The sequence below is a fragment of the Carassius carassius genome, chromosome 42, assembly GCF_963082965.1.
Source record: "Carassius carassius chromosome 42, fCarCar2.1, whole genome shotgun sequence".
Taxonomy (NCBI): domain Eukaryota; kingdom Metazoa; phylum Chordata; class Actinopteri; order Cypriniformes; family Cyprinidae; genus Carassius; species Carassius carassius.
In genome coordinates this window covers 14,183,400-14,255,488 of record NC_081796.1, presented here as the reverse complement: position 1 = coordinate 14,255,488, position 72,089 = coordinate 14,183,400, and the positions used below count along the sequence as shown (strand labels likewise).

Genomic DNA, 72,089 nt, shown 5'->3' with positions numbered 1-72,089 from the left:
TTGATTTGTTCAAAAAGAATCGGTGTGTAAAAGTCATTTGTCTGTAAATCAGACTACACATGTTGTGCTATTTGATTCTGATTCTCTTAAAAAGCACCAGTTCATAAGAGTCATGTTTGGGTATAAGACATTTGTTGTGCTTTATGATTCTATTTCACTTATAATAAGCATCAGTTCAAAATAATCATTTGTTTTATGAATTTGACTACTTGTTGCACTGTATGATTTTAATTTACTAAAAAAGAATCAGTTAATAACATTAACTTCTGAATCACACTACACATGTTGTGCAGTATAATTTTGATCCACTCTAAAACAGTCATTAGAATCTGGAAACATTTTTTATTTTAATATTTTTATTATTATTATTTTTATTTATTTTTTGTGGTACATCTCACATCACTTTGATTCACTCTGATAAAAAAAAATAAAAAATAAAAATATAAAACAGATGTTTGTGATTTGAACTACAATGGTAACAATTTATGCACCAACAGTGGTGTTAAAAACACTAGATTAAAATATTGCTCTTGTTTTTTTATATATATATATATATATATATATATATATATATATATATATATATATATATATATATATATATATATATAAAATATTATATATTTTATTATTTATTATATAGAAAATTACTGAAGAAAACAAATCCTGTATAAATTCCTAAAAAAGCTGAAAATTCAGACTATACTCTGTCCAATAGCGAGGCATATTCTTTTAATTACAGCGGTAAGACATGGGTATTTCTCTATAGGGTATGTGTGCTTTAACTGCTGGATTTGACACAGAGTACTAGCTTTCAGCAAAAACAGAGAAGGTCTATTTGAACCAGGATCTGTCTGCAAATTAAACAGGAGGAAGATGGAGGACAATGCCTGGCGTGCTCTCAAACTCTCAGTGGGGACCCCACACTTGTCGGAGAGAGCTGCTGTCTCCCACTGCACCTTGACGTGGGCTGAAATATTGGTTTTCACATTAGCGGCTAATAAGGAACAGCAGTACTAGCGATACACCCCACTTGTGTCTTTCATGTGTCCAATTACAGACAGATCCCCCCAAAATCATAGTCACCTCTCCCTGTCTTTAATTACCTCTTCATCACTCCACTTTTTCCCATGTGTCAGACTCAGATACACCAGCCCTCATTCACTGCTTCCACCATGGCTGAGATGATGTCTTTAATAAAGAATAACAATGCTTACAACAACGTCAACCCATGGATGTGTCTGGAAGCTTTTGGCTTAATGCGTGACATGCTTTTGTCAAAGCCGCACAAACATATTTAAGCACAGCGGCAGGAATATGTCAAGAGAGAAAAGTTATATAGATGAAATCCTGATTGTATAGATGCATACAGTATTTCAAGAGAACGAACGTAGGGGTCTTACAGCTATGAAAGAAGACAATTCAGGTGATTTATGGATTATGCAGATTTTGATTTTGATGAGATAGGCCGAGAAAACCTTCCTCATAAGCAGATGCAGGAATATCAAGTAGATCCAAATCTTGAAATGATCAAAAACTCTATCTTCAGCACTTCAGATAACTGTACTATGACACCAGAATATGGATGGCCTTCAAAATCAAATATCACATCAACACACAGTTGCTGTCAGTGTTGGACACTAGCTAATTAAAGGTAACTAAACTAAATTTTTCACAATATTTTAGCTGTACAAACTAGAAACTAGCTTTTTTCTTCTTCTTTTTTTAAGAAACAGATAACATTTTCCCTCAAGTAGTGAAGAAAAAAAAACGTTACTGAAGAGAGAGCTAAATACGCTTTCCTAAAAGGTCTTCTCTATCATCTAGCGTTAAAAAGTCTGATTCATACTCACTAATCAGCTTGTTTATAGAGTTCATGAAAATTAACAGATTCAATGTCCTCAATAACTCAACAACTAGTATATATATTGAGTTTATTGAAGCATATAGAGGAAACGGTCATATGAGTTATACTGCTAATTTATGAAGGAAGAAATATATAAAAGAATGACTCCACTTCTAAATAAAAAAATAAATCTTAGGTATGTTTTATTTCCGTTTTCTAGTTTTAAGCTTAAACTTTATTTATGCTTAAGGTAAAACATTTCCAAAGAGGAAGGAAAAACAAAATGAATTCAATTTGTAATCTAACTAGTCTTAATTTCGCATGTAATGTCACTTTCAATGTCAAAAAGCATCTAGTTTTAAGGATGTAGATATTTTTTTTTTCCTGGAAAAAATCAATCTCAGTAGTGATTAAAGGGTTGATTCACCAAAATTACATTCTTTCATAATTTGCTCCATTCCAAAATTGTATGTCTTTTATCCTTCTGTGGAATACAAAAGTAGATGTTTAGATGAATGTCTCAGGCTCCATACAATGGAAAAGAATGGTCACCAAAATATTTGGATACCAATATTCTTCACAATATCTTCTTTTGTGTTGGAAAAAAATAAAGTAATACTGTCAGGATTAAGTACTTATCTGTGTCTGTTTTTGCCCCTGTGACCCAGTTTCTTCCTCATGTTCATTGGATTCCAGGTGTGTCTCGTTCCTCCCCAAATTATCCTGCCTTTAAAAACCCTAGTCCTTTCAGTTTTTGTTTGTTGGGTCTACTTGTTGAATGTCTCTCCCTGGTTTCCTGCCTCCACTTTGGATTATTAAAGACTCATTCATGATATCTCCAGCGTTTCCTCATTCCCTCCTAGAGGGAGATTTTGACAAATACAGGCTTGGAACAACATGAGGATCAGTAAACGAATAAACAACATAGAACAAAAACAAAATATAAGAGTGCTGAGCTGATGAATTACATGATATTAATTCTGCATTAACTTCTTCCTGGAAGAAGTAAACAGTGTGGCATTAACATTCATGCATGGGCCTATCCTTGAAAATAGTCGGTTATGTCTTAAGTAACTTTAACAGTTGAGAAAGAAATCAAATGTGTCTCAATATATTAGATCCATAAATTGTGTTTAAAGTGACAGTGCCTAATTTAGCAGCTGCTGTCAGTGTCCTTAATGTTAATAAAAAAAATAAATAATAAAAAAAATTATATATATATATTTTTTTGGAATATATATATATATATAAGTTTGGAAACATTACTATTTTTAATGTTTTTGAAAGAAGTTTCTTCTGCTCATCAAGCCTGCATTTATTTGATCAAAAATACAGAAAAAATGTAATATTGTGATATATTATTACAATTTAAAATAATTGTTTTTAAATGTATTATACTTTAAATTATCATTTATTTCTGTGATGCAAAGCTGAATTTACATATATAATTAATTTAAAAAGAGAGAATCACTTAGTGCTATTGACTTGCGACTTAACTTTAACAATGGTTAATTTATGTTAAATTTATACAGTGAAGAATATGCAATGTTATTTTACATTTGGTTATTCGATTTCTGTACTTGAACAACTACAAATTTAAAAACCCAAAGCATCTTTATTTTGTATCTTTGTTCTATTATTTATTTGTGCGTTTGCTTGCAATTTCTTAATTTGTTCTTATCTACTGGCTGTTCATGTGTCTTTAAAGGAGCATTGCGTAGGTTCTGAAATTTCTAACCGTTACAGACACCAGTGGCCGTTAGAGGAACTGCAGCCAGTCTCATGCTCGTTCTCAGTGTGCATGCTCTTTTTTTTTTTTTACTTACGAGGAGTGTCCGTGGGTGTCTGAATTGTGCTGGAGGCTGGTCGCTTCTTTCCATCCGCAAAGTCCATTTGAAAACACTAGTGCCGCTGCTTCCTATAATGGCTGGCGTGCCGTACGGTTATAAGCCCAAGTAGACGAGAACTCGCATGACGTCACATTTTGTGAATTTTCGTGCCAATTCGGGCCCGACTCCTCCACACACAATTGAGCCTACAGGCTGATAGAGGCAACCGTGGTGGACAGTCGAGGTGTCATTCTTTTTTTTACATCATGGTTGGCTCATACATGTACAAATGTAAATTTAAGTAAAAACCTCCACAAAGCTCCTTTAATAATGACTGAACATTGTTTGGTTTTGAGAACTGTACTGAGAAATTTAACTGGTATCAAAATTTTGGAGTCATATAAACTTATTTATTAAATAAAAGGTAGCATGGGTTAAAAACAATGATAATAAGAACACATTTGAACTACTGGCCTGACTGTCCTTAGCATTGAGCCCTGTATGTATGCATACCCCCCTTAAAACTCTTCATGGTGCCCCTAGTCAGAGCAAAAAGGTCATACAATGTTATGAACATGCCCTGCACGTCCTTGGAAGTGTTTGTCAAATTATACAGTTTCCATCCTGTTTTATGGTGACACAGTTGCTTTATGTAAAGTCAAAGGCTATTCAACAACCCTGTCTTGTTCTGGTGAAAATATCATGTCTTTCAATCACCCTATCGGCTGTAAGCTATGATGAAGGATTTACCTTTTCCTGTTCTTTACCTTCGTTTTGCTCAGGTTTCTGCTGAAATTAAGCTGATGGTGTGATTGAGACACACAATGTCAGAATGAGGGATCTGGGCAACTCTGAGAAATGGAAATTGACAAGGCAGCCAGAAATGAAAATGATATATTTGGTCAGAGGCCAGAGCAGACAAAAGAGAGACCTTAAACATTGTAACTTTTGTATTATTTATACTTCAGATAAGATGAAGTGTGTAATCCTCTGGATGTTAAATTACTTTTCCTATCACAGTTTAATATGCAGAGAAAACTATTAATAAGCAATTTGATGTGTTGATTCCCCTGCAAAGTGTAAATAACATGGCTGTATGGTGCTATAAAAATATTGCAGTTTTTTTTAAAGAACCCTGACCAGTTCAGCATAGCAACACTGGCTCAAAAACTGTCATAGTTTATTTTTTTTATTTATTTATTTTTTTTTTTATTATTATTATTTATTTGGTCTGGTGACACCAATGGTGCAAAAAAAAAAAAACACACTAAAATTACAACTTGGTAATTTATGAAAAATGAATAAACATAAATAAATAGTTAGTTGGTTTTTCAAATTATATATTTCTCACAAAAGATTAGTTCACCCACATAATGAAGATTTGCCTAAAATATATTCACCCTCAGGTCATCCAAGATGTAGAATATATATATATATATATATATATATATATATATATATATATATATATATATATATATATAAATCTTTTTTTTCTGAACAGACTTGTAACATTAAACATTCCAAACCGAGTCCAAACAGCTGATAAAAAACGTCACAATAATCGCTAAGTAATACACAGACTCCAGTCAGTTAATTAACATGTTGTGAAGTGAAAAGCTGTCTGTTTATAAGAAAAATAAATCTGTCATTAAGTCCTCTATTAATAATACTGCATTCTCCAGTGAAAAAGTTGCCATCTCTGAATTGGGAGAGAAAAATGCACAGAACAAGCTCTGTTTACAAGTGAAAACAGTCCAAAACAGTTCTAAACATAATGCCATTGGATTTTGATTTGCAGATAACAGGGCACTGATCTTTAAACATGAGGAAACATCACTAAATTATGGACTAGTATTTTGTATTTTTACCAGAAATTATGGTTTAAAGTTATTGTTTTGTTGGTTTGGGATAATTTATGAAATCCTGTAAATGGAAGAACTTAATTATACTTTAAAGATGAACAAATGCTTTTAAAATAGACTGGGAAAAGTGGTTGATATATAGAGAACAAAAACATCCTCAGCTAAGTAAACAGTAATTGCTATAGCAATAGTTTACCTCACCTAAATGGCCTTGCTGTTCTTGATGTTGTTGCTCTCTCTCTCTCTCTCTCTCTCTCTCTCTCTCACTGGGTTGATGGTGCATATGTATGTATGTATGTATGGATGTACAGTGGGTACGGAAAGTATTCAGACCCCCTTAAATTTTTCACTCTTTGTTATATTGCAGCCATTTGCTGAAATCTTTTTTTTTCCTCATTAATGTACACACAGCACCCCATACTGACAGAAAAATACAGAATTGTTGACATTTTTGCAGATTTATTAAAAAAGAAAAACTGAAATATCACATGGTTTTAAGTACTCAGACCCTTTGCTGTGACACTCGTATATTTAACTCAGTTGCTGTCCATTTCTTCTGATCATCCATGAGATGGTTCTACACCTTCATTTGAGTCCAGCTGTGTTTGATTATACTGACTGGACTTGATTAGGAAGGCCACACACCTGTCTATATAAGACCTTACAGCTCACAGTGCATGTCAGAGCAAATGAGAATCATGAGGTCAAAGGAACTGCCTGAAGAGCTCAGAGACAGAATTGTGGCAAGGAACAGATCTGGCCAAGGTTACACAAAAAATTCTGCTGCACTCAAGGTTCCCAAGAGCACAATGGCCTCCATAATCCTTAAATGGAAGACGTTTGGGACGACCAGAACCCTTCCTAGAGCTGGCCGTCCGGCCAAACTGAGCTATCAGGGGAGAAGAGCCTTGGTGAGAGAGGAAAAGAAGAATTCAAAGATCACCCGCATGGAGTTTGCTAAAAAACACCTGAAGGACTCTGGTCTGATGAGACCAAGATAGAACTTCTTGGCCTTAATTCTAAGCGGTATGTATGGAGAAAACCAGGCACTGCTCATCACCTGTCCAATACAGTCCCAACAGCGAAGCATGGTCGGGGCAGCATCATACTGTTGGGGGTGTTTTTCAGCTGCAGGGACAGGACGACTGGTTGCAATCAAGGGAAAGATGAATGCGGCCAAGTACAGGGATATCCTGGATGAAAACCGTCTCCAGAGTGTTCAGGACCTCAGACTGGGCCGAAGGTTCACCTTCCAACAAGACAATGATCCTAAACACACAGCTAAAATAATGAAGGAGTGGCTTCACAGCAACTCCGTGACTGTTCTTGAATGGCTTCCCTGACTTAAACCCTCTGGAGAGACCTGAAAATGGCTGTCCACCAACGTTTATCATCCAACCTGCCAGAACTGGAGAGGATCTGCAAGGAGGAATGGCAGAGGATGCCCAAATCCAGGTGTGAAGAACTTGTTGCATCTTTCCCAAAAAGACTCATGGCTGTATTAGATCAAATACTGAGCAAAGGGTCTGAATACTTAGGACCATGTGATATTTCAGTTTTTCTTTTTTAATAAATGTGCAAAAATGTCAACAATTCTGTGTTTTTCTGTCAATATGGGGTGCTGTCTGTACATTAATGAGGAAAAAAAATGAACTTGATTTTAGCAAATGGCTGCAATATAACAGAGTGAAAAATGTAAAGGGGTCTGAATACTTTCCATATCCTGTGTGCGTGTGTGTGTGTGTATCTATATACAAACAGTATACGTATGTGTGGGTTTATTTATATTTGTGTATATGTGTAAGTATACAACTGTGCACACTGTAGCATATATTTGACTTGTTAAATGTATGATTTCTCTTATCCCTTCCTGTTAAAATTGTTTTTATATTCATTGTTAATTGGTAAATTGAGCTAATTTAATATATAGTATCATTTTTATCAGCTTTTTGGACTCTACACCCATTCACTGCAGAGCATCCAATGGTGAAAATTAAAAAATTACATTTAAATAAAAAAAAATGCAAGAACTATAATCTCAACGATACTAAAATAACATTGTGCAAGTAAATATAAGTCAGATAAACAGTGCAGCCTCTGCAAAGAGGCAGAATGATGGATCATAGCAAATGTTATTTCAGTGTTACTGTTATGCTCCAAATGCAAAAAAAAAAAAAAAAGAAAACTCATCATTACATTTCCACAGCTCTCCAAAAAAGCAAAAATTAAGATAGAGATGGATAACTGCAGCCAGAAATAAGAAACATGCCAAATGTACTGTACTTCCATGGCGTTCAGTGTTGGGAAGGTTACTTTGGAAATGTAATAGGTTACAGATTACAAGTTACCCTGTTTAAAATGTAATAGTAGTGTAACTTTTTCAACTACTTTATTAAAGTAATGTAACTAATTACTTTTGAGTACTTTTTGATTACTTTTCTAAATTTGTGAAAATTAAAGAATAATAAATAAAAGCATATACATCAACTTAAATACAGTTATCTAATAAGAGTGTGACATATTCTGTGTACTAAACTCCTGAAACATTGGTGTTTTTTTTAAACTGCTGTCTCTTTGTATATGCCATCCATCCATCCATCATCTTCCGCTTATCCGGGGCCGGGTCGCGGGGGCAGCAGTCTAAGCAGAGAACCCCAGACTTCCCTCTCCCTAGACACTTTCTCCAGCTCTTCTGGGGGGACACCGAGGCGTTCCCAGGCCAGCCGGGAGACATAGTCTCTCCAGCATGTCCTAGGTCTTCCCCGGGGTCTCCTCCCAGTGGGACGCGCCCGGAACACCTTCCCGGGAAGGCGTCCAGGAGGCATCCGGAACAGATGCCCGAGCCACCTCAGCTGACCCCTCTCGATGTGGAGGAGCAGCGGCTCTACTCTGAGCTCCTCCCGGGTGACTGAGCTTCTCACCCTATCTCTAAGGGATCGCCCAGCCACCCTGCGGAGAAAGCTCATTTCGGCCACCTGTATCCAGGATCTTGTCCTTTTGGTCATGACCCAAAGCTCATGACCATAGGTGAGAGTAGGAACGTATATTGACCGGTAAATTGAGAGCTTCGCCTTGCGGCTCAGCTCTTTCTTCACCACGACAGACCGGTACATCGACCCCATTACTGCAGAAGCTGCACCGATCCGTCTGTCAATCTCCCGTTCCATCCTTCCCTCACTCGTGAACAAGACCCCAAGATACTTAAACTCCTCCACTTGAGGCAGGAACTCTCCACCTCTGGTGAAGAGTCCATCCTCTCATGAGGAGTGTGGTTCCAGAGCCCAAGCTGTGCGTAGAGGTGAGTATATGATGATAGTTTTCTCAAAATAAGTAAAATGCACATTAAGTGACACAAAGCAGTTCTAGAAATTGTGTTTATGTGCTCGTGTACTCCTATATTGAGGCAGCAGAGGTTGAAAACGCTGCGAGCTTCAGTAGGCCTATGTGTAGTAAATGAAACCATGTCTTTGCCATTAATTTACAGGAGGGGCGGACTGGGAAAAAATTCAGACTGGAAAATTCAAACTCATACAAACAAATTCATGGACAAAACTATTTTTTTGTATGGACCTGACATAAAAAAGGTTTAAATCTTTAATTTGGGGACATGCAAAATAATTAAAAGTTCTCTCCTGAACTGCACCTTCACTTCCATTTTTCTCTTCAGTCTCTTTATTTTGCCCTGTTATCCATCTCTCTCGTGACTTTAATACTCAAGATTGAACAAAACTATACTTTACAATACAATACTCTACAATACAATATCTTTATAGAAAAATCCTAATACTGTACATGAGTCATGTTTTTCCCTTACAAAAGTTAAACATGCTTTTATTAGCCTATATAAAAGTAAAATAACCTTGTTTTGTTTTTGTTTTTGTTGCAGGCCCCGCCTCCGGAGACCTAGCAGACAAATTACTGAAAATACAGGAAAGAAAGAAGAGAGTCGGGAATCGCGTCTGTTCTCTGCCAGCTCCTCTGTATCGTGACAACAAATCAATCTTCAACATCCACCAGTTTCTTAAACCACAAAAATAAACTCATATAATCTCTTTTCATTGTTTGTCTTTTTCTCATTTAACCTGTTTGAACATATAACAATACTCTTTCCATACTTTCTCATGGGTCAACAGTCAAATCTAGCAAATTATTACTTTGATTATTCACCTAAGTGCATATTTTAAGTCTGTTTCAACTCTTAAAACATTTGTGACATTTGTTTCACCGTTAGTTTGTCAAAAATCAACATTTCAAAGCATTAACAGCTATTTAGGCTGCCGTTACACACTTCTGCATGAGCTGGTCACGTGACCATCAAGCGCGCCAAGCGCGAGTTCAGAGTGAGCTTTGCACATAACATATAACATAAACAATTAACTTTTACACATAACTCAATGGAACATTTAGATCTGAGACACTGAATAAACATGTTAGACTCAAATATTGCATTACACAGGAGTATTTACAGTAGTTTTACCTCAGTATGAACACTTTTAGAAATCACAGATGTAAGTTATCAAACTCTCACAACCATATTGTGTACTCATTTTTCATGGGTACCACATTTTTTTTGCAAATGGATTTGTATTTATTTTTAAATAAATACATTTGTAAAATAATTTTACATTTTTGGTTACCACAGTTAAACAATAGTAACCATTTTCTCTGGATTTATAGTTAAATATTAAAACGTAAGGGTTGTGTTGTCTGTCGTAACTCCCCCTAAACCTATGAAAAAATCGGATTTCTTTTCAGCTAAATTCCTACTGTAACATTACAACTGATAATAATGATGGCCTTTATATAGTATTTTGAGTGATGACTGATGAGCAACGTGCTGCTGCTTGATTAAATAAATAAAAAAACAAAGACAAAAAAGCATCTTTACAGATGAAACTGACCTGAAACCCTGAACAGTAGTTCTGCTTCTCTGCTCCAGCTGTGCGCTTCCACACTCCACTCTATTCTCTCTCTCTCACATTGATTACTCGGAGTCTGATCCAAACCGTTTGGCGGACTAACACTTCATGATTTATTAGAGATTGAATTATCAAATGGCGGATTCGCAAATGATCGCTTTACTACATTCGGCAGGCAATTATACAATAATGATATTAAATAGTGGGGCAAAATCGGCTGCCAGGCCACCGGGAATTGTCCCGGTTCTCCCGGTGTCCAGTCCGCGCCTGATTTCCACAGACAGGCAGAATGTGCAAGTCATATATTGCATTTTTGGGGCTTAATATTCACAGACACTAGTCCATGTCATGTTTTGATTCAAGTGTAGGCTACTGACCTACTTTTGATTTAGTCATCCAAAATGTGGCATATTCCGTCCGCGTTAGGCATTCCGTTTTTATGAATGACTGTATTTCCGCATCCCGGAAATTATTAGGGCGGTATGTCTCAGAATTTGGGAAAGAAATCAGTTAAATCTGTATGTGGATGTGTGTAAATATTCAAATGTAATCCCCTTTGTAATCGTTAAAAATTTCATAAGTAACTGTAATTTAATTACTCATTTTTTCGTAGTAACTGTAACTAATTACAGTTACAATAATTTTGTAATTAAATTACGTAACGCCGTTACATGTAACTAGTTACTCCCCAACACTGATGGCGTTATATGTGTTTGTAGCCAGCACATCAAGCCTGAGGAGTTTTATCTGAAGGAGGGAGGAAAGTGATTCATATTGAAGAAGGGACAGTTCTCATCATGGCTTTTTCAGAATAATTGTGAGCTTTTTGTTCCCTCATAAAGAATGTAAGAGTTTAACCCTTTAATTAACAACAATATAAGCATGACCTGCATGACTGACAATCCATTTAAAAACCTGTATCTAAAACTGTATTCAAAAGATGCTGGAAGGTATGTTACTCTTTTTGTGGTTATAGTTTTGTCATCGCAATTAAATGACACATTTTCTCACAAAACTTTAACATAAGACAACTGATCCATTTATTCAGAAAAATAGCTGACAAGCTAACAAATAAAACCAAATATTTTTATTCACCCTCTTAATTGAAGTTTTGTCAGTGAAAAAAACGATACTTCTAAGTATGTCCCTAAAGCCAAATGATTTATTAAACTGATACATTATTTAACGGAAGTCTGCAGTTTTATAACAGTCAGAAACTGTTGGCACAGCCTATAGAAATGAGTGGGAAGTGCAATAAATATGTCTTCCTGTCGCAAAATTTTCTCTTTAAATCTCTTTTTTATTTTTTTATTTTTTTTGCATTTCTTTTTTCCAAATTCAGTTAATTCTGCGCACTTTTCTCTTTACATCCATTCCAACGAGTCTCCGCATTGACTGTCTCACAATGTCTAACATTTCACAGCCAAATGTAGCATCTACATATTAATGTCTATGATTGTTAACCCTGTACGTATTTCTGAACCCAAAAGTCAATAGAGTCAGAGAGGTCTTTGCTCATTATGTATTCACAATATCCTGGCTAACCTCTCACTCTATCAATACATTGCCCAAGTACTATGTTCTTGCCCCCCCCCCTTCAGCAAACTGAACTTACATAGATATTATGGGTACAGTTTATCATTATCATAATTCTATATTTTCTCTCCCTCTTTATACTCTTCATTATTCCCATACTGTCTTTTGCCCAACGCACAAACCATTGTAAACTTGAGAGGAAGTAATGTCTGATCCCACGTTTCATCAAGCTGAACTCGTTACACCATTCAGATACTATCGCACAAAATGCTGGCATAAAAAAGAACATTTTCTAATTAATGTGCCAAGGATCTACTTGCACCTGCAAATGATTAAAATGAAACAGCCATAGTCTGCCTAATTTGCATAGTCACAGATGTATTAAGATTATCTCTGTAGACATCTGCATATTCATAACATGCCGTGACTCAAGGGAAATGATAATATTCCTTAAATGCAGACATTGCAAAATTTGCACAATTAACAAATGTGTGTGGAGAATCAAGGTTTAGTAATATCATAGAGAAAGCAGGGAAACTACCCTTGTGAGCTGTGTGCTGTGTGCTGAGATTATTTATAGATACTATGAAAGCCTGTGCGCTAGGGATGGGCCACACCATTTATATTAATTTTGATCCCATATGAAGGTCAATTTTGATACCAATATGATACTGTTATTAAAGGAATAATTCACCTGGAACATGGAAATGTGCCAAAAATGTACTAAAGAAATTTAGCGTTCCATCACTTGCTTACCAATAGATCCTTTACAGTGAATGGGTGCCGTCAGAATGAGAGTCCAAAGAGCTGATAAAAACAGCACAATAGTCCACTAGTAATCAATCCACTCCAATAAAATCATGTTTTGTGAAGTAAACAATCTTGGTTTTTGTAAACAAAAGTATCATTGAGTTTTTTTATTATCATTATAATTTTTTTTTACTTTAAAAGTTGCTTTTAGCTAAAATACAAGTCCTCTTTCATTGGTGAAATCAATATTATGCATAAAGTCATCACATCTGAATCAGGAGAGAAATTTGACTTCACAAAATATGAATTGATAGACTGAAGTCATGTGGATTATTGTGATGTTTTTTTATCTGCGGTTTGGCATGCCATCTTGAGTATCAAAACACACAACCTGCTGTAAAGGAGGGCATGGATACATTACAATGAAGTTAGTTCTGTTTCTACAAGAGGTAACGCCCCTTGAAAGTGAGTGTTTCACAGAGTATGAAAATGAGGATGGAAAATATTTTTTTTTACAAATATTGGACTTATTAGGTGAAAAAAAAAACATCAAACATATACATATATATATATATATATATATATATATATATATATATATATATATATATATATATATATATATAATGGAACTGCATCTCATGACCCCTTTAAACTTAACATAATGGAACAAATGTACAATATTGTAGATAATAAAAACAAAGAAAACTAATTTTTTTTTAAATTACATAAAAGTTAGAACACATACACACAGAGAGACTTTGACTTTTCAAAACACTATAATTATCACAGAGAGAGAGGGAGAGAGAGAGGGGGGAGAGAGAGAGAGAGAGAGAGACTTAGATTGCTAAAGTCAATATAAACAGAATCAATACTAACATTTTAGGTCCATAATGCGATGTATTTCTAATAGAAACAGTACATTATTAATGTCAATAAACCAACTCTAATATAAAAAAGGGCTGGACCTTATTTTATAAACCAGAAATCAATAAAATTGTTAAAACTGATCTCTGAAAAGAGACTACAAAATAAGAGCGTTTTGCAACATCAATGAAAAAGAAAGAAAGTACTTAATAAAATTAAGTCATAAATAATACTTTACGAAAACACACCGTGATCCCAACTCTGTTTGCCGCTTATGTCACTGGGTACTCACACTCTCTGCTAATCTACACAGTTAGACCAAAGCATCATGGGGGATGACATCCCTCTGAGCCGGAGATGAAATCAGGTGTTCCTCACAACATGAGCACAATCGACTATGAGTCACTTTAAAGGGGTCATATGACGCGATTTCAAGTTTTCCTTTCTCTATGGAGTGTAACAAGCTGATTGTGCATAGATAAGATAGGCTACCTGAAGTTGCGAAGACTAAAGCCTCAAAACCAAAGAGATATTCTTTATCAAAGTTAAGACTTGTCCACTACCTCCTAAAACGGCTCATTCAAACACGGCTCCACATGTTTACGTCAAGATGTGGAAATATTTGTGTAATGCCACCCAAATGTTCATGCAAAGAAAGAAGGTGTGGTTTCAGTATCCACAGTTGAAGCAGCCATATCAGGGAGATGCTGTTTGTTTCTAGGCGAAAGCAAAAGCACTTTTATTTGGCCTTCCGAAAGTAGATGCATTTAGGAATCTTTAAGATTACTTACAACAGAACAGCAACGTATTTTGTAGATGACCGTTTCGTGAACCTAGGAGAGGAGGTAATTCCAACTTTACTACGACAATCTGGCGCATTTGAATCAGCTACTTTAAGTATGTTTTGTTGTTAGTTTAAGTATTTGCTATTTATTGACTTCAAATGTGGAATTTTGCGCATGGTGTGTTCGTGTGAGAGAGAGACAATGAGAGAGAGAGAGAGAGAGAGAGAGGGTCACACAGTGGAGTCAGCTGTCTTAACCATGGCTTGTGTACTGCAAACACATATGAGCTTCATCACTGTATCTGTCACGCGACTCTGTTCCCCCTTTCGGGCTTGAACTGATGGTAAAACTAAGGACATTATTAACTGTCTCTACATTTATTTTGAAAGATCAAGCTCATGATTAAGGAAAGGGGCATTACATTTCTGACGAGTGCTTGTGGTGTTCGGCCAATCACAATGCACTGGCTCAGCTGGCCAATCAGAGCAGACTGTGCTTGTCACAAGGAGGGACTTTGTAGAAAACTACGCGTTTGAGAAAGGCGGGGCATAGAGGACCTACAATAATGCACAGTATTTGAAAAATAATGTGTTTTTTGAACATTAAAGCATGTCAACATATTCTGTTACACCAAATACACAAAATAATGATCTTTAAAAAGCATCATATGACCCCTTTAACACCCCCAGCACAAACAAACAAAATACAAACAAAGCCCCCTATTAATAATAATTCAAGTTAACATGGCAATTTATTAGGAAATTAAGGCTTTTTTTTCGCTGTATTGGCAGAATTTCCCAAACTGAATTATAGAGCAATTTGCAATGTCTTTGATATGGTAAATATAAGGCCTTACTGGGAAATATACAGACTGCAGGAAAAGAGTGATCAAGGCTGCTAAGCAGCACAAAACACAGAGATGTAGTTTGCTACCAGGCTTCCTTTCACACACACACACAAACTGCTTAGATCGGAGTCCAAAAGCATCTTCATCTGTGCTGATTATACCACTGTGTATAGAAAATTTTATGACTATTAAGCAGAAAAACTGGGATGCTGACATGGTAGACTCCAAAAGGGGGACGGGGCATTGTGAGAGGACGGGGGGTGATAGACGTTCTAATGAGGGGATATACTGCACACATTCATCTCTGACTGTCTGTCTCTCTCCTATGATGCTTTCAGCTGTATAGTTAAAACAAAGCACCTTTTCAGGAAAAAAAAACGGATTGATTTGTTTATCAGAAAATCAATTTGTGCTTTTTTTATATTTTCATGAATTGTTTTCTCTTTTTCTTTCTTTTTGGGGGCTGGTGTTTTTGCGTCAGCACTGAGTATGGATGTATCAGGAGAGTTTGTGTTATTACTGTCGATCAATAGGGGCTGCTCCATTGGTGAGACACTTTGCTATGGATGACGGGGCATGGCAGTTGTTGGGAATTAAATTAGGGCGAGGAGAGAGTGGCCGGGTGATGAAGAGTATCAATCATCCTGTCTCGCATGTGAAGTTATTTGTGGGTTAGACAGAATCGGCAATAATGAAAGTTCACTTGTTTTCACACACAAAGGGTTTGTGGACAAATTTATTTATCTGGTAGTGTGTGTGTGGTAAGCTTTTGCTTGTGAAAAAATCTTCCCCAGAAAGGTACAATTGGGGATTTCCACATATATAGTAAATATACTGTATTTCGAAAACTAAATTGTATATATATATATATTAATAAAGCGGCCATAGGCAAGATATGATGTGACCAAAGGGTTAAAAAAAGAGAGAGAAAATAGCTAACTTGCTGCAAAAGTAAAAAAAAAAAAAAAAAAGCTATTGTCAAGTTTTAAGTGTTTTCTTTTATGATCTCTGAGGGAGCTGTCCTTGATTCCCCACAACAAGCATTCCTGGCTTTCCTCCTCACGGTCCAACATGTCATCACCACTACCAGTGATAAAAACTGCAGTGTCAAGGGTTTGCTTTACGACACAGGAGAGCAGAAGCTCTGGTAGCATTTATGAGTCTTGAATAGAGCATTTCTATGGCATCTGATCAGCAAGACTCTTTCTTCAACAATGGCCACGCTCGGCCCTTTGAATTCCTTTAAACTCTCTTAAAACACAGGTTTTATACTCTCATTAGTTTATGTAATTTGTCCCCTAAGAACGTCCTACTTGTGCAAGAGAAAAATCTTTATTTTTTTGTCATTTTCCTAAAACATCATTTACGTTTTTAGCATATTTCAAAATGTAATTCTGTAATGGAAACAATGCACAACACAAATATTGTATTTATAAATAATATTATATTTCATATTTAATTTCAAGCTCTGTTGTTGTCCCCTTGCTAACCAAGTAAACTAACTTGTTGGTTGTGATGGAAATTATGACACAACTGAGAGGCACTCGTGTAAAGACTGATAGAAATTAATTTTACACATATTTCTATTTTAATATATTTTGTAAACGTAATTTATTCCTGTGAAGGCAAAGCTTAATTTTCAGCAACCATTACTCTAGTCTTCAGTTCACATGATCCTTAAGAAATCATTCTAATATGCTGATTTGCTGCTCAAGAAATATTTCTTAATATTATTTATTTTGAGAACAGTTGTGCTGCTTAACATATTTTTTTTCCAGGAAACTGTGATCTGATCCCAATTTTTTGAACATCGTGTATAAAAAGAAAAATAATAATTTTAATTGAGATCAATCCCAATACCCATATTTATGACATTTACCTCCCTATTGAAAGTGTAATGAATTTTTATGTCAGCCCCCGCCCCCACTCTAGTATATTTAAAGACATCCAGTCTCCTTTTTTTTTTACACTGTTGCATTGCATTGCTCTGTAGCATTACTGTTGAATTGCTGTTGAAGAGAAATTATCTGTCAGTGTGATATTCAAGTTGGTGATGGTAGGTTTATCAAGAATAGATTGATCCCAGGCACCAGATGTCTTTCCAAAGCTGTGGAGGATGGTGTCGAGCTGGAAAGGAATGGATCAGTGAGATGCTACAAGAAGAAGTGAAGCAGGGAAAGAGGAAGAGGAGGTGATGCTGGCTAAATGCATTTGAAAGGAGGGGCCAAAAGCTGTGGGTCCACCCTTGGCTCAAAAATGGAAGTGATTCTGACAAGATGAGAACATGTGACTGAAAAAGTGGCACCCTGGAAAAAGCAGCTGTTTAAAACATGGAGCACTTTTGGATCTCTAAGAACAACTGATTTGGATTTATATATACTGTATAACGTGGTTGGACTACATACAGTAAAGTCCAAAAATCTAAGATTTTTCAAATGCACTATTTCTAGTTTACTATTGAAATAAGCAAATTTGGGACATTGATCATGTGACTCTTTGTAGCTCAAGATATTCTTTGGACATGATCATCAAGCAAAGACATTCTTACATTCATGTTATTATTATTATTTTTTTTAATTGTACTTTACACTGGAATTAATATGCTTGTAATTGTAATATGTAATTAATAAATTACAATGAAAAAATGTCTCAGACTTCTGGACCCTAGGGTATATCTAATGGCACATATCTCATTTCTGATTGTACATAAGTTGTGCATAATATTTTACATACGTTTCATTGAAATGGCTGTAGCACTTCATCATAAACGTGAACTGTGAAGAGAAATATGATTAAGCATTATTCATAATACTGATTATTTCCAAAGAAAGGTTACTCTATAATTATCTCACTCTGTGAAACTTTCACTTTTTCATCTACAGTACCATTCAAAAGTTTGGGGTTCAAAATGTTTTTCGAAAATCTCTTACTCTCACCAAGAGTAGAAACATTAAAACTCTGTAAAAACATTAATATTAATATTGTAAAATGTATACATGATGTAGCGTATCAGACCCAAACCAGACAAATTAAAAAGTCGATCAGGACTGTGGTTGAAACACGAGCCGAATTCCTCAGAAAGGCAACAGGAAGTTGTAAATCAAGTCCTAGTGCCACAAGCCAGAAGCAAGATAACCAACCAACCAACTCTTTCACAGAACAGCTTTCAACATTAACACCACTAGAACAATTATTGACAATTTCAATTCGGAGAAGAGATTGTCAAATTTGGGGCAAGTAATTGAGATGCAACGCCGGACATCACATGTAAACCCATGAGAGTAATAAACAAGATCCTTGGATTGACTTAAGGGGGGATTGACTGGAGGTGGAAAGAGAAGAGGAATTACAGGAGTGTTTTATAAGAACTAAGAGGTTAAGGGGACCTCTTAACCTCTGGTCCCCACAGAAGATATTTTGTCAGAGAATGGCACAAGAACTGTCTTTTAATGAACTCAAAAAGACTTATAAAAGAATATCAGTCCATTGCTTAACTCCATATTCATTTATATGTAACCCACACATTTGACTATCATGTTTATAATCACTTATTGTGTTTGTCTTTTAATAACTATGGGATAGCTTAAGGATTCATATTCATGTTTAGTATGTTTGTGTTTCAATCTGCTTGCTTGAGACATTCCTGACCATCAGTTATTTGTCAAATGTATCATATTCTTGTTATAGGAATCATGTCCAAAATTATACCCCGCAAGAGCGGGAAAAGTCGGAACACATGCTTCAAAAGACATGCTTCGGCCTGCACGCCTGCTGCTACTTAGGCACGATGAGAAGAAACACCACCTAGTCTCGTCAAACTTTACTTCTGTTCTTTTACTTTAGTTTCTTTTCTTTTTCGTTTGAGAGTTTTGTGTTCTGAGTTAAGTTTTGTAACGCCGTGTCTCCGAGTCTGACCTCGAGTGCCCGTTCAACTTTCAACCAGCCCACACAACTCTGCATCGTCAGCCAACGCACAACCACGGGCTTCCCAAGACGTCACTTTAGCGACTACTGAACTTCCAGCCAATCAGCGACATCAGGAACCCCCTTTCAACGACAACAAAGGGAACCCCTTTACACAGGAGATGCAAGTAACTCCTCCAGACATTTATACTTGTGTAACTCAATGCGAGGGTTAATTAAGTGATTGATGGTTTTTCATGTCTATGCAATTTCACGTATTGCTGTAAACTTGGGATTCCACATTTCCATTCTCTTAAACTCATTCTTCCCTAACTTTCTATCTTTCTGAAACTTGTGTGAATATGTGAGTGCCTGTGCTTATGTGTTAGATTAGTTTATATGTCTTAGATTTACCTAATAAAGCCTTATTCATATTGAAAAGAGTAGGATCTTGTTTTTTGTGCTTACAAAATAATGTCTTAAACTGCCGATCTTGTTACTGTGCTAATTGATAGTGTTTTCACTATACTTTGGATATTAATATCCAGTGCAGATTTGATGTTAAACGGCTCATTTAGTGAATCGCAGGCGTCTCAGTGATCAGCCGTGAAACAGTGATTCTGTTCAAATTCCCTTTAAAATCTTAAATGATTCCTTTTGAGCTAAATTGACCTGTTTCCCTTACAATTTATACAATATTGTAAAATATTGCAATTTAAAATGAATGTTTTATATTTTTCATATTTTAAAATCTAATTTATTGATGTGATGGCAAAGATGAATTTTCAGCAGCCATTACTCCAGTCTCATTGATTATATATATATATAAATATATATATATATAGGCTATTAATTTATTTCAAGAGGCCCTCTAATTGAAAGACACAATTGAAAGGACCTGCTGAGAGTCACTGCACTATATACAAACCCAATACCAAAAAAGGACACTGTACAAATTGTGAATAAAAACAGAATGCAATGATCTGCAAGTTTCAAATTTCAATATTTTATTCAGAATACAACATAGATGACATATCAAATGTTTAAACTGAGAAAATTTATCATTTTCAGGTAAAAATAAGTTGATTTTAAAGGGTACATAACATTCATAACATAACAGTTTCACCTAATCTCATGTTAATCTTGAGTACCTATAGAGTAGTACTGCATCCTTCATATATCCAAAAGGTCTTTAGTTTAATCATATTTATAAAAGAAAAATACAGCTTTCAGATTCTTTCCGGAAAAAGCCGAGCTCCTGGAGCCGTGCCATGAGCGGAGCTATAATACTGATGTTTCGTATTGTTTCCATTAACATATATTCACTTATGTGCTGATTTCCAACAAAAGACAGAAATCTGATGCAATTGTACTTACATGAATGGGGTCTTTTATCACAGGGACGGCTCCATGTTTTAATAGCAAACGATGTGCAAATCCAGCGTCGACCTGGGCCTTGTTTATGAAACATTCGTCACTCAAATGACCAGAACACACAAACTCACTTGATACAATCCGTTGTTGCCCCGGAAAAACAAACTGCATCCACTGTTCATGTAACGCTGGGTTCTTAGGGAAGCTGAACACAGTAAACTTTCCCTCACATCCAAAAATGCACTTATTTGGAGGCATTCTCGAACAAATCCTATGCAGCGCTGCCGACGATTTTGAAGCGCATTGATGTGTGCGGTCTTGCTCTCCTCTGTGTTACCTTTTCTGGTATAAATGCTCATATAAGGACTTCCGTTCTCATTTACGTCATTAGATCCACGATCTGAAAAATAAAACAGCCGAAACTTGTACCAACCCGGAAGTAAGATTTTTGGCATTTCGGCAAATCTCAGTCATTCTTCTAAATTATTTTTTAAAACTTTGGCCATGTTTAGCATGCAAATGGCACGGTGGATTGTGTTCACCGACAGTGTTTTCTGGAAGTATTCCTGAGCCCATGTTGTGATTTCCATTACAGTAGCATTCCTGTATGTGATGCAGTGCTGTCTAAGGGCCCGAAGATCATGGGCAATCCAGTATAGTTTTCCAGCTTTGACCCTTATGCACAGAGATTTTTCCAGATCCCAAAGATCATGGGCATCCAGTATAGTTTTCCAGTCTTGACCCTTACGCACAGAGTTTGTTCCAGATTCTCTGAATCTTTGGATGATATTATGCACTTTAGATAATGATAACTTCAAACTCTTTGCACTTTTTCTCTGAGATACTCCTTTCTGATATTGGTCCACTATTTTTCGCTGCAGCATTAGGGGAATTGGTGATCCTCTGCCCATCTTGACTTTTGAGAGACACTGCCACTCTGAGAGGCTCTTTTTATACCCAATCATGTTGTCAGTTGACCTAATAAGTTGCAAATTGATCCTCCAGCTGTTCCTTATATGTACATTTAACTTTTCCAACCTCTTATTGCTACCTGTCCCAACTTTTTTGGAATGTGTAGCTCTCATGAAATCCAAAATGAGCCAATATTTGGCATTTTCAACATTTGATATGTTATCTATATTCTATTGCGAATAAAATATACGTTTATGAGATTTGTAAATTATTCCATTCCTTTTTTACTCACAATTTGTACAGTGTCCCAACTTTTTTGGAATCGGGTTTGTATATCACAGATTTGAAACCATACCATGCCATACCATAGCCATAACCAGGCCCAGATTTCATTTCAGACCTTTCAAACCTGTAAAAGCATTGTCAGATTAGCCAAAATATTTAATAAACAGATTCTGCAGTTTCTAGAATCCGTGTGGGTCTGCTAATGCAAAATTTCCACTGGTTATACGCATAACATAATCTCAAGCTGGCATCAAAGTCTAAATAATATCAATCAGCAACAAGTATTTCATTCATTTTCTAAATGTGAACTCCTGGAAATACAGATGCAATTGGTTGCTGTACAATTCTCCAGAATTATCCCAACAAGACACTAGAAGAGAGGTGAAGAACTTTTCAGTCTCTGTGAAAAGGAGTGTATCAGGACAGAGCTGTGGGAGATGAGTGTAGATCACCTCCACACCATAAACAGAACAAATGAACCACTATCCCCAGTAATGCCACCCTGGAGAGGGGCTTAAAATGGCTAATAGAAAACTGGAGGTGGATAGAGAAGAGGAATTACATTAGTGTTTTATAAGAACTAAAAACGCTCAGTAAAAGAGATCCCCATCAGCAGGATCTGTGCCATCAGCAGTCTGCGACGTTAGAGCACTAAGTGACACCTGAACACACAGAAGATGAATGTTGCAAACAGAACACACAAGCTCAAATAATAAAATGAAAATGTGTTCTGCTACTTCATCCTCAGTGATAAATTGGCGTGTGTTTATGAAACCATCCTTACTGGAAGTAATATTTACAAACAATCCCGCATTTTCAAAGCCATCCACCTAATAATCCAGGAGTATGTGATGACGAGCAACTTTCTTCCCAAGGGCACTTCAAAAATTGCAGTTGATAAATTAGTCTGACTGCCACATTAATACAGAAGGGAAAAAATGTGGCGGTGCAGGAAGGAAAATAACTTTTTTTCTCTTGACACGCCGCCTGGTGTTTCTGACTTTTACAGAATCAATTATTATGGAAGCTAATCGAATTGAGATAATTGGTCACAGTGTTTATTAAACAATCCTACACAGGCTCTTGTGCGGATGGATCCAGAGCCAGTGGTGCTGAGGGGCCACTCCAAGGCCAGAGGGTGAGAGGGGAGACAGGATGACACACTTGGCAGTGCCGGAGAGTGGGAGGCTCAGCTTGCGAAGTGCGCCTCGCTACACGACTTGAACACTCCTCAAAGCTGGAGAGGGGTTCGCTCTGAGTGTGTATGTTTAATGGGATATGCAAATATTTTACAATCAGAGAGCATGTGAGTGTCTGGGTGTGTTCAGAGTTTAATGATCATCATCAGATCAAAAATCATGGTAAAATATAGAGCTAAAGCTGTTCTCACATTGTCTGATGTCCACACCCCTCCTGTTAGCCACTGGCAACTGTAATCTCATTTTATGCTTGTTTTAAGGGCTAGCATTAAAAAAAAAATAAATAAATAAATACAGTATATACTACCACAATTTAGTAACTTCGCTCTCAAAAATAAAGGTAAAAGCTGGGGCAGTACCTTTTCCAAAGATACACTTCTGTACCTATTAAGTTCTAATATGTACAGTTTAAGCACTGATATGTAGTTTAAGGTACCTAAAAGAACCCTTTACGACGGTACCAACATGTACAGTCGTGGCCAAAAATATCGGCACCCTTGGTAAATATGACCAAAGAAGGCTGTGAAAATTAATCTGCATTGTTAATCCTTTTGATCTTTTATTTTAAAAATTCACAAAAAATTATCCTTTCATTGGATAATAAGATTCCATTATGAAATAAAGGTTTTTCTTTAAATACTAGTTTTGTTTCATTCATGAATGAATCTGTGTTTTTTAACAAATCTTGTGAGTCATAAAGGGAGTCACTTGCTTCATTCCTAAATGAATCAGCCTTTTGAACGAATCGATTGAATGAATGATTCAGTGACACAGACAATGACTTGCAACCACCTACTGGTGGTTTGAGTTTTATTTTAAAGTATAAACTGAGTCATTTATTTGTTTAATATTTTTATATTCAAAACGTTATACTTAAAACATTAATTTCATAAAATTGTTATTATGAAATTCATTAATTCCACCTTTGAGTCTTCTCAGAAATTCTTTAATGCCACATCTGTACTCTTTTGTGCCATGCAAAGATGAATTGTTGATGCTGATTTCATTTGACTAGCAGTTTAACTTATTCTTCCTGATTGTATCTTATTATTTTAATTGAATTTATTGTGTAATCAAAATTTTTGATAAGTTTATAAATCTAAATTTAATTTAATAAAGTTAGAGGCATTACAAAGATGTAACTTTTTTTTAAGGAGTCAGATATTGCCTTATAATAACTGGGAGGTATCACATGTTTGTACCTAAAGGGCCCTTTTTGGTACATTAAACTACATATTAGTGCATAAAGTGTAAACTATTAAATATAATATACAAATCATGCAATACTGTACCACTAAATAAGAAGTGTTTTGAGGGCTTAGCTAAACAGGCCAATTAGAGACAATTGCTAATCATTCAGATTTTTTATTAAATCATTCTTTCATTTCATTTATCAATACTTTTTTTTTTTATGGTCATAAATGATGCTTACATTATAACATGCAAATTCACACACACACGCAGTGTATCTTTAATTTGGCCAGAATTGCAGGTGCCTGTCTCAATATCCAAAAAGGTTTAGAGAAAATATGAAATAAGTTTAATGTTATTATATATTATAAAGGGTTTTATAATTAAATACCTCTGAAAGGTAATCTAAAATTACCTTTATTAAAATTATTAAAATTACCCCATAAATTATCATTGTGATATAAATGATCCATCATTTTAATTGAAGTGCAACAGGCTTAGCTGAAACAGAATGAATCCAAACGTTTCCAAACATTTAGTGGGTGCGGTAAGACGTATTTTCATAGTTTAGTTATGTCGACAGAACAGCTGAGAATGGTGCAAGGTGCCCTCGTTAATTAAAAGCTGTACACACACACAGCCTTCTGGGATACCTTTGTACCCTTTGAGTGCCGTGTTCTCTGCATCTCATAAAAAATCTGATTGTACAAATAACACCGGCTCCCCTGTAACAGAGACGGGAGACTCACTGAAATCGTTGTTTGTGACTCGTGAGAAGCGAGAAAGAGAACAGCTTGGCAGCTTCCCCGGGGACAGACAGTCATGCTATTTACAGCTGGTGGTTGTTTTAAATAGTCACATATTTAATTAGCAGACAGCACACATTTCTCACAGGCTCAAAGTCAACATTCTGGCCAGGTGTAAGGATAGGTGAGGATGAGGATGAGAATTCACAGAATTCAGTCAGAGAATGCACTCACTGATGAGATTCAGCGAAGACTCATCTGGACGCCTCTGATTGGCCATTGCATTCCTAAGCTCAACAGAACTGGTTGATTGGTTAAAATGCGTACCACTTTAAAAACGGCTGAAATGAAATAGGCATTGTATCATGAACAGATCTTAATCTGATGCCACAATCGACACTGTCTGTTCATTTACGTTGTTAGCAACAGACGTGTGTATAATATTGGCTATATGCACTCAAAAACTGAAAAAAGAAAAAGAAACTCCGCTCCAGGTCAAAATGCCCAGATCACAACATGAGGGATTTATTACTTGTAATGATTCCATATTTACAATTTTGCTCATTAAAACTCCCAGAGTGACATATTTCAATGCATTACATTACTGTGGTAGATATGTAAAGCCATGAATAAATATAAATAAAACAAAGATCCTATCACTGTCCTACCATCCACAGGAATCCAATCCAAGCATGCATGTGTTTATGAGTTCACAGTAAATGGAGAATATTTTGTGCGCTATTTTTTCTTCAGCTTTTATTATTTATTTATTTATTTATTTATTTATTTAATACTGTATGTATACAACCAGGTTTGCTTTTTTTCAATAGTTTTTTGTGTGTGTGTTTTTGTATTTTAATACCATGAGCACCATTTGTGTGTAAAGCTAAATTTAATTAGGAAAAATATAAAATTCTTATGATGACTTATAAATGGGTCAAAGTGCATGATTAAATGTATTAATTTGACAAGAAAATCACATATTTTTTCTAAGATGACTTATAATATTTATTTTTATTTTTACAATTAATCCCATAAAATTAACCTGTTACTTAACAGACCTTTTGAAATCTAAATGAGATTTTAATAAATAGAGTTAGTCTACATTATTTAATAGACATTAGTCAAAATAAACCATAATTATTAATCCAACATTCACTTGAACACAAGGGTAAGGCTGTGAAATATTATGTCTTTCAATATGAAAAAAATGTCTCCCACTTCAGATCTTTCTCATCTGCATTTCAGTTGATCCCTGAAAGGAGAAAAATCTAAAAAGATTACATCAGGTTGTCATACCTGTGATGGACAGAATAAAATATATTTTATTAGGTGAGAAAACTGCTGCAGTGCTATTTTGCAGGAATTTATAAAAATGTGATACTAATGAGATTTACATGCTACTGAACAGACCGGGGGTAGTTGTCACACAGGGAAGTTTGTATCTCAGTTACAGTAAGGTTCTGAATTAAAAGTCTAATTAAACAAATGCATGTTTCTCCTGCAGGTTTTGTGTGTTCTAGTATTTGTAGTCTCACAATATGCCACACTATCGTAAATGTTTGTTTAATAAACTGTATCTTTTTTTATACTTGGCACTAAATGTGAAGATCAGTAAAACGGAATGTTTTTTGCTCTAGAAAAACATTCAGCTGAGTGAACAACTGTGTGACAATTAATCCTGGCCTCTATACAACAAATATATTTACAACACAAAATGCATTATCTACAGGTATACTGTAACTCAAAGGGATGCCACTACATCTGAAGTAGAAAGAAGAGCATGTAATCCCTCAACATAACAATGTGAACAAATGAATTACACAAGGTCTGAGTGATTACTCATTCTATCAGAAGAGAAAGAGGTTTAGCTGGCAACATTGCTATATGCAAGACCTCACTCTAGGGAATAAGATACATGCTTGCTAACTATATGAAATTCACAAAATCTCTAATACGGCAACATGAATCTGAGGCAATGTCAATTAACTGGATTTGCAGGTTTAACCTGTCAACAGGATGTCATAAGTGCTTTTATCATTGTGCACACTGTAGAGTGTGAGAGGCATCTTATTTAATCGTGCTCTTCCTCGCTCTTTTCCCCTGCTTTCTTTCTCTCTTTTACCTTTTTTTTTTTGAGTAAAAATATGTCCCCAAGCAATGCAAACTCCCCAGACACTGTATTGTTTACTGCAGATTAACAAAGGGAAGGCAAGATGAGTTTCCGACACCAGCTCAAGTGAATAAGAAACCGTAATACCAGCAGAGTGAGAATATTTAAGCAAAAGTAGTGCTGCATATAGGGGAACTGTTTACTTTTGTTTGCTAGTTCTCTACTTGGACTTATATGTATTTATTTATTTGTATATTTATGCATGTATGCAAGTGCAGTATATAAAAAAAAAGTTTTGTGCTGGCAGTATGGCAGGAGAGCTGGATTCCTATGGGGCTTGAAAAAAAAGAAGTGATTTTTGTAGGAATCTGTAATAAATTAATAAAGATTCGTTTTTTAAGCAAAGTCAGAGAGTCCGTTTTTTTTTCTCTCAGAGCATAATGCTTCTGATGTCATCTACTCCAATGAATGTGTAAGAACTCATGGAGACGCATTACAGAATATGGTTGTGTTGGTAAAATATGTATCGTGCATGTACTGTAACATGACAGCATGTCTAAGGATAAGTTGCTTTGGGTATAAGTGCTTTCCCAAAGTAAATTCAGATATTTTAAAGTAAAGCAGCCAAAGATGTTTGGGAGATATTGTATGACTGCCCATATTTAAAGGAATAGTTCATCAAAAAAGTACATTTGCTTAAAATGTACTCACCCTTTGGCCATCCAAGATGAGTAGATGAGTTTGTTTCTTCATCATTAGAGATTTCGTGAAATTTAACACTAAATCACTTGAGAAAGCAATATTATTGATAGATGGTTAGTATTTAAGCCAGGAGCCAAGTTTTGAAGCTATTGGCGTATTTGTTTATTACAAACACATAAACACAGCTTTTAACTTCACAAGATGTTACTTTATTGACTGCAATCTGTGGATTACTAGTGGATTATTGTGCTGTTTTTTAATCAGCTGTTTGGACTCTCATTCTGACGGCACCCATTCACCGCAGAGGATCCATTGGTGAGCAAGTGATGTAGTGATACATTTCTACAAATCTGTTCCAATAGAGAAACAAACTTATCTATATCTTATGTACATTTTCCGCTAATTTTCATCCTTGGTTGATCTATTCTTTTCTTTTAATTAGACTTGTCCCTGCTGGTAGATACTTAAACTGCACTGAAATAAATAAATAAAATAAATAAATAATTACTTAACTCACACTTACACAGAAACATTCAGTAACATATTTAATTAAACATGAAATTTGAAAAGTACTAAAACTAATAGTAAATAAAATCTTTGGGGGAAAAAATAGCCAGGGTTTAGGGTTTTATTAAAGGATTTAGGACCAGGAGTGTTTTTATGGGGCCATCAGCCAATCAAAAAATTTCCATTAAGCTTCAGAGTGATTAGTTGCACATGCCATTGAGATAAATGGGATTGTTAAAAAATTGTTTGGGGTATTACAGTGAGCAAAGTTCTTAGGTACAATTGCATCGAGTGCTGATGTTACCAGCATGCAATAAGACACACACATATATCTCTCTCTGCACAGGGGCAACCAATAAACAATACTCCAGTTCTGTTTACATGCAATACCAACATTTCACCATGGTGTTCTACTTTATATATGAGCTCCAAAATTCTTTAAGATTGGATATATAGTTTAGAAAGCATTATGATACAGTCACATTTACCATTGTTTGGCCAATTTTCACAGGCAAAATCAAGTGATTTCAATATTAAATACATTTGCAATATATACTCTCAAAAATAAAGATTTCTTTTTGGCATCTATAATTCCACGAAGAACCTTTAACATCCAAGGACCCTTTCCATTTCACAAAAGGTTCTTAGTTCTTCACACAAAGAAAATAAACATTTTTTTCATAGTGGTTCTTTGGGAACCCAAAATAGTTATTCTATGGCACTGCTGTGGAACCCCCATCCCCCTTTTTGGAACCTTAATTTTAAAGAGTATAGCAATCCATGCGATTGGGAATTTAGCGTAAAGGCAAAAGATTTCCCCACACTGATTTTGCAACTGGCTCATTTGGTCATCATTCATCTCAATGACCAATAGAAAGCTGCTTTGTTTGAGAGAGTCTTTTGTGTGAACTGTGCTTAAGACATATTGGCAATAGATAATGGATATTTTTGCCTATATTTTGCCCATGTGATTGTACCTTTAGTCTTGTATTAAAGCATGTATACGATATATAAAACTCTTTGAGTCAGTTACAGTACATCTGTGTTATTTTTTGTTAATGTTGTCTACTTTACTATTACAAAAATTATTTTTCTAATAAAAGATTACAAAGAAAATACTATTTTTAGTGTGTGTGTGTGTGTGTGTTCATTCAGGTTTGTTACAACTTGAGAGTAAGTAAATGATGAAAGAATTTTCATTTTTGGGTGAACTATCCCTTCAATTGCTTAGAAAGGATTTAGCAACAGTTTTTTTCCATGTTGTTTTTGGATGAAGTCATCCTTTAAAGCAATAATTTTATAATAACATTATGGTTAAAATTCCATTCAAAATATTCAAAAATAGAGATATTTTAGCAATAAAATTGTTTTTAATTAAGTGGAGGCAAATAGCAGCAGGCAGGCCCATGAACAAATGCTACATTGTTATTGAGGTGCAGTGGGCAGAGGACAATGTAAGATTAGCCCATCACATCAGGCTATAATATAATCAGCCATTGAACAGATCTAAATGACATGAGAACAATACTCCCTCCATTGGTATCAATGCTTTCTGACCTGCCAAGCCACTAAGTGGAAATGAACATTATCCTGCAGCACTTACCGAGAAGAATGTAACTCTTGAATGAAAAGAAAATGCTGCATAGAAAATGATTGCACTTTTTTTTTCCGCCAAAAACCATCCAAAGATTGAAATCAATTTTCATAATTTTTTCAAAAGCACTTTTTTGCTTCACATGAGCATTTTTGAAAAGGCAGTTGAGTCACTGTAGCCATTTTGCAATTGCAACTCATGACCCTATTTTACCTTTCAGCTAACTTTATTCATACTATTTTCATGTCATTCTTCAAAATCTCAGCTCTCGTCGGTTCAAAGAGATGTGAATGGCCGTTGAAACATTTGCTTGATTGATTCCTTGATTTCTAAAAGCCGATCATATTATTTCTTATACAAAAATCTTTTTGTTTCTTATTTTGCTACCTTTTCACTGTAACTGTAGAAATACACATATCAGCTCAATGCTGAATTATTTATTCCTCTAAACTCCACCTACGCCTGATCCACATTTCCATTCTCTCTCCTTTTCTTTTTCTATTTCTCTTTGCATCTATTTCTCTCTGTCTTTTCCACGGAGCGGTTGCAAGCGCTCATAGCGCGAGATGACAGTTCTCCTCCGTAGTGATTCATGGATCCAAATGCTGCACATATTGCATATTTTGCATTGAAAAAAACGAGTTTGTCAAGCAGAAAAGAAAAAGTATGTCTGACAGGAAGTCTAAGCATTCACTCTTTCCCTTCTCCCTACAGCATGGTTCGTTTTAGCTGAAAAAAAGAAAGAAAAAGAAAATAGAAATAAACAACTGAAGGAGGCTAAAAAAAATATGACAGACTCCAGAGTAGTTAGACAGAATGCTAATTCTTTGAGACTAAAGCCTATATACATATATATATATAGTTGCTCATCAAACTTCTGTGGGGACTGCAGTATGAATTAAAATGATTTCAAGTCAATTTGAATTTTTATAAAGATTACTGATTTATTTAAATCAACTATTTCAATTATCATTGGAATTATTTAGTTAAATTGCTTTAATTGACCATGTAAATTAGTCATTTAGTTATTAAATTAATTAATTAGTTATATTGGGATTTATTAAAATGCTAAAACAAAATCAACTTGTAAACCGAAAGTTCCTTTTCAGGAACTCGAGCTGCGTCAAGCGCTTTGGGGAACGTCCCTGACGAGACCGACTCTGAATATCGTGTGCAATCTGTCCAACGGAAGGGCGTGACGTCACGGGCGGGGTGACGTAGCAACCAGGAAGCTATAAAAGCATGTGCCGTGCAGCTGGCTTCAGAATGCACGCTGAGTCGGCTCTCGAGGGGGCCGACTGTCCGCATTGTGAACGATTGCCAATGCAGCGCTTCGATCCCGGATGGCTCTCTTCGAGGAGGGAGCCTTCACCAGCATTCCCCGGGGTGCTAGCCCCGCTTCTGCCGAGGCAGAACGGCTGCCTTATTTTCCAGATCTCCACGACGAGATATCGAGATCGTGGAATCATCCGTATTCCACCCGCCTATTTGGCCCCGATTCACTATATTATGGCAATGTGATGGGGCTGGGAGAGCGGGGTTATAGAGCGATGCCACGGGTCGAACAGACGCCCGCGGATTATCTGTCGCCCGGATCGGCATCGTCTCTAAAGGCTGCGATGTTGCCCACCAAGCCTCTTAGAGTTACATCATCGCTGGTGGGCAAAGGTTATGTGGCAGCAGGTCAGGCTGGGGCTTGCCATCACACCTGGGCGGTCTATGGCAGCCTTAGTGGCATTTATGTGGCTTAGTGGCTTAGAGGCATTTATGGCTAACTCTGTCAGAAATCAAAGAAAGACACAGGGTTGCCTCCTGGACGCCCCGCTTCAGCCTTCTGGCCTGTTTGGCTACACAGTCAATACTGTCGTCGACAGGTTCCAGGAGGCACGAAAACAGGCGTCGGCGTTCCAGAATTTCCTCCCTCGTCGCTCTCGTGGTGCATCTGGGTGGGAGATGGCCAAGCCACATACCAGCTCCTCATACAGGGAAGTGCAAAGACAGAGTGTCGCCGCTCGTGCTCCCCCACGACGGGACCGAGGGCCTCAGCGATGCTCTCAGTCGGGGACTTCCAAAGCTAAGCCTGATTTAAGAACTGTTATCGAGGCCCGGAAGTCCTCGACAAAAAGATCCTGACGCCAGTGGCTCAGGGGTCCTGAGGGTAGCCCCTACTGGGGTAGAGCGCGGTCCACCTCATTATACGGTGCCCGCCTCACCTCAGTGCCCTCAGGAGGTCGGTCTGCCAACCCTGCCAGAGTTTCAGGGTGCAGCGTCCTCCAGCGAGCGCTGCTCCCAGTTATTTCTGCCCGCGAGCGTAGCGGAGCTGGGATGCTCGCCGCCCCTTCGGGGGCCTCTTACACCAGAGGTCAGTCTCGAGAGACTGATTCCCTTAGTAGATTATTTAGCAGCGTGGAAACTACTGCCAAATGTATCTCAGTGGGTCCGGGGTTACACCCTGACAGTGGTCGGCCCCCGGCAGGCTCTGGTTATGAAACAAGAAGTGTATACCCTATTAAGGAAGGAGGTCATCGAGGTGGTCTCTCCTCTAGACAGGGAATCCGGGTTTTACAGCTGGTATTTCATAGTTCCAAAGAAGGATGGGGGGTTGCGTCCGATCCTAGACTTACTTCACCTGAACCACTCAGTTATGCCACTGAAGTTCAAAATGCTCACTGTCAAGCAGGTTGTAGCTCAAATCAGATCCGAGGACTGGTTTGTCACAATAGATCTCAAAGACGCATACTTCCTTTCAGGAGCCAGACCAGGAGAAGCTAAATTGTATGTGTCCAGTGCGAGCACTGGATGCATACGTCCACAGAGCTGCCCTGTGGAGAAAATCCGACCAATTGCTTGTTTGCCACGGTCCTCCTAAAAAGGGTTCTCCTGTCTCCAAGCAGACCCTAAGTCGTTGGATAGTCGAGGCTATCAACGTCTCCTATGAGTCCTCTGGTCTTCCCCTTCCATTGGGAGCCAAGGCTCACTCTACTCGGGGTATGGCGGCCTCTAAGGCCTTCTCAGCAGGTGTGTCCCTCTTGGACATCTGCAATGCTGCAGGGTGGTCCCCCCCTTTACATTTGTCAGATTTTATGACCTTGACATGCGAGCCACTCCGGGCTCTTCTGTTCTCTTGCCTTAGCTGTGCTCTTCGGATACACACTAGGCTGGGATTTGGAAGTCTGGCAGCGTGGGCACATCGTTCCACAAAGCGCTTGACGCAGCTCGAGTTCCTGAAAAGGAACGTCTCAAGGTTACGAATGTAACCCTGGTTCCCTGAAGGAACGAGACGCTGCGTCGCAGAGCCATACTCCCGGCACCCCTGCTGGCGCTTGCTACTCGAAGCTGAAGCCAGCTGCATGGCACGTGCTTTTATAGCTTCCTGGTCGCTACGTCACCCCGCCCGTGACATCACGCCCTTCCGTTGGACAGATTGCACACAATATTCAGGGTCTGTCTCATCAGGGATGTTCCCCAAAGCGCTTGACGCAGCATCTTGTTCCTTCAAGGAACCAGGGTTACATTCGTAACCTTGAGACGTTTCTTTTTAATGTTTATTAACAGTGATAACTGTTTTTATTGATGAACATACAGTTCTTAAAACTTCAGGATTTTTTTAATATATATTTTCAGGATTTTTTTAATATATATTTCATAAATCAGTCTCATAGTTAAAGAAACATGTATGGTATAAGAAACTCCTGTTTCACAACTCATAATCACTGTCAATCAAAATACAAAGGAACTTCAACATCAAAAGTTAGACTAAAGACTATGTCAGCTCAGCTCAGGTTTGAGTTATAGTCAGCCAAACAGAGGTCTATGTTCAGGGCAAAGACTTTTTGTTGTTTTTTTGTGTTCCCCCTCCCTCACAAAGAACAGCATCACTATTGCCTCATTTTGACCTTATAACCCAAAATTGGTAAGGAAAAGTGTTTGCATAAAGCTTCTGTCATGAAGCTTCTGTTTTTAAGTGCAAATTGCAGTGATAAATTAAATCATCAGCTATTTTTTATTTATTTATTTTTTGCCAGAGATTAATGATTCAGATAAATGTTGGTAATGTAACATTAGCTCACAAAAATGGTTACATGCCCCCCATTACCTTGTTTCCTTTCTTCTTAAAATAAAGTTGAAGTATCAAGAGTAACTCTCAGAGCAGCTGACAGTTTGTGAAATAAATAAATCACATGCATTTTTTTTTATCTAACAGACTCCCTGTAGATGTAATTCGACAGCTGTAGATATTTAACAGTCATCCTCAAACAGAATTATTTCAGTTCTGCATAAGCCGGCTCCCAAAGTTCATTATTATTGCACAGCTTATGGCTACTCCTGTTCATCAAGGCAGCATTACATTATTTACAAACCGAAAACAATTGTGGGAAAAGTATAATACAAGGCCAGGGACACCAATAAAAAAGCAATGTGAATAATGGATGGAAAAAGTAATTCTACATGCATTTGTTGCATAACGAAACCCACGTGTTGAGGTATTGTATATTTAAGGAAGCAGCACTTCCTAAACTCATCTATTTGTTTAAAGAGGGAAATAAATGGACAGATCTAGGACAACCTAAGCAGAGTCGCTATGCTGTGGAACGGTGCTTCGTAGCTTCACAGCCCTAATGGGAAGACAGTTTCATAGCAAAGTGTATGCTGTGTGAGAGAAACGGCAAAAACAAAAACAAAAAACACATAAATGCACTTAAACAGCGGATCAAGGGGAAAATACACAGTAGAAAAAGGAATCGTTTCTTTTCTGTACTGCTAGAGTTCAGAGAGGTTTGGGATTCAGCAATCTATTACGGGTCAGGGTAAAAGATGAGAGACAAAACTAATAATTGATCGTTTTGCTGCAGTTTGCTGCGGTGAGAAGATCCAGAGAAGAGATGTTTAGGAGTAAAATGCCTCACACAAAAACAGTTGCATGATATTCACATCAGTTCACATTTGTTCATAACAGCAAACTGCCTGCTTTTTTCACAGGGTGAAACGTTTAAAATATAGCTTGCAAAAAAACATCTTACTCTAGCTGTTTGGTTGTTTAGGTTTTTTTTGTAAGCAATACCCAGCAATAATGTATGGTACAACATTGGCACTGACACTTTACTGTTTATATCACTTTTGATTAAATTAATGTAAATAAATTAACACACAGACAAACACACACACACACACACACACACACACACACACACACACACACACACATATATTTCTCAAAGAAAAAATATTATACTAAAAACATTGTTTTGTTACAGAATCCCTGACTTAAAGAAACCCCTATATCAAAATCATTGTACTCACCTTTACTAATTTACTCAATTTTTAAGTAACTGTCCCTCTTGAATTGGATTGCATTGAAGTTCCACTCAGTGATTTATTCACAGGGTTTAACATTTCATTGGAAGAACAATTATCAGTGATTAACTCAAATTTTGACCTTTAAACTTCCATGGAGTTTTTCATTAAAGCTTGAAAGCTCAGGTTTGCTATAACATGGGGGTTAATATTTTTATTTTTATTATTATTATTTATTTTTTGAACTGTCAATTTCTTATATTTAACTGAAATGTCATTGATTTTTAGTACTTACAGTTCCACAAATTCTGCATCCTTATGCGCTTGGAACTTTGTTGTTTTGTTGAGATTGAGCCGGAAATACATAAGTCTTTGCCAAGATTGCTGTTCAGAAGACTTACCATATGACTACAGTACAGAAGAAACTTGAATCTTATCATAATAGTTTTGATTTAGGATATTTCCAGTCATGTTTTAGCCCTTATGCATGGTGCATATTTTTAGTAATATTGTACTTTGCTGAGAAAGTATTACTTTTGTTGTATACATATTTGGTAGCATATATCCAAAGCGACTTACATTATATTCAAGGTGCACATTATTTACATTCTTGCTTTCTGTGGGAATCGATCCCATGACCTCGCCAGTGTTAACACCATGCTCTACTGTTAAAGCTACATGAATAATTTACATTCTGCAATTCTTCATCCTGGTCAGCATATTTATGTTGTTCATCATTGTATGATATTGTCATGCATTTTAATTGGTGCATCATCTATATCTAATCTCTAAGACATGCACTGATTATTATTTTTGTTCTAAAGTTAAAGCTAGCTCCCCCTCTCCCCCTTTAGATGAGTCATCCAAAGCTCTCCTTAAAAAAGACAGGTAGGGTTTTTCCTTTTTAAGACTCAGCCTCTTCTTCTCTCACTGACTTTTTAATGTACTCAAAACAGAGCAAAACAAAACATCTTCATTTACATAGATGTCAATGATAGATACACATAAAATCAAGCCACTTCTCAGAGTTGAATTTTTCAGCAAACACGATTTTAGAATTAATATGCACATGGCTTGAATCAGGCTAAATATCTGTCATTAATCAACATTTGCTGTACATGAAAGCATGCTGAAAGAAACCAATAAAAACAAGCCATCTTCAGAACAGTAAACAGGCAAACGTACGGCATGCTAAACAGGGCAACACCCTGCAATGTCTGCTTGCTCAGAGCATCATTAATCAGAGCCGAGTTGCTGGTGGCTTGTGTAGATTGAGAGATTTGTGGATCATGTAAACGCCAGTGGAGACAGCGAAAATGATGCAGAAAGGTAATACAGAGAAACACTGCCTAGAGGATTCACACACACTTTTTGGTGTGAAAGCTTTGTTGGTTAATGTGGCATGCTGATAATGGATTGGTGGAGACACAAAACAGTTTTTGACAAACTGTGAAGGATAAACAGGCATTGCAATTAAACTGACAATTTATATCAGAATATTTCTGGTTGTCATAAATTATACATTTGAATGAGATTTTATTTAGTGCGTTGATGACACATTTAAATAATCAACAACAACAAAACAACAACAAAAAAACCTTGAAAACAAACAGATTACTTCTTTATTGAACTTAGAGAATCATTATGTGAAAATATAAAAAATATAGTATTAAGAGCATGCTCTTAAATGGATAGTTCACCCACAATTCACCCTCATGTTGTTTCAAACCTGCATGCCCCTGTGAAAAATAATAATAATAATATAATTTAAAAGAATATACTAATGTTTTTTGGTCACATTGCACATTACCTGCTATTAAATGATAATGTATTATAGTTTCATGAGCGGGGTGGGGGGTGGGGATGGAAACCATTTGGAAAAGAAGAAAAAGGTTTGGAACAACATGAGGGTAAGAAAAGTATTACTTAATTAATGAATTAATTTGACGGTGAACTATCCCTCTAATGCATAATTAATATTAGACATTATTATTTACTGTTCGCATTAACTAACAGTATTAGCCATAATATTAACACGGTGCATATTATTATGTAAATTGTTAGCACATTTCTGGTGCAACATGTTATTTCATAGATTGCATGTGATTGCGCAACTAAAACAGGCTTCCATGAGGCTTCCATCAGTTGTGTGTTGACAAAGAAACTCTTTGGATTGGAGCGAAAGGAAAACATGCCAAAGATATATCAGCTCCTGAGACTCTATCAGAGACTAACCTGACAAAGGAACACCTGCTAGGATTTTATCTTTCTCTTCTAACAGAATGGCTCAGATTCTTAAGGACCAATAGTGGGATGCTCTTCCTTGAAGTACGGCTACAGAGACTTCTCCCCAACCACTTCCTGATGGGCACCACCTGTTCTCTTTGCCACATGAGGATCAGTGGATCACTGGGAGAAGAGAATATTGTCACCATAATACTGCTGGAGCCTCTCTCTCACTCTCTTTATTCTTTGTCACCTGTTGTCCTTCAGGTACCAGATGTGACTTTTGGTGCAATAAAGGCCATATTCTGCAACTCTGTTTGGCAGGATTCCAGCTTGAATGACAACTGACTTTAGTGTATTAGTGTCTATGTCTCATACTTAAATGGTTAGTTCACCCAAAAATTTTAATTCTGTCAGCATCTTCTTCTGTGGAACACAACGTTGTTCCAGACAGTTAAAGTTATAGGGTCCAATGTTGTTTGGGCCCCGCTGACTTTCATTGCATGTCTAAAAATCAGCTGAAACAAGAAGAAACCAAAATCTAGAGACCTGCTGCAGTTGGGCTCTTTTGATAAGCATTAACCTTGCAACCACCCTCACTGTAAAGCATTATCTGATCAAAAAGTTATGATAACTTATATATCATAACTCATTAAAAAAATGAGTTTTGACATTTCAACTCAATTGTTTGAGTTTTCAATCTTCCAATTTAGGTTCATAAGTTACTTCAATGAATCACAAATTCCAGGTGCTTGAATGAACTTGCCATTTTAAATTGAGTGGAGGACTGCTCTTTGCGCATGTGCGCGCCTCGAGAAGAATAGTCACATCCGGGACATTTGCGCGTGTGCGAGTGCCTGACCCATCTGAAATATTTTTCACAGACGCCATTTTCTTTGCCCGCGATGCGGTGCATATGAGGATGGAAAATGGCGAATTAAAGTATTTTATCTTATTCATAAAATGTGTTTTGTAATATCATATCGTTTTATAACGATATTTATTTGCTGTGTGCGCATAAACTTTTCTCAATGACATTTCCTTTCACTCGCGAAGCGGAACAGACAAGGATGTCAGTTATTTTCTATGAGGGAATTCTGAAAGTAAGTATTTTCTTCTCATTAAAAATATGTATTTAATAATACTATATTGATTTATAGCGATATTTATGTGCTGTTCTCCAAGAGAGATATATTCTTTCACTCACGATGGGGAGAAGACGGGGAATTTGGTTTTATCAAAGGAAAACACCATAAGTAAGTGTTTTACCTCGTTTACATGTATTTTTTATATAATTTTAGTTTATGTCTTTATGCCCATTTATGTGCATTCATTTTGATAGACGGAGCCCTGCCTCAGCGCATTGAGATCAACATGGAATTCAGGAATCACAACCTGTTTTCCAGTAAGACGGACTTCTTTTTACAACAAAAATCTATATTTTTACAGTGAGTTAAATGCTTTCCCTTAAAGGGTTATAGTTTACCCAAAAATTTACATAATCATCTACTTACCTTGAATTTTGTCTTATGTCATATCACAAAAGGAGATTTAAATAAAATGTCCCGAATATGCTTGTCCATGTAATGTCAGTCTATGGCTTCTATTTTAACAGCTTGATGTTATTCGCCAAAGTATAATAAAGTGGTCTTATGTATCATGTGATGTATATTCCAAATGCTCTGCAGTTATACAATAAGGTTTGGTGAGAAACATACTGAACTTTTTCATATTATTTAACAAACATCCTGACTTGATTGTTGGTCTCTGTGCATGACTTTGTGCTCATGAGACACTATTAGTTCAGTTCACTCTGAATTGCACACAAGTTGTGAAAAAAAATCAAGATTAATAAAAATATTACATAAAAAACTTATCATGGAAATCCCCCAAAAATGTGTAATTTCTTCACTGACTCTGGACTGGAGCTTCAGTTTTCATGACAGTCGAAATGACAGCTGACAGATGAACGTGATAACTTTCTGTTGCAATGAGCACAACAGATGTATTTACTTCAGAGAAAAAAAGCACATAGATTGTATTTTATTTTGTGTTTTTATTAATCTTGATTGTTCACAACGCACATTCATGCACAGAGACCAGCAGTCAGGTAAATAAAGATGACATCATTTTTATTTTGGGGGGACGAAATAACCCTTAAAACAAATTGTTCACCTGAATTGTTATTTACTTATACTCATGCCATTCCACAGACATGTAAACATGTATGTCATACAGGATTGGAACCACATGAAGATAAAAAAAAATTATGACAGAATTTTTTGGTTAAATGTTTTGAGAAAACTATTATTGTATTGTAACTGATACTTGTCTCTTGACATTTCACTTGTTAATAATAGCTTTGATAAATGGATGTGAAATGATTCTGCCCCCCCCCCCCCCCATTTTTATAGGAGCACTTTTGTGATGCTGCAAGTGAGAGTGGATTTCTTGCTTAGCTAGAAACTGCAGAGAACCATGTCTTGTCATCCTAAAAAAAAGAAAGAGACCACTTCCTTCAAGGAGGTGAAAACGCCATTGGCACAGACTTTGTTCAGTGATCAGTAACATACATTCAGCCAGGGCCGTCCTTAGCGGGGTGCAACTGGTGCGGTCGCAACTGACTTCGCACTTGAGTGGTAAACTGACTGAATGTCCCACCCCGGGACGCTCCCTACTTTGCACCTTCGCATCAGCTAAGTATGACCCTGTATTCAGCTTTGATGGTAATGAATGAGATGCTGTGGTTTAAGCAGATAAATGTAAGCACTATAAACCTAATAAAATTCAAAATACATATTGACAAAATAAGAATTTGCACTGATTTGCTTTGACTTGCTTTTATACTGATTTGCTTTGACTATATGTTGTAATTTTTTAAGAATATGTTGTTTAAATGTATTGAAAACACTGTAATTGTAATTGTATAATTGTAAATACGCACTGATTTGTGGATTATTTTATATATATGTATGTATTTTTTTTTTTACTTGAACATTGAACCCCTGAACCTGAACACCACACAATGAACTCAATTTTAACACTCCTGAAATGTGTGTATATATATATATATATATATATATATATATATATATATATATATATATATATATATATATATATATATATATATATATATGACTCCCTCCGTTTCGGAGTTAAAATAACACTGTGCGTAATGTACATATTTCACACTTCTGAAAGAGTACATTTTAACACCATGCTGGATTTACAAATAAACTCTTTCAGTGTTAGAATGAACTCTGTGAGTAATGTACATATTTCACACTTTCGAAAGTGGTATTTTAACTCTAAAACTGAGGGAGTCATATATACATTTCAAGAGTGTTAAATTTGACTCAAATTGAGTTCAATGTACACTGGCGTTTTTGCTGTGCCAGGTGCCTCATTTTTCTGTCAGACGAGTCGGGTTGGCGTGAACAAGTTTCTTTGGCAATGAATGTTTGGGGCTTACCCTCCTTGTGAAGGGTGTCAATGATTGTCTTCTGGACAACTGTCAGATCAGCAGTCAACCCCATGATTGTGCATAACCCTTCTATTTATCTTAGCCTCATTATGTGACCTGCACCCAACTGAAGTTTGGTAACAATTCACAGCTTAACAAGACTCAAAATAATGAGTTAAAACATTTCATTAATCCATTTTGTTTTTAATTAAAATTTTGAGGCAGCTGCTTAACTTATGATTTTAAGTAGAACCAGGTAGCTATTTTTTACAGTGCTGAACATCCTAACAACTGTATTACTGTATGCTACAAACAACTCCGAATACCCAGCAACATTCTAGGATTGTGGAGCCGACTTTTGCAAGAACAACGTTTTTATTATTATTATTATTATTATTTTAAATATATATATATATATATAATGAATTATTTTTTTTCCATGAAATGTAGTTTCTTTTTGTTCTTTCACAAAATTATTTCTCCAATATTGTTATATAAGGCATTCAAAATGGTACATCATCTAATGTGGATATTCCATAAAAATGTCATTTTTATGCAATTCATATCCTAATCATCAGAATTTATTGGTTTCATATCAGTTCATTCCTATCAGATTTCTTTGCAAATCATCACTGGAGGATTTTATTTTTACAAGAAAATACTATTCATTAGTGTTACTTGCTGTGTAATTATCCATAAAATTTACTAGCAATTTCCGAGTGACGAAATTATAAAAAAGAAATAAAAAATATTAAAATGTTTTTACTTCAAAATTTCACATTTAATGTGTTCAATGTGTACTTGCTATATCTTTATAATTATTTGTGAAAATTACTAGCAATTTCTGAGTGAAATTAAATATTACACCATTTTTTTCAGTGTTGTCAAATGCAACAAGCATATTGCAAAATTAATTTTTCAATTTTTTTTCCGAAACCCATTTTAAATATTTTTGATGACTACATTTGAAATCATTGATTTCAATTTTTAATAAGCAATTTTCAATTTTCTTATAGTAATTATAATTATACACATAATAATTGTAAAACAACTGTTATTCCCATATCCAATAAATAAACAAATAAATAAACATCAAACACAATAAAAACAGACTCAGAAACAAAATTAAACATCAAACAATAAACAACCTGGCAATAACCCAGAACAACCTCACTGTCACCAAAGCAGAAATGCACAAGCCATTATTTAATTAATTCATTATGATCAGTAAATAAGTCATGTTAGCTTCAGCGGTGATTAGACCTTTGGCATTGGATCACAGACTGCTCTCAAACGCGAACCTTTACTACCCCACAAATACAAACATCTGGTGCCAGCCGGCACTTTGGGTCTCATAATTATGCTGCAGACCCACAGTTCCTTCTGCCACGACATTTTAAAGCCAAAGCTGTGTTCATTGGGTAATCTGAGTTGTCTTCATCATCCGCTGACAAATGGAGCTTCATGCAGAGGACCAGATGGCAGGGCTAAGTCATAAATCTTAGAAATAAGACATTTGACTGATGACTTACGAGAGAAAGAAACACTCCCACTAAAAAACAAACCGAATAGCGATTTCTCTCGAATTGAAACTGACTCTATCAGGGAGCTATTTAAATTTAATTTGGGCTTCAGCATATACTGTAGCTAATGAATTCAGTCATAAACACTTTTGTTAAATCAGTTTTTGAACTATAGGGACAAAAATTTCCCCAACAGTGAAATATGCATTAAACAGCGTGGAATAAGTTCTTACCTAAACAATGGGTGGATTAGAGGCTTTAAAAACACAACATGATGGATCCATAGCACCAATTATATCCCAAAACAGAACTGAATATCGTAGCATATCAAAACAAACCTCTTCTTTTCACACAAAGTTTGACTCACTCAGTTCAGCACATTTAAAAGGACGTGCTATGTTATGAGGGTGGCATCCTAGTGTGACAACTTATCACCACCTTACCATGAATAAAACATCTTGCACCCAGAGAAAGAAGAAATATTTTTCTGTTCCTTATGAGCCAAAAGACAAGAACTGCAAGCATATTCTATATTTTTGTCATTATGGAACCCTAACAGTACAAATACACCTCAAATACTGAATGTCTGACAAAAGTTAGGGGGGGGGGGGGGGGGAGTCCAAAACCAACCATCACCAATATAATGAGAATTAAAAAAATAAATAAATGAATATATAAATTAAATAAATATTAACATATCTACATAAATATCTAAATACAAAATATCTAAACAAATATTAAAATACACAAATTAATTTAATAATCTAAAGAAAGACATATCTAAGTGTCTAAATATCTACATAAGTATCCAAATAAATACCTCCATAATTAAATATCTACATAAGCATCTAAATATCTACAAACAATATCTGAATAAGTTCATTCATATTAATATCTAAAGAATGAAAGACAGACAGCACAGAACAAAGCTTTGGATATTTTTTTATTCATAATTTATACCAGGAGATACAAAAAATTTTAACTATCCAAATGTGCAAGAAAACACTATTGGTACTTTCATGAATCCAAATGAACAACAAGATCTGCTTTTGGAAAACTGACCATGAAAATTGAAGTGAGCAGACCCTTTTGGACAAAAAGGACTGAATTCAGAGCATTATTATAACTAACTAAATACTATTTTTGCATTTGACTTTCTCGGGAGGAGTATACCAAAGTCGTTTTAAATATACAGTACAGACCAAAAGTTTGGACACACCTTCTCATTCAAAGAGTTTTCTTTATTTTCATGACTATGAAAATTGTAGATTCACACTGAAGGCATCAAAACTATGAATTAACACATGTGGAATTATATATGGAATTATATACATAACAAAAAAGTGTGAAACAACTGAAAATATGTCATATTCTAGGTTCTTCAAAGTAGCCACCTTTTCCTTTGATTACTGCTTTGCACAGTCTTGGCATTCTCTTGATGAGCTTCAAGAGGTAGTCACCTGAAATGGTCTTCCAACAGTCTTGAAGGAGTTCCCAGAGAGATGCTTAGCACTTGTTGGCCCTTTTGCCTTCTGTCTGTGGTCCAGCTCACCCCTAAACCATCTCGATTGGGTTCAGGTCCGGTGACTGTGGAGGCCAGGTCATCTGGCGCAGCACCCCATCACTCTCCTTCTTGGTCAAATAGCCCTTGATGCCTTCATTGTGACTCTACAATTTTCATAGTCATGAAAATAAAGAAAACTCTTTGAATGAGAAGGTGTGTCTAAACTTTTGGTCTGTACTGTACATAGGCTTATATCTAGGTGACATTCTATCTCCCCCACCTTGTAATTAAAAAGGCAATCATAATCGTAAAGCAGCACGAATGTGTATGACACATTAAAGAGATATGTTGTAAAATTGTACCAAACTGTTTAAGAGATATAAACCAAGATAACTAATCTGACCTAAATACATCATGTAAACATTCACCTTCATTCGCAGCACAAGGACAACAGAACATGAATCAGAAAAATAGATATTTCAGTGAAGCTTGTCAAGTGCTCAACTGTCATCGGTTCAAAGTACTTCAGCAATCCGAAGAAGCGACATACATACAAGGTCATGAAAAACATATTGAACATGATGGAGTCCCGGCAACTTTGTTTCTTTTCCAAACACACGCGTTCACACACACTGAACATTTTCAGTGTTTATTCTAATTATGCCACACATTTGGGGATAAAAACAAAAGGAAATTCAATGTACATTGCGGTGAAACACTTCAGTTCACATTAAAATTTTGCATTAGTCGACTTCCACATTCTGGTAAACGCATTTTCAACGAATTGAAAGATTTGTGCCTTGCCTAAAACATTCCTCTTTTTGTTGCTTACTCAACCACAACTCTCACACTACTCAAACACACACAATTTAGGTGATGATTCTGACATCCAACAACTCATTCAGAAAAGAAAACCCTTCATTTAATTGGAAAATGGCAACTTTTCCCATTCAAATACAGCAAATAAACATGAATATCATATTCTTTACCAAAACACACACAGATACAGCATTTAAAATAAGTTTCCAGGTGTGTTAAGGAGCAATTTTCATCTCAAATTGTTCCCTTAAACGCATTATGTAAAAAACAAACATATTTTTCACTGGCGGAATGAACCCTATGGGTTATGTTTTCACTAATGAATAACCCAAAGATGGCAAACTGTGTTTGTTTGACAGCTAACCTTCAAAGTCTCCTTAAGGTGTCTCACGAATACTTTCCGCGGCATTGTTCACCGGTTTCTGTGAACACCAGTTGGCACTTTTTTTTAAAAGGCCCTTAAAAGGCATTAGACCATGTGTGCTGTGAAACTGAAAATAGAAAGATCTGGCTCTGATTCACACACATTCAATATGCCAGCTAAAGAGACATTTATAAGCTCCCCTGTTTGCTGATTATCCCAACAGAGTCCAAAGCCAAGCAGCGCCGACTCATAAGAGTGCACAAGCTAAACCATTTAACATCATATTTATCCCAGCATCATTTAAGTAATGCGCAAAAAACACTAACTCTTACAAAAGACGAAGATCATCCAATGACTGACAATTTTTCCTATCTGAAGCCCTACTAAAGCCCTCATTACAGAAAAACAAAAGCAACAGATAATTCCCTTTCAGGTGACTGGAAAGAGGATAGATGGTGTGGGAAAAACAAAATACACAACAGTGTATAACTTCTCAAATGTCTGAATTCAACATTTTTGGCTTGAAGCAGGTTTTATGAAATACTGACATGCTGCTATTTTGGAGGACAGAGGGTGAGGAAAGACGTCTGTCATTCGGCAAAGAGCAAAAATAAATCTCCCATATTAGCTCAAGAATGCATAATTGAGAAATTTGCAGATTAATTAAAAGTTTGCTTATGGTTCATGTATAAACAAGCCAAATGTCTCTATAAAACTGTGTTTTAGGTTTGGGTAGGTTGTCACCAATTCCAATCATTCCAGCACTAGAATATGAAAATACTTGATATGTTTAACAAAACAAATAATATGTTCATGAACCATAATAAACCTTTGCTTAATGTGCATGAGCCAAAAATGATTTAGACAGAATACTGTATGAACCACACTATACAAAAAAATAAAAAAATAATTTTGTTCTCTACCTGCTCCCTTTTTGTATAACATCACAGATTTGTGGCATTCTGCATGTATTCTTCTATAACATTTGTTTAGGATGTGATTCACAGTCCTTTTTGTGGCCTTCTTATATAAGACTGAGTGAATTTGTTGCACAGATCTACAAAAGTCCAATGGATAAATAAATGGCTTACGGTTAACCTCTAATAGATGTAAAGCATTAAAACTCTTATAAAAGTTGTCTGTCGAACTTTGATGCATTCGACATGATAACTGTATTAAACTAAAACTCAGTCATCCAGCATATTCACAAGTTTCATTAAAAGTACCGATTTTTAGAAGTAAAACTATCAAAACCTGCCAAAAACGAGGCTGACATCATATTTCCAGAGAAAAGCTAATTTCTTGTAAGGGTGTGAATTTTCATGGGCGAAAACCCAGTAATTTCAATAGGAATCCATTTCGAAAGATTTCTTCACAGATTTTGCATCACATTCGCCACAATGACCAACAGAAAACTGCTTGGTTTGAAAGTGTCTTCTGATAGCTGTGCTCCATACATCGCTATTGAAAATAACCTTTTGTTTTTTGCCAAAATTTCGCCAATGTGACCACACCTTTACACTACAGCAAAACTATTGATGAATGAAGCACATTAATGCAACATTCCATCTTCATATCCTAGCTTTTAAGGCTGCACAATTAATCAAAATTAAACACCAAAGGCAATAAATTGTGATTAGGTAGAAGCTGCAATTGTCATGCGCATCTTTCAGTGAAGCAGTTCTGTGAGCAGCAGTAAATATCCATCCAAATGCCAGAGGGCGCTCTCGCGCTGAAAATCCAAAAATACCTGAAGAAGAAATCCAGGAATTGCCTATTGCTGCAGCAGTATAAACCAAAGATTTATCTGCTTTCATTGATTCAGTGTGACTAATAAATACACGACTATGGCAATATATGGTTTATCTATATATGAGTTCTTATATATATGGTTTATCAATATATGAGTTCTTATAATTTTCATCATAAAGTAGATCTATAATGAAATGCTAATCGACATGGCCTTTATCACTGCTTAGAATAAAATGAAATATTGTTTGCCTTAATTATTCTGTTTAAGAAGCCACATCATCTCACAGAAGGATTTATTTTAAACACTCGACTGACCTTATTATGTGAATTTGGAGAAAAAACATGTTATAAAATGTGGTATTTTCACCAGTGTTAATTTTGGCAGGCATTTTTGATGTAGTCTTAGTCTTGAGAGAAAAATGCTTAATAGTCTTAGTCACATTTTAGTCATTTGAGTCTTGCATAGCCTTTCATACTATTAGTCTAGTTTTAGTCGACAAAAAGTAATTGCATTTTAGTCGACTTTTAGTCAATACTTTTAGCCAAACTGTAGTTACCAAAATTTATATGTAGTTTTCAAATTAAAATAATCATTAATTCTTGTCTCTTTAGACCAAATCAATTAAGCTTATGAGGAATTTGAATCAAGGAATACATTTGGAAAATCTAGAATAAATTATGACTATTTTCATTTTTGGGTGAACTATCCATTTAACAGAAGTGAAAAAGGAGCAACTTTTTGCATTTTATTAGTCTATTCATCCACTGCGGCTGCCATACTGAGAATAGATATGCAAACGGCCCTTATCCGATTGCAATCCAATGACAGGGACACACATTTTGAAAGACAATAGCCTATAGAATGCATTTTGAATGTCCAATAGTCCTCAAATAACATTATAGTCCAGTCTCGTCTAGTTAACGAAAACGCTGCATAAATTTCATCATAATTTTGTCATCAGATATTATTTTTAGCTCGTCAACGTCTCATCTTAGTCACATAAAAAATGTTAGTTAACGAATATTTTTCGTCCTTAACGAAATTAACACTGATTTTCACATGCTCTCAGATGGAGCAACATTTACTATACAGAGCCATAGTTCACTGAGAAGATACGCAAACAGCTGTCATTATCTCGAATGATTTCACCATCATATGATTATATCTTCTGCGATTATGAACTCGATTTTGCATAGCTTGTCAAAGAACTACAGCTCTGTGTAGTAAATGCTGCTCCACTTGAGAACAAGCGATGGAGATTTACTGCTAATCACAGAACTGGCTTTACTGAGTAAATGCACATGACAATCGCGATTAATGGGGTTCGATTAATCGTGCAGCCCTACTAGCTATGTATTAGCATTACTGCAAAACATACTCATATAATCAATAAGAATATTTGTTTATGAATACATTTATGAATCCCAATCCTAAATGGTTTCTGGACTTACCACATTGCTCTGAAAAGAACTGCAAAATGTAAAACACTGAATCTGAGCAACAACAAATTTACCGCATATTTCTGTGGGAAGATCGGATAGTCAACCTGCGCAACTGATCACCTGACCTCCATATATGTAAACTGATTTAAGAACGCGCCACTCAACAAAAAGTGCATTTTACTACTATATCCCATTACAGTCTGTTCAGTAGTGCTTCTCCTGCAAATAATCTTTCATTTTGTTTGGTAAAGGCAGTTTCTGAATCAAATCTATCCGCGTATACTGTCTGATGACAAAGCGGCAAAGATATTGCAGCGAACGCACTTGCATGAACCGTGACACGGGATTGGTCAGCCGAACGGGGTACATGGCAGACCCTGGCAGACGGGATCTGGAGTAACAGAACGCGCCATTTTCAGAGTCTTTTATAGAGTGCTCTATGAGATCTACGATGGAAGTGTGACCTTCTACGTCGGGCTGCTCGTAAAAGCTGAATCTGCCATTCGAGTGTTCAATCCTGGTGTGAAGCGTCTTTCCCTGTGACCGAAAGCTCAGGCTGAGGAGATAGCGATCGTCTGAACTGTCTCTCACCAAAAAAGAGCCATCTGGAAGGTTGATGAGCTTCTCCTCGGCCTCCCATCGAGTTATAGGTCCCCAATACCAACCCTGCTTGGCCAGTTTTTTAAGTTCCTCTGTAAGGCTTGTTACAACCATGGGTCCACTGCTTTGGAAAGAATCGTACACTCTGCTAACACCGGGAGCGGAATTAGGGTCAAAGTTCAGGTGGTGCCTCACTCTCTCGACAACATGAGAGTCTGCACCACTGAACCCGGAGAGGGTCCTTGAAATATCGTTGCTGGAAAGAGGTGACAGGGAGGGAGAAAATAAAGGTGTGTCGGCTCTGGAGTTGGAAAGGACCATCGCCGGAGTACCAGGAAGATGTCCGTTCACCGCCTGCTCCATGAGAATGTCCGATGGCATGAGATCATGGTCATCCGGGCCCTGATCCACATGCAACGAGTTAGATTCGACCTGATCAACCACTTCCATTGGCGAGGGACCATCCAAGCAGAAGGACTTGGATGAATCAGTGTACATTCCCTCATCTAAAGGCATTGTGTACTGGATATAGTCCTGAGGTGTGAGTCCAATAGGCACGTGATCCTCAATGTTCAAATGCAAGTTGCCACTCTGAGTCTCCATGTCCTTCAAAGATTCGCTCTGATCCTGGAACAGACCTTCTAATTGAATGTCATGGAACTCCTTTCTGATGCCATTGAGGGAGGGACTGGGACTGGGGGAGTGGACCATAGCTTTGACCTTCACCTCCATCTTGATGCAAGCCTCTTCAGAGCCGGCTGGCCGGAAAGGCCACGGAGAAGGACTGTAATGATGGCTTCGGAGGGACGAGGACCTTAAGGGCCGCTGGGCTTTGACTTCATTAAAGCATATTGGGACTGATGAGGAAGAGAAGGTGTCATCATCATCTCCAGAGCCCACTGCTGTGGAGCCTCCTTTGACTTTCGCTTTCTGTTTGGTAGACAGTCTCCTCTTTAGAGTGCCCATAAGACTCTCGCTTTTCGATCGGTTCTTATGACCCTTCTCATCCTCCCCATTAAGATCACAACCTACCAGCCCTTTGGTGTAACAGCCTTCGAAGAGAGAGTCATCCTTGGTGAATTCAGCTGCTAATGATGGCTGCTGGAGCATGACGAAATCCCCATCTTCTTTGCCCTTTATGTTAAGTGACTTTCTGATCGTCTTCAGACTGATCTTCTTCATCCTTGTACACCCAGTCAGGTGAGGGCATGGGACGGTCCAATCTGCTGACCGAAAGATGCTAACCGCAGAGTCTGGCCATGTGACTGGGAAATGTCAATCATGTGAACGCCAAAGCCTTCGTCATCTGCAAAAGGTGAGATAAAAGACATCATGAAAACTAGATACATGAGAACTAAACATGCAGTTTTCTCACTCTTTTTGATTTATGATTACACTTCAAGTCATCTGTGACAGATATATTGGTCAGTATCTTTTTTTCTGTTTGGCCATTCCGCTAGATAAGACCCCTATTCCTTGGCCGGGATCATTGGCCACCTTTGAAGTCCATTATACTGAGAAAAATCCTGAAATGTTTTCCTCAAAAACCTTAATTTATTTGTGACTATAGAAAGAAAGAAATGAACATCTTGGATGACATTGGGTAGAGTAAATTATCAGGATTTTTTTTTTATTCTGTAAGTGAACTATTCCTTTATCTATTTAATTATTATCTAATTTTTAATGTATCCAATTTATAATGTCAATACCTCAAACTACATTTATTCATAATGCTTATATTTACAAAAACACCATTAGTACTTTAATTGATTAACCCTTTCTTATATAAATTTACTTTTGAGACATATTTTAAGTTAAAGTAGACTGTCTGATGAGGTTAAGTTTACATTTCAAACGTGTAACAAAATCGATTACCATCACAGGTGACACATGAAATATATAATGTTACAAAGCTCTCCGTTATGACATCTGATGTTTATCGTTTGACTTTAATTTTACAATACTCAAATCAACACGAGTGCAATCTCAGGTTGTTATAAATAATGTGTCATTAATCAATCATTAGATCAGTTCACGGCTTTCACTATATTTATATATATGCATTTACTTACAATCATTCTTATAATCCTCAAAAACAGCAGTTTACTGCAGAACTGACAAAGGTATGGAAGTAAAATAATGACTTATGTCTTTGAAACAAAAAAGCATGCTGAATAGCACTATCTGAAAAAATAATGCATTGAATTAACAGTACTTGCATTTTAATGCCTTGAATTTCCAGGGCTTGCATCTTTAGGTCCTGAAATTTAATATAGTTGTTCGTTTAAGCTGTGAATATTTCAATTAAAAATATTTCACACACTTTTTCATAATTAAAAAAATCACTAATTCATATTCACGTTCCAGAATTCACTTCCAAAATATTAAATCGGTTAAAAAATACGATGTATAATATTCGACAGGCAAATTTCGGTCCATTTTATTTCACTTTCCAAATTCGCTTCCACAAATTCAGTGGTTAAAATTCGGCAGATAATTCGCCCTTTCACATCCGGGAGCTGCAGGAATAGCAGTAGAGCACAGAGGCATAATCTCCAACTGCTGTCAGTTGCTCACCAGCAGGTGGTGCAAGCGGCTTCTGATGAAGACCAAAGCAACAGGTGGATTAAGTAATACAGTTACAAAAACTGATCTGCAGAAATTAAGCAAGCGCTAGGTAGAAGTTTTGATTATCGGGGCATGTGGTAAAGCTGATTGTGCGTATGTTTATTTCAACCTATTTGCTGTTAGGCTACCAAGTAAGCAGCATTCAAAGGAGATTATAATGGTGTTTTACCCAACGCTGAAGTACAGAACTAACATTACATCTAAGGAAGACACATATTGCTTTCGGTTGTTTAGTTTCCGTAACTTTGTGTCATGGCTTTTGCGTCGCTGAGCTGTAATACTGGGGATCCCCTCACGTCACACTCCAGGATTCCCCAATGACGAGTAACGCTTCTCAGTCAAATAATACTGTGATATAAGACCTCAGATCTCAGAATAGATTTTATTGATGATTATGCAAACTATATACAGGCAAGCAAATTGGGTCAAAAAGAATCCAATGCGCTGCATTTTCTTTAAAATTGATTTCCATTACCGCTGATCTATAAAGTCGACAGTCACACAAAGATACCAATACCATGATTAGTTTTAACAATATGCAACCAATTTATATGAACATAAAAAAATGAGTTAAAAACAATCTATGTATATTCTGAAAATTTAAACTGAAGAAATTATTGACGTGCTACCGCACCCAAGGGACCGTCTGACAATTCCACTGACTGGGTTAAAAGGTCCAATGTGTTTTAATTAAAATGTTAAATAACACAGTCAAATTCTTAATCTTGTATTTCTCATAGTGATTTTCTACAGGTGAGATTTTGCCAATACCTCCCTTCATATATTTACAGTAGGCTATACAATTATTTACATATTAAAGATCCCTGGAAAGGGTTTTCATGTTCCAACAGTTGTAGTAGGCTATCCCTAGTAAGTCAGTAAGACTGACTTACTAGGGATGGGCGTTTTCCACAAATATCACATTCGAATATTTGAGCTCAAAAAAAAAAGAATATTCGAATATTCGTTTATTTAAATTAAGTTTAATGAGTCAGACGTTATTTTTCAGCAACATTTGTTTTCGTCATTTTGAACAAGCTTACACACAATAAGCTTGAACATTACACATCGTGTTTTGTAGCTGAAAACCTTTAACAATGTGTGCAAAGAAATAAAAGTACAGATTAAAAGCAAAAAAATAATAATAATAAGTGAACAAAGAAAAAACGTAAAGCAGCCTACAGCAATTAGGCTATTGTAGGCTACACTTAACTTTTAAACTGTCAGCAAATCTTTTTTGCTTTTTTTCTATTGTTTTACATGTTCTTGTTAAGAAATATGTGCATGAAAACATGATCGGGGGAAAGTCGGCTCCGTCTGTTAACAATAAGGCCGGCCCGCGGAGAAAACACGCTCTGACGGCACAGACGTTGGCGGTACTCACAAATAACGGCGTGCTAAGCGAATACGTTTTCAGAATCAGAATCAGAATCAGAATCAGAATGAGCTTTATTGCCAGGTATGTTCACACATACGAGGAATTTGTTTTCGTGACAGAGCTCCGCAGTGCAACATAACAGCGACAGAACAAAAAACACAATAAGGAATAAAAAATAAAAAAAAAATACAAATAGGTGGGTAAGGATTGACAATATACAAATTGACAATGTATGGCAGGTATATTAAAATGAGCATTTATGTATGTACATGTATATTATGTGGAAAAGTTTTAACTGTACGCTAAGTATGTGTGTTGGATAAATAAGTGTATGTGTATATAAATATAAATATAAGTAGTGTATTGTGTTCCATGTATGTACATGTATATTATGTGCAAAAGATTTAAGTGTACGCTAAGTATGTGTGTTGGATAAAAAGTGTAGTGTATATAAATAGTGTAGTGTGTCCCACAGTTATTATCAGCTGTTCATAAAATGGATTGCCTGAGGGAAGAAACTGTTCCTGTGTCTGGTCGTTCTGGTGCTCAGTGCTCTGTAGCGTCGACCAGATGGCAACAGTTCAAAGAGGGAGTGTGCTGGATGTGAGGGGTCCAGAGTGATTTTAACAGCCCTTTTGCTCACTCTGGATAAGTACAGTTCTTGAATAGATGGGAGGGTTGTACCGATAATTCGCTCAGCAGTCCGGACTACCCTCTGTAGTCTTCTGAGGTCCGATTTAGAAGCTGAGCTGAACCAGACAGTTACTGAAGTGCAGAGGATGGATTCGATGATGGTGGAGTAGAACTGTTTCAGCAGATCCTGTGGCAGGTTAAACTTCCTCAGCTGGCGAAGGAAGTACAACCTCTGCTGGGCCTTTTTCACAATGGAGTCAATGTGAATGTCCCACTTCAGGTCCTGAGAGATAGTGGTGCCCAGGAACCTGAATGACTCCACTGCAGTCACAGTGCTGTTCATGATGGTGAGTGGGGGGAGTGCAGGGGGGTTTCTCCTGAAGTCCACGATCATCTCCACTGTTTTGAGCGTGTTAAGCTCCAGGTTGTTGAGAGTGCACCAGACAGCCAGCTCTTTAACCTCCTGTCTGTAAGCAGACTCGTCACCGTCCTGAATGAGGCCGATGAGTGTGATGTCATCTGCAAACTTCAGGAGCTTGACAGAGGGGTCCTTAGATGTGCAATCGTTAGTGTACAGGGAGAAGAGCAGTGGGGAGAGAACACAACCCTGGGGAGCTCCGGTGCTGATTGTACGGGTGCTGGATGTGTATTTTCCTAGTCTCACTAGCTGCTGCCTGTCGGTCAGGAAGCTGTTGATCCACTGACAGACGGAGGTGGGCATGGAGAGCTGAGTTAGTTTGGGCAAGAGGAGGTTTGGGATGATCGTGTTGAAGGCAGAGCTGAAGTCCACAAACAGGATCCTCACATAGGTCCCCGGTCTGTCTAGGTGTTGCAGAACATAATGCAGTCCGATGTTTACTGCATCGTCCACAGACCTGTTTGCTCTGTAGGCAAACTGAAGAGGATCTAGCAAGTGTCCAGTGATGTCTTTCAGGTGGGCCAGCACCAGTTTTTCAAATGACTTCATGACTACAGACGTTAGAGCCACAGGCCTGTAGTCATTTAGTCCTGTAATTTTGGATTTCTTTGGGATAGGGATGATGGTGGAGCGTTTGAAGCATGAAGGGACTTCGCACAGTTCCAGCGATCTGTTGAAGATCTGTGTGAAGATGGGGGCCAGCTGGTCAGCACAGGATTTCAGACAGGCTGGTGTAACGCAATCTGGGCCTGGTGCTTTTTTCCTTTTCTGCTTCCGGAAGACCTGGCGCACCGCATCCTCGCTGATCTGTATTGCAGGTGTGGGGGAGAGGGGGGATGCAGGAGGTGTGAATGGTGAGAGCGCTTGATTGGAGAGGTGTTCAGGGTGGGTTGCAGGAGTTGTGAATGGTGTGAACGGTTGTTTGGAGAGGCATTCAGGGTTGGTTGCAGGAGTTGTGAATGGTGTGAATGGTTGTGTGGGGAGGTGTTCAGGGCAGGTGATGGGTGTTCTTTCAAACCTGCAGTAAAACTCGTTCAGATCGTCTGCCAGTCGTTGATTCTCCACAGTGCTGGGGGGTGGTGTCTTGTAATTGGTGATCTTCTTTAGGCTTCTCCACACTGATGCGGAGTCGTTCAAAGTGAACTGAGTCCTTATTTTTTCAGAATAATTCCTCTTTGCCTCTTTGATCTCCTTTTCCAGTGTGTATTTAGCCTGTTTATACAAGACATTGTCCCCCTTCCTGTAAGCATCTTCTTTGGCCTGACGGAGCTGTCTGAGTTTTGCAGTGAACCACGGTTTGTCATTGTTGTAATTTAGTTGAGTCTTGGTAGGAATACACATATCCTCACAGAAACTGATATATGATGTTACGGTCTCTGTGAGTTCATCCAGATCGGTGGCAGCAGCTTCAAAAACACTCCAATCAGTGAGGTCAAAACAAGATTGTAAATCCTGCTCTGCTTCATTAGTCCATCTTTTTACAGTCCTTAATACAGGTTAAGCTGATTTTAGTTTCTGCCTGTAGGTCGGTATAAGATGAACCAGAAGGTGATCAGAACGTCCCAAAGCTGCTCGTGGAACAGAGTGAAATGCATCCTTTATTGTTTTGTAACAGTGATCCAATATATTACTGTCTCTTGTGGGACAAGTAACATGCTGTCTGTATTTTGGCAGTTCACGGGAGAGATTGGCTTTATTAAAGTCCCCAAGAATGATTAAAACAGAGTCTGGGTGTTGTTGTTCTGTCTCTGTGATCTGCTCAGCGAGTTTCTGTAAAGCTGAGCTCACGTGCGCTTGAGGAGGGATGTAAACACTAACCAGAATGAACGAATGAATCTCCCGCGGCGAATAGAACGGCTTGCAGTTAATGAAGAGCGTTTCGAGATTTGAGCAGCACGTCTTCTTTAACACAGTTACATCTGTACACCACCGTTCATTGATGTAAAAGCATGTCCCGCCGCCGCGCGATTTCCCCGTTGATTCTGCTTTGCGATCCGCTCTAAACAGCTGAAAGTCCGGCAGATGGAGCGCGCTGTCCGGTATGGTGTCATTCACCCAAGTTTCCGTGAAACACAGAGCAGCAGAGTGGGAGAAATCTTTATTTGTCCGAGAGAGCAGAAGCAGTTCGTCCGTTTTGTTGGGTAGAGAGCGGAGATTTGCCAGATGGATGCTAGGCAACGGTGTTCGAAATCCGCGTTTTCTGAGTCTCACGAGCGCGCCAGCTCTTTTTCCCCGTCTGCGCGTCCTCTTGAAGCGTGTGATCAGCGCAGACGCTCCGCCGACAAGAATGTCCAGCAAAACATCAGAATAGTCGAAAACCGGTGAAATATCGGGAGATGTGTGTTGCCGAATATCCAGCAATTCGTCCCTGGTGAAACTGATTGCAGGAATATAACTAAAGACAGGACAAACTAACAAAAACACAAAAACAACTGCAGAGCACGTCACGGAGGCAGCCATCCTGTATCGGCGCCACTCGTTTCTTCTTTCTTTTGTGAAGCGCTTCGTGTTTTCGTTTCACCACTGAATGGGATCCTCATCTGGTGGAATACATGGCTCCAGCAAGAACTGTTCCCACTCGTCTCGGCTGGACTCTCTGTAATCAGCCTTCTCCGACAAGTGGGCATTGCATCCGCTTTATCGTTGATGATGGCGGCTGCATCCGCACCACTCGCATCAAGGAAAATGTTCTGATAATGTTCAAAAAAAGTGTTTTTTTTCTTACTTCTCTCATGTTTTCATCGAAAAACCTGAGATGTTTGTGCCGAGGGTCTAGGGCAGACACGAGAAGAGGAGTTTTCACTGCATTCTCCAAGTTAGCGGTGTTTATTCGTTGCTTGAGAGATGCTGCAAAAATGTTCTTGAATTCGGTCACTTTCTGTAATTCTCCACGGCATATTTGAAGTAGAAGACCGCAGTTCTTAGGGGGCGTTCACATATCGCGTCTTTTGCATGCTCAAGTTCGTTATTTCCAATGTAGGCGCGGTATGCGCGCTCATAATGGAAGCGACGCGGTCGCGATGCGCACGCGGTGCAACGCGCCACGACGCGCCCGTTTTTTCCAGGCGCGTCCGCACTGCATTGAGTTAAAAACATCTCAACTTTCAGAATGCCGCAAGCGCACCGCAGGTCATGTGACAAGAACTAAACATTCAGCTTCATCCTTTCCTGTAAACGTTGAAAGCTCAGCCAAAATGAAGGAACTGCTGATCATAGCTGTATATGGATTGCCATTTTGAAATAAATTTAGTAGCAGAGCTACTGAAAGCGATTTTTTTTCTTTTGTGCTGCAAATCCATTTATCCTTTGCTGAAATGTCCACGTCTTCATGGAGAGAACGCGTCATTGTTTCTTAGCTTCAGGAGCGCTTCTGCCCGAGCGCTTTGGAAAGAAGGAGAAAGTGGCGCGCATAGCCTTTTCCACGCATTAGGCGCGATACGTGAATGGCCCCTTATTCATTCATTAATTATTTTTTAAATAAATTAAATAAATTATTTTATATATATAACATGCACTTTTTCTTGTTCCGTAACTTGCGTTCATATCCTCATCTGTCTGTATATAGTTTGCATCATCAGTAAGATGTGAGTTTATCTTTTAATCGGTGTCACTGTTAGTGCGCCGAGCCACGTAATGTGTTTTCTTTTCTTTAACAGATTTCTGAGGGAAACCGCGTGAAACCTTGAGCGTTCGTTCATATTTTACATCTGCTTAACTGTCTATATAGTTTGCATAATCATCAATAAAATGTATTCTGAGGTCTTATATAGCAGTATTAGCTGATTGAGAAGCGTTACTCGTCATTGGGGAATCCTGGAGTGTGACGTGAGGGGATCCCTAGTATTACAGCACAGCAACGCAAAAGCCATGACACAAAGTTACGGAAACTAAACAGCTGAAAGCAATATGTGTCTTCCTTAGATGTAATGTTAGTTCTGTACTTCAGCGTTGGGTAAAACACCATTATAATCTCCTTTGAATGCTGCTTACTTGGTAACAGCAAAGAGGTTGAAATAAACATACGCACAATCAGCTTTACCACATGCCCCGATAATCAAAACTTCTACCTAGCGCTTGCTTAATTTCTGCAGATCAGTTTTTGTAACTGTATTACTTAATCCACCTGTTGCTTTGGTCTTCATCAGAAGCCGCTTGCACCACCTGCTGGTGAGCAACTGACAGCAGTTGGAGATTATGCCTCTGTGCTCTACTGCTATTCCTGCAGCTCCCGGATGTGAAAGGGCGAATTATCTGCCGAATTTTAACCACTGAATTTGTGGAAGCGAATTTGGAAAGTGAAATAAAATGGACCGAAATATGCCTGTCGAATATTATACATCGTATTTTTTAACCGATTTAATATTTTGGAAGTGTATTCTGGAACGTGAATATGAATTATTGATTTTTTAATTATAAAAAGGTGTGTGAAATATTTTAATTGAAATTTTCACAGCTTAAACGAACAACTATATTAAATTTCAGGACCTAAAGATGCAAGCCCTGGAAATTCAAGGCATTAAAATGCAAGTACTGTTAATGCAATGCATTATTTTTCAGTTAGTGCTATTCAGCATGCTTTTTTGTTTCAAATACATAAGTCATTATTTTACTTCCATACAAAGGCCTTATATCAACACATTTAATTCGCATATGATACGAGAGCATCTAACTCAATAACCATAACACAGAACTTTTTTTAAAGATTAATCAATTATAATACATTTTAAAGTATGGACTGTCAGGCCAATTTCTGTAACTTTGTCTAAAAAAGAAAAAGGCCTAAAATGAACTGACTTAGCAGGCTATGGGACCTTCATCGTGTCTGACATAAATAGTGTAAATATAAAAAGTACATACAAAAAAATCATGTCCACTTACCACTTTAAATAGTTTAATTCCCCTCTCTTTCTTCATAAAGATGGATCAGGGTCGAATGTGTGTGTAAATCTTGACGAAGAGCAACGCATTTAGCATTAGCGTGCTAATAAAAGACTGCTAGCTGCTAATCTAATCTAACAGTCAGCTCCCTCGCACGACCAAGAGCTGCTTCACTTCATAAACACCCACTGCTGATGGTCTGTCATCATCTCATGCACGTGAAGAGCCGAGGCTGTTTTCTCCTCAGCTGTATTTGCCCGTTTGATGAGAGATACATGCCTTAAAATTTTATGACAGCTCCATTTCTCTCTTCCTCTTTTTTTGTGCTAGCTAGCAACTTTGGCTACAGCCCGTTCCTCTCCCTCTTCCTTTGTTGACTGTTGCATTATGGGAAAAGACCCAGAAACGATAACAAGAGGGAGGAGAGCGTCTGGACTGGGAATATATTTATATATAAATATATACATTACATAAAATATATACATATTTATATATAAATATATACATCATAATCAGGCTCTGTAAAAACATTTGACTCTAATATGTCAAAAAATTAAACAAGAATTTTAAAATTGACTTCATCCAGTGTTCAGATTTTTGTACTAGAAATGTATGCAAATTAGCGCATATTTCATTAAATAATGCATCATTTGCATATAAAAAAAACATTTGAGAAGACTTGAAAAACAAAAAATGTTTGCAATTATCAATGTAATCAACTTAGTAAGTAAGGTGATAACTATTAGTTATTTATTTTTACCCAATTCACCTGCAGTGTCTCGCCTTAAGTAGGTTATGTAGCAGATTATTTATTATAGCACATTCAGTTATTAAACTTTATTATCTGAATTGTGATATTATTTATATATTATTTATGTATCATGGGAAAGTGTGTCAAGTTCATTCATTCATTCATTCTTCATCAAGTCACACTTATATTATCTGAGAGTGAATTATCTATGTAATCATATTATTTAATTCTTGCTAACTTTTCAATCAAGTTGTTATGCTGATAATATGAATTGAAATGATAAATATTTTTGTAATTATATAACATTTTTACAAAGCATTGTCACTACACACACACACACACACACACACACACACACAATGTTGTAGCTTGAACTCACAGGCCTGGGACAAAATGAATACACTAAGCAACAAGGAATTACTCAAAATCTGTCTGTTAAGTACGTTTCAGTTTAATCAGATAAAATGCTCTTCGAAATAAGAAAAGTTATCTTTATTAAAAGTTATTAAATGCTCAGATCAGCAGAGTCTTGTCATGAAAGTTGAATTTTTTTTTTTCACATCAGTATCTTTATATTTTGAAGGGTCTTTATATCTTAGATATGCTCAATAATGAAAACAAATACAGATAAACACATACATATATACATGTTATTTTTCTTTTTGACTATATATATATATATATATATATATATATATATACATACAGTACAGACCAAAAGTTTGGACACACCTTCTCATTCAAAGAGTTTTCTTTATTTTCATGATTATGAAAATTGTAGATTCACACTGAAGGCATCAAAATTATGAATTAACACATGTGGAATTATATATGGAATTATACACATAACAAAAAAGTGTGAAACAACTGAAAATATGTCATATTCTAGGTTCTTCAAAGTAGCCACCTTTTGCTTTGATTACTGCTTTGCACACTCTTGGCATTCTCTTGATGAGCTTCAAGAGGTAGTCACCTGAAATGGTCTTCCAACAGTCTTGAAGGAGTTCCCCGAGAGATGCTTAGCACTTGTTGGCCCTTTTGCCTTCTGTCTGTGGTCCAGCTCACCCCTAAACCATCTCGATTGGGTTCAGGTCCGGTGACTGTGGAGGCCAGGTCATCTGGCGCAGCACCCCATCACTCTCCTTCTTGGTCAAATAGCCCTTGATGCCTTCAGTGTGACTCTACAATTTTCATAGTCATGAAAATAAAGAAAACTCTTTGAATGAGAAGGTGTGTCCAAACTTTTGGTCTGTACTATATAGATTTATGAATATTTTGTCAAGTCGAAATCTTTTTTTTTTTCAAAGTGCTGCAGTGTTATTTGAGATAAAGCATGAACTTTCAAATAATTCATTGGTGGCCTAATTAGTGTCAATATTGTTTTTAAGTGGGTAATAGTGTTTACTGCTGTTGATCTAATATGAGCCTTATTTTCAGATGCTGTGTTTTTTCCACCCTTGAAGTTAAACTGTCAAATTAATCAAATGCTGTGGTGAACCTGCCGAAGCTCTTTGTGTAGAGACAGCCTCTTTGCAAAGAGTCTAATTACATGCCCCTATTAGAGCTTATCAAGCTGAACCACATTATATCCAGAGTAGAGGAGAGGTCCTGTTTCCTTTAGGAGCCATGCTTATAAAGGGGTTTTAGAAGACAAACCAGAATCTTAATATAAAGATAAACAGGGTTTCTTTACATTGCATGCTTTTTATTTATTTTAAAAGCAAGAGATTATCATTTGTCATATCTCATATGATTTTTCCTATTTTGTATGAAAGCTGCATGAGCCAGAAATTATTTGCTCAATATGTCTGCTGCATCTCTCACATTGATTTTGTCCTTCAGCTTGACTGTTTTCGCTAGAGGGACGGTTGTCAGAGGTCCCTCGGTGCCTACCCTAATATCTTCAACACTTGCAGTGGAGCGGAAGACGTGTATTACAAACATGTCAGACAGTGATAGTACCAGTGGGACCACTTGGGTTTTTGTTGTCTGAGATTACTTGGCTTGAGTGGCTCTTGCTCTCCAGTCTGGGGTCATTTATTGGCTTGATCGTGTTTACCTCTTTAGCGTATGCTCTCTTTTTCTTTCAAGTCAACAAGTGCATGCTCTGGATACATTAGCATGCAGGAAAGGCAATCCGCGAGCTAGTCCTTCAAAACCTCTGCTTGCTCCACATGGAAAAACCCTTAAAGGGTCTGAGAGAGTTTGAATTAATTACACCTGAAACAGCTGGAGCCACAATGAATGTAATGAGTCAGTTATATACAACTCGAGCTGAATGCAATTAACCTATGTAAAGAAAACACCATTGATATTTACTTAAAACATGGTTTGTTCATTGTCTTTAAACTGAGCTTATGCTTTTTGGGTTATTTTGGTGTGTGTGTGTGTGTGTGTGTGTGTGTGTGTGTGTGTGTGTGTGTGTGTGTGCATGCATGTGCTTTGAAGAACTCTGGATGTTATGTAAATATGATGGCCTGGTTGTGTAATGTTAAAGTATGTGTTGTAATAGCATGAGATATTATTCTGTTATATCACTTTCTGTTTTTAATTCAGCCCAGATATTGTTTCAGCTTTTTGCCACTCTTCATGGGTGCCAGACTAAAGTTTTTTTTTTTTTTAAATAATTTAGATATTTTATCAACCTTTTTTTTTTTTTTTTACACACTTCATTGATGCAAAATTAGAAATGTTTGTGTTTTTAAATACACATTATACTCGATAATATTAAAGGTCCCGTTCTTCGTGAGAATGAATCCCATGTTTTAAACTTTAGTTAGTGTGTAATGTTGTTGTTAGAGTATAAATAATACCTGTAAAATTCTAAAGCTCATAGTTCAATGCCAAGCGAGATATTTTATTTAACAGAATTCGCCTACAAAAAAACGACCCATTTGGACTACATCCCTCTAGTTCCTGCAGTAATGACGTCACTAAAACAGTTTTTTGACTAACCTCCGCCCACATGAATACACAAAAAGGTGGGCCTGGTCTTGTTGCGCTCAGACGGAGAAGAGGAAGAGCTGCGTTTGTGTTTGTCGCCATGTCGTCGAAATGCTGTTATTTTCATCTTGGAGTCCAATCACCTTTGTTTGGCCTTCCCAGGGATGCTGTACTTGGAGATTAATGGTTACAAATTATGTTTAACTCGGTTCCCGAAAATTATAATCCACATGTAAAACTATGTGCAGCACATTTTGCTGAGACCAGCTTGCTGAGGACTGCTTCCTCAATCTCAATCAGTTTAATGCCGGATTCGCACAAAGATTATTCCGGAAAGATGGAGCAGCTCCCTCTCTGTCTGGAGAAGGCGTTGTTTATGGACCACAACCGGTAAGTGTATTTTATTTTTTAAGTTGGTGCGTTTAACAGTTTCTGTAACTTATTACACAAAGGGCAACGCTGTTTAGCTTTGTTAACTAGATGTTAGGGCTGTGCAAAAAAATCGAATGCTCCTGTGATTATATGTACATCTCCAGCACATGCTCCTGCCCATTTGCTTCTCAAAACTACTCCAAAACTAGCCCAATCACGTTTCCAGGAGGGCCGCGTGTGCTAAGCTGGTGTCTAATCACAACACAGGAACCGCTGGCCCAATCAGAACGCGTTACGTATTTCTGAAGGAGCGACTTTATAGAACAAGGCAATCATCAGCCCGTTTTAATGACAGTGAAAACAGCCGTATACAGATAGGTGAATAGTGTGAAAAATACTGTGTTTTTTTACACGTGAAACATGAACACGTTATATTGCACACTTTAAACACAATCAAAGCTTCAAAAAAGTATGAAAAACGGGACCTTTAAGGATTATCAAAATAGCCTCTAATTGCAATGATTTAGCCATTTAAGCATTTTATTGTATTTCATCAAAAAAAAAAAAAATAAATAAACTGTTGTAATGTGAGTGAGACAAAGCTGTTGCATAAATTCATGCACACATGACATTGCATTCTACTTTTTCATATATATATATATATATATATACTTTTTTCCCCTTAATGTGTTATGCCATTAAATACAAACAAACTAATTAATTAATTAATTAATTGATTGATTAATATTACTCTTTATCATATTTTCTGTTCTTTTTTCTGTTTTCTTCTCTTTTGTGATGTATTTCTGAGTGAAACGCTTCTCTAAGGAGAAGAAAAATGAATGGGTGGGAAGTGATTTTATTGATCAGGAACTGATTGGATCATTGGATTGTTGTTGTTTGCTAATTGCTATCATCTCATGTGAGTGAAAGGTTGCTGGAGGGAAGTGGTTGTTGTCCTGCCTTCGTGCTAGTGAAGACGTCATCAGAGAAGAGATGCAGTTGCAAGACGAATGAAAAAATATTACTAATAATGATGATATGCACAGATTAATTACACACTGCAATATTCCATAAAAAAATATTATCTTCATTAAAACAAATCTAGAGAAATTTTGCTTTACATCAGTTGCTCATCAGTGGATCCTCTGGGATGGGTGCAATCAGAATGGAAGTCTAAACAGCTGCTAAAACAAGAATCCACACAACCTGAGCTGATCAGTTAATGTCTTATGAAATGAAAAGCTGCATGTTTGTAAGAAACACCATCATTAAGATGTTTTAGCTTTAAAGCATTGCTTCTGGGAAATTCTATATTGATTATGTCCATCTGGAATTAACTGGATTGTTGCTTGCTGATAGCTGTGATATCATATGAGTGACAGGATGCTGGAGGGGAGAAGTAATTGTCCCACCACATTAGAGAAGAGATGTTGTTGTCAGGTGGAAGGATAATTTTTTGAATAAAAAAACGAATGATTTGCACAGATAAATTATTTATAACAAGTACTGTAATTATATATATATATATATATATATATATATATATATATATATTTATATATATATATATATATATATATATATATATATATATATATATATATATATATATATATATATATAATAAAGTAAAAACACCAAATGTCCAATTTCATGGTGACTTGCACATGGCAGATACCCAGATACCCCTGGAACTCGTTCACTGTCATATAGAAAGTCTAAAGAGTTTCAAAACAACCAAATTAGAAATCGGAGTGTCTACCTGCTCTTTGCGATATCAAATGTGTTTGGGTTATGTTCCATATTGGACTCTTAGTGTTTAATATTCATGATGATTCCGGACAGGAGCATGGATGTAAGCCAGGGCGATAGATTTGGTTCATCAGCCAAGCACTTTATCTCACAGTGGGGAAAAAAACGCGGTGCGATCCTCTCCGTATCACAAGTTTGCATATCAAAAAGAGACAGCCATGTGGAAAATAAAACAGGGAAATCAGTCCAAAGGTCTTCAGGTCAGGGATGTGCTGCGAGTCATATCAACTGGTCAGACCGCTCAGGGAGGAGACCACAGCATTGTGGTGTTTTAGACAAATAGAGTGATTTGGACAGTGAGGCTTCGGTGTACCAGAGGAGGTGATGAATCATACCGAAGCCAGGACACATTCATCTGAAGGTGCAGTCTGTTTCCTCAGGCTGGAAAGCTTTGAATGACTGATCTCAGATCTAGGCTGATTACCAGCAGGGTCTATCACAGTGAGCACATGGTGAACATTTAGGTGTTTAAATCATATTCCATCTGCCACATACAGGCCTTTAGTTCTGATATAAAGATGGATGGATGAAAGGTGAAAAACTCATCCAATGCTATCCAGAAGACCTGTCCTATGAAATCAGCCTGGAAATGTTATTTAATCAGTCTTTGTGGATTGTTGGTTCATCAGACTGTAGAAAGTGTTAGTACGCTTTGTGTGCTGTTATTAATAAAGAAACAAGACATCAGTTTATTTAATAATGATCTTGAGATATTTAAACAAGGACAACACAATGAAATAATAAACATGTCATAACAAACAATTGATTTACTTTAATAGATTAAAGTAATAGGAACAGTTCACCCCCCAAAAAATAATAAAATAAAATCCCTTCAGGCCACTCAGGATGTAGATGAGTTTGTTTCTTCATCAGAGCACTTACATCACACCAATGGATCCTCTGCAGTGAATGCATTTCTGTGGATTATTGTGATGTTTTTATCTGTTGTTTGAGCTCTTATTTGATCTGACGGCACCCATTCACTGCAGAGGATCAAGTGATGTAGGGATAAATCCAAAGAAGAAACAAACTCTACATCTACAATTTATCTTGTGTGGCCAGATAGTGAGTACATTTTCAACTGTTTTCTTGAGCATGCAAATGTCTTCTTGTATTTAATGTTTTTTTTTTTTTTGTATTGTTTATATCTTAAACCTACTTAAATTAAGATTAGTTAATCTCTGTCTGTTATGTAACTGTCTTTGCATGAAAGAAATAAATATATGTTCAGCATAATTTTAATATTTATCACAGCTTTCTAAAATCATACAATATCACAGCTTTGTCCTCTGTCACCTACCGCTTTTAATGCATAAAAAGATGTGTGCCTGCTGAGCCGTCAATCAAGATCTAGAAGTCTTTTAATTATCCATTTTGAGGATCTTACTGTGTTGTCATATGTCACCAAATAAATATAACTAGCAAAATCATATCAAGCTTTAGAGTCTTTTCACATCATATATTATATGATGTTATTTTTGACGCTTCAAAAATGAATTTCTTATGTAGTAGGTTTGTCTTGTCTACAAATCTCTACAAATATCTACACATTATTAAATTAAGATATATTTGCTATCACAAAATTAATATATTAAGTCTTGTTTTCTGAAAAAAATTATCAAAGTTATGCGAGTGGGGTCAGAAAATAACTTTAACATTAGTGCTCTCAGAAGACTCCACTGGCAGATATTTTGTCTTGTTTTAAGCAAAACATCCCTAAAGTTTGATACTTTTTTTCAGAAGACTAAATATGTAACGTACAGTAATCTTGTTTCTCAAGTACAACCCGAATTCCGGAAAAGTTGGGACGTTTTTTAAATTTTAATAAAATGAAAACTAAAGGAATTTCAAATCACATGAGCCAATATTTTATTCACAATAGAACATAGATAACGTAGCAAATGTTTAAACTGAGAAATTTTACACTTTTATCCACTTAATTAGCTCATTTAAAATTTAATGCCTGCTACAGGTCTCAAAAAAGTTGGCACGGGGGCAACAAATGGCTAAAAAAGCAAGCAGTTTTGAAAAGATTCAGCTGGGAGAACATCTAGTGATTAATTAAGTTAATTGATATCAGGTCTGTAACATGATTAGCTATAAAAGCTTTGTCTTAGAGAAGCAGAGTCTCTCAGAAGTAAAGATGGGCAGAGGCTCTCCAATCTGTGAAAGACTGCGTAAAAAAATTGTGGAAAACTTTAAAAACAATGTTCCTCAACGTCAAATAGCAAAGGCTTTGCAAATCTCATCATCTACAGTGCATAACATCATCAAAAGATTCAGAGAAACTGGAGAAATCTTGTGTGTAAGGGACAAGGCCGGAGACCTTTATTGGATGCCCGTGGTCTTCGGGCTCTCAGACGACACTGCATCACTCATCGGCATGATTGTGTCAATGACATTACTAAATGGGCCCAGGAATACTTTCAGAAACCACTGTCGGTAAACACAATCCGCCGTGCCATCAGCAGATGCCAACTAAAGCTCTATCATGCAAAAAGGAAGCCATATGTGAACATGGTCCAGAAGCGCCGTCGTGTCCTGTGGGCCAAGGCTCATTTAAAATGCACTATTTCAAAGTGGAATAGTGTTTTATGGTCAGACGAGTCCAAATTTGACATTCTTGTTGGAAATCACGGACGCCGTGTCCTCCGGGCTAAAGAGGAGGGAGACCTTCCAGCATGTTATCAGCATTCAGTTCAAAAGCCAGCATCTCTGATGGTATGGGGATGCATAAGTGCATACGGTATGGGCAGCTTGCATGTTTTGGAAGGCTCTGTGAATGCTGAAAGGTATATAAAGGTTTTAGAGCAACATATGCTTCCCTCCAAACAACGTCTATTTCAGGGAAGGCCTTGTTTATTTCAGCAGGACAATGCAAAACCACATAATGCAGCTATAACAACAGCATGGCTTCGTCGTAGAAGAGTCCGGGTGCTAACCTGGCCTGCCTGCAGTCCAGATCTTTCACCTATAGAGAACATTTGGCCCATCATTAAACGAAAAATACGTCAAAGACGACCACGAACTCTTCAGCAGCTGGAAATCTATATAAGGCAAGAATGGGACCAAATTCCAACAGCAAAACTCCAGCAACTCATAGCCTCAATGCCCAGACGTCTTCAAACTGTTTTGAAAAGAAAAGGAGATGCTACACCATGGTAAACATGCCCCGTCCCAACTATTTTGAGACCTGTAGCAGAAATCAAAATTGAAATGAGCTCATTTTGTGCATAAAATTGTAAACTTTCTCAGTTTAAACATTTGCTATGTTATCTATGTTCTATTGTGAATAAAATATTGGCTCATGTGATTTGAAAGTCTTTTAGTTTTCATTTTATTAAAATTTAAAAAACGTCCCAACTTTTCCAGAATTCGGGTTGTAAATGTATCTTGATTAATAGGGATAGTTCACACAAAAAAAAACCTGGATGAATTTCCTTCAGTTGCTGAACACAAAATAAGTTATTTTTGAATAATTTTGGTGACCAATCAGTTTACGGTAGCCATTGACTTCCATGTTTTTTTTGTTTTTTTTTCCCATATTATGAAAGTCAATGGCTACCATCAACTGATTGGTTACCAGATTTCCTTCAAAATATCTTCTGTTGTGTTTGGCAGAGTAACTCATTTTTGGAACAAGTGGAGGGTGAGTAAATGATTAGAGGATTTTCAGTTCTGGGTGAACTATACCTTTAAGAATGTTTAGATTTTGGTATCTAAAAAAAGGGACAAAAATACTGATAAAGAAAATATTTTATTTAATTATTATTGAACTGTATAGTTTCTAAATTATTGCATTGCATTATGTTGTATTGATATGTCATATTTTTTTTTTCTCCATAAGGACTCTTTGGGCTCTTAAAAATATCATAAGCAAACTGGATCATGGTCTCATCACCATTCTTGATCTGGTCCAAGAAAGGATGCTGTTTGTCTTCCTTATGGAATGGTTTAATTTTCCGGAGGTTCCAGTACAGGAGAAAGTTCTGGAGTTGAACAGCATGCTGTCCAAGGTAATTATAATGCACTGAATCTATGCAAAAAGATTTGAGTGTCTTTTTATACTGCCAGGCTGCATTTAGTGAGATGTTCTCAATGACAGGAAGTGATGTTTTAATGGGCCTCACTGCAGTGGCACTATTCATTACCATTCAGATCATGAGTGGAAAGAAAAGTGCAAGCGGATGTCGGTCTCCACACAAAGAACCAGACAGATTATTCTACTAGATGGCATGTTTTGAGTAGTATCTAATTTTGGTTTCCATACCATGTCAAAGCACACAACTGGAGCCCAAATGCTACGGGAGGTAGGGACTGTCGAATTCCTAACACACCTCTCGCCTAATGTGGTTCCTTGCTTCCCAACTATCATAGACGGCATCTTCCATCAGCTCTTCCACCTCACAGAGTCCCTGCCTATTTGTCCACCCACCAACTCCTACAAGCCACACTGTGTTCCCTCGCTGCAGACAGGTATACAAACATTACATTGATTTTATATCTGTCTGTTCTGCAGATTACTGTAGATATCAATGTCATTATAACCAATGTCAAGGTTGCCACATAGTCCGGTTTGAATAGCTGTCTGACAGCAGCTCTGCAATGAATATGAGTAGACTGTCTGATTCAAGGCAGAGGAGAGCATGATAGTGCTGGTTCTGATTCGCTTTTCAACAGCTGCTTTTGTGTTCTCAGAAGACGACTCGTCGGCTAGGGGATATTTCCAGTGCAGTAAACCCAAGCAGACAGATGCTCCCACCCCCAGAGTATCATCTAGGTGACATCAACATCAAATTAGTTTTTGTTAACTAACTTTCAGGAAGAACTTAAACTCATTAAATCTGTAAAATGGATCACTGTTGAATGTGTGTGTTAAGTAATCTAATATCAACACATAAAGGTTTTTTTTTCTTTTTTTTCTGGCAATATAATATACATATAAAATCCATAATAACATAATTTTCATATTAATATATTAGCATATCAACATATTGTTGATATCATTGCCTTTATTTGAAGTCTTGACACTAAAGTCTTTAAGATCTTTATATTGTTTTGTTTCTCTACCCTGCAGTCAGTACGTCTGTAAGATGCTTGAAGTTCTGTCTTCCCATGGCTGTCCTTGAACTCAACAGATCATCATACATATACTGTCATCAAATGAAAGGTATTTTTACCCTCTGCTAGGTGTAATTTTACCACTGTTGCTATCTGATATATGTTTTGCTGCCAAAATGACCTGTCGCTCATTCAATCTGTAGTTCCCTTAGAAGCGACAATCACAATTTAGTACAAACCAACTGCAAGCTGCTTCGTGACATCATCATGCAAGACTTCCCTGCTGGAATATTCCTGCAAAGGCCAAGTATAGTTCAAGATTTACATTTAATTTCTGTCAGTTGTTTTAACCCCTGATGGGAGCTTCTTAAGTTGAGTGTGGGTGATGAAAGTGATATTGTGGGCTCCGTAATCCCCATTCCATACTATAACTGAATGCCACAGAATCTGATTGGCTGTAAAATACGTTCAAGTCCGGAAAGTATTGAAATGGCAGCGGCAAATCGTGTCTTATGTCTAAGACTGTACCATGGTGATTATCTGGCAAGCTGACACTAGCCGTTTTAGTACAAGCATTTGAAACCAAGTGACAAGCATTGCTGTATTTCTGTCAAAAATATGTTGGCGAGTAATATTCATTTGAGATCCTCTTTCTGAGATATGTAGTCTCAATGCCCTCAATGAAAATTATTTATAACTCTGTTGTGCAAGAATGAAGCATTTGCCTTGTTTTGGAAGCATTCTCTTTGGTTCTTTAATGCTCTTGATCTTTTGTGTAATTGTTTTAAAATCGAAGATGCCACTGACTCTGACTCTGGACTGATCAGTTCAATTAGTTTTATTGAATCAACCTGATTCATTGGCATTGCTTAGTACCACTGGAGGGTTAGTGAATTTTAATTTGGTACAAATTACACAAGTTAAAAGTCAGAATCTGGTGGCCTTTTATTTAGTGCCTAATTGAATGTAGAATCACTTCTCTTAAAACACTTGCACCATTTAGTTCACCATTGTGTTTTAATGTTCTAACAATTCTAAACATGTTCTCGCAGGTTTGCAAGACAACATCAACTTCTGTTTTCAGATATTATACTGTTTTCATATACAAGACAACATCAACTTCTGTTTTCATATATTATACTTTTTCATATACAAGACAACATCAACGTCTTTTTTCATATATTAAACTGTTTTCATATATAAGACAACATCAACTTCTGTTTTCCCCTCTAGAGTCTGCTGTCACTTTTCGGTCTGAATGTTGATGGTGATGTCAGCTACCTGACGTTTCAGGCATTGGCCTGTCTGGAACAGCTTTGCAGGAACTTGAGGAGCCTCCTACATTTCTACAGAGATCCAAGTTTCTGCTCAGCCAAGCAAAGAATCACCATCTATTATAAATGTTGCCCTGTTCAATTACATGTACTACAGTTCAAAAGTTTGTGGTTGGTAAGATTTTTTAAATGTTTTTTAAAAGCCTAAATGCCTTGATCTCTACCTTTAAAGTATAATAGAAAACAGAATTTTCCTTGTTCATTTTTTTTTATATATAAAAAGTGTTTCAAGGCCTTTTATTTAAGCTGTAAAATATTTAATTGGTTAACTGGTTTCTCATTTCTCTTTGGTCATGCAATGCTTTTTTATTATATATTTGTTTTAAATATTTATTTTCATTATTATTTTTGACAAACCTTGTCTAGAGGTAATTTACATACAGAAATCTTAAAGTTACTGAATCAAGAACAGCGCTTTTATTATTATTTTTTTATTATTATTTTGATTACTTTTATTCAGCGAAGATGCAATACATTTATTGAAAGTGACAGTAAAGACTTTTAAATTGTTGCAAAAATATAAATAAAACATTTCAAATGAATTTTAAATAATTGCAAGCAAATATCATGGTATCCACAAAAAATTAAGCAGCTCTGTTTTCTGTTTATGCTTTGATAATAAACCATGTTTCTTGAGCACCAAATCAGCATATTAAAATAATTTCTGAAGGATCATGTGACACTGAAGCCTGGAGTAATGATGCTGAAAATTCAGCTTCGCCATCACAGAGATAAATTACATTTTAAAATATATTAAAATAGAAAACGGTTCTTTTTTAAATTACAATAATATTTCACAATATTACTGCCTTTTTTGATGTAACCATTAAAAAAGTCATACTCCCCACCAAACATTTGAACAGTAGTATAACTATACGGACTTAAAATGTTAAAAAGTGTACATTATGGCTTTTAAAGGCTACAATCACTAAATTCAGATGAGAACTAAATATAGCAAAAGTAATCTTCTCCACCTTGGAAAAAATCTTTTCATTTTTTTAAATGTTGCTCACAACCATTCGTGTCTTTAGCAATTAGGTATTCCTTTTGATTTTTACTGTAGCAGTAGCAGCAGTCAGAGAGGGGCTCCCCCCAGGCCAGCCCAACAGCCTCCCC

General features: G+C 36.8%; 1 protein-coding gene across 2 annotated transcripts; it reads right to left on the bottom strand.

The window, feature by feature from the left end:
• Positions 1-48,144: 48,144 nt before the first annotated feature.
• Positions 48,145-59,091, bottom strand: LOC132124012 (suppressor of cytokine signaling 6-like). Of its 2 annotated transcripts, XM_059534735.1 has the most exons (3): positions 58,698-59,091; positions 49,195-50,068; positions 48,145-49,164 (listed from the first exon to the last, which is right to left on the bottom strand). In XM_059534735.1, exons 2-3 carry the CDS (start codon positions 49,942-49,944, stop codon positions 48,367-48,369), a joined length of 1,548 nt encoding a protein of 515 aa, XP_059390718.1. In that variant the 5' UTR covers positions 49,945-50,068; positions 58,698-59,091; the 3' UTR covers positions 48,145-48,366. The 2 variants fall into 2 exon arrangements, with proteins under 2 accessions (XP_059390718.1, XP_059390717.1); XM_059534734.1 differs by having other exon boundaries at positions 48,145-50,068.
• Between the last annotated feature and the right edge of the window lie 12,998 nt (positions 59,092-72,089).

Bases quoted from the DNA above. Each gene is read 5' to 3' on its own strand.
- LOC132124012 (XM_059534734.1), bottom strand. From the start codon at position 49,944: ATGAAGAAGATCAGTCTGAAGACGATCAGAAAGTCACTTAACATAAAG.